The sequence below is a fragment of the Cydia amplana genome, chromosome 1 (assembly GCF_948474715.1).
Source record: "Cydia amplana chromosome 1, ilCydAmpl1.1, whole genome shotgun sequence".
NCBI classification, from domain to species: Eukaryota; Metazoa; Arthropoda; class Insecta; order Lepidoptera; family Tortricidae; genus Cydia; species Cydia amplana.
In genome coordinates, this window is record NC_086069.1 from 335,988 (window position 1) to 405,947 (window position 69,960).

Below are 69,960 nucleotides of genomic sequence, written 5' to 3' on the forward strand. Positions count from 1 at the left end.
GCCAATTAGAACTTACGTTTTGAATAGTTTTGATGTCAAAACGATGTCTACCTAAATGATATCGGTTTGTTATCATTCGCGCGTGAATTTCGCTCGTACTTGTTGTTCGTACGGGTATTGACGCGAGATGTATAGCTAAATAAAGATCTCACAGGCTTGGCTTATACTCAATAAAACTGTACTTATTTTTACTTAAATATATTTTTGAACTAGCTTCTACCCGCAACTTCGTCTGCGTGAAATGATGATGTTGATGACCATGATAACTATTCAATGACCTGCCTCGGTTCTCAAACTATGTCCAAACCAAATTTCATCCAAAACAGTTCAACCGTTTAAGCGTGAAGAAATAACAGACAAACAGACAAACTTTCAGATTTCTTATATTAGTATGGATAACACATCCAATTAAATTATATTATGTACAATATTTATTCACATACGAGTAGACGTCAGTGACCGTGATTAATCGATTTAGGCAAGATAAATATACCGTTATAAATAAATACTAACAATAAGAAAATACCTAATTATGTTACACTAGCTTCTGAACCCGAATTCGTCTGCATAATAAAATACATACTTATATATCCCACTTCCATCCCTAATATTTTTTATATGGTGTAATAGACAGACAGGCTGACAAACAGAGTTACTTTCACATTTATAGTAGGCTAAATGTAATCTAAGGTAACTACATAGGTAAGAAAATAATATTTATTTCAATATAAACTACCAATAAGTACTTAGTCGCCAATAACGGCACGATTCGAACTTTAAGATACGTCAAATATAAATATGTAGACGTAATATTTGACGTATCTTAAAGTCCGAATCGCGCAGTAAGTAACACAATATTTCAAACTAAAATTACTTTGTCACGTTACGTGCTCTTTCAATACATTGATATAGTTCGGAACTAAACAGGGCGGGTGAAATGAAGGTAGTAAATAAGGAGGTTATGTTTAAAAAAGTGAAAATCAGGGGTACGATTCCAAGGTAAGCACTACAACCTAAAGTACACAATATAAATATAATATCCATTGTCCTTGTTAGCGAACAAACCTGCCCGAAGTTACTCGTATTCAAGTTATGAAGTCTCTAAGTTTGGAGCATCCTTCCGTCTCCTTTAGTGTCTTTATACATTTGTTGCCTTTATACAACTATACTCTACTGTGCAGTCGAGCTAGTTAAATGTTCAGGAGTTTGGCAGTGATTCATTAAATGGAGCTTTTGGTGCTTTCATCATGGGTTTTGTTAAAATTAAGTACAGTAGTGTAAGCTAGGTACCTACAGTGAGTCAGTGATAATCAATATGAAAGATACTCTCTCAAGCTTTTATATTATAGTGCGAGTTGAAAAAATAATGATTCTCTGCAAAATAATAGTTGTTTCTATTTTTTCTTATAATAAGAGAAATGCGATCATTAACTTATACATTTTCAGCATGGTAATTTTTAAGAAAACTTTAAAGAATGACCGTAAAAATTACCAAAATAAATAAATGAATACCGGACCCCCTTACACAAGTCGATCTAGTCCCACAGTAAGCTCAAAACGAATCCAGATTCCAATACAATTTCATAACCTGTTATTACAAAAGGCGTGTTGTGAAAATAAATAAAAGAACTATATAATATTCCCCTGGTCATGACTCCATTTAGATAGGTATATTAAACATATGTTTTCACATGTATGTTTTTATTTAACAAAATGGAGAGCGAATGAGGCGACGGATTGTGCAGCCGGAAACGGAAGCGACCTAACGAGGGCCGGCTTGATTGTCTATTTACCCCATATTCTAGAGCCGTATTCAAAAACTTTTTGAATAAGGCCATGGTAAAAAAACTTATGAGTGCGCTATATATTGTCCACGTGGCAAATGTGCGTCTAAGATGTACATATTTCACTTATTTTTCACTTTGTCTGCATGCTAGAAAAGTGCTATTTTGGTATACAACATACAAATATAATTATAGTAAACGTACAGTGTATAGTAAACGTACAGTTAGCAGACATGTGGGCACGCATGGGCATGTCTTACGTATGGATGCTGAAAGACGGACCAGGAAAACCTTAGAGTGGAGACCCAGGGAAGATCAGAGGAGCAAGGTAGTCCACCAGATATATGAGTAAACGACTTAATGCGAAAAATGAAAAGTGTTCCTTTAAAAAATCTGTTTCATCGTCTCTGAGAAATTGAGCAATTATAGGTATGAGAAAATATTCCGAAGTAGATCCAAGAGTTCCTCGAAAAATAAAAGATTTTCTACAATCCTATATCCTTAGGTACACGCAAATAACTTATATTTTCATATCTACATTTAATCAAGCCGCAGTCGCTCCCGAACACCAGTAAACTCTCAAACTTTATCAGGTATATGAACACGCCATCTTGCGAGCCAGGTGCGCGGCCATTTTGTAATTCTCATTTCAAATTCGAATATTCACTTCGTTCCGTTTGCAACGTTTGTTGAAGGAAAAATAGAAATGTGGAAATGTTGATTTACGGACGTATAATGTACCTAGTTATATTTAAATTTTGCTTGTGGTGCAATTAAAATAATTTAATTACAGTATTTTATTACACTAAGGTACATAAAATGAGTTCGTTAAACATTAATTAAAGACGCATTTACGAAGCTATTTCAAATATCAAAATTAACACGTAAAACATAGGAAAACTATTTGGTAACAGTATAACTTTGTACAAAACTGTTTCTTATTGGCAGAAGAAAAGCTAAGACGACCTACTGTTACCAGAGAGCAAGTTAAAAAGTTTTCAACAGCAGCTCATTTTAAATTTCATAGACAGTTCAAACTTTTTAAGCCCGTACTGTACAGTTTCCTTTACACGAACTTGTCATTACAATTTACAATAGTGAATTATGTAAAAAGCAGCTTCTATTAAAAGCTCGTGTTTTAGCTTTGCGAAAATGCACGCGCTTTGTGCTTTTGCCTCAATTTGAGATCCTTAACTCATATTTAGCTTTCTTTTTCAAGCTTCCAGCTAGGAATAGGGGAAATTTTCTTTATTCATTTTTTAACTACAGGAAAATAATGCTTACAGTTTTACAAGTGTAAAATATATCGCATTATATAACGTTTGTTAGTTTTATTTTACGTTAGAAACGTAACAAGGCTATGAAAATTAATATTTTTTTTTAAATAGGCACTCATAAATTTGAATGTCAGGTAGTTTTTCTAAAAATTGAGAAAAAATTAAAGAATCATTGAAACAACCAAAGTTAAAATACTAGAATTAAATATTCGACGAAACGTTTGTCGGCTAAATAAGAGCATCCCCAATGTAGGTAGTTTTCTTTTCACTTTTACTTTAACTGAACTCTCAAACCAACGAGCAGACGAATCGCCTGACGGTAAGCAATTACAGCCGCCCATGGACACCTGCACCACCAGACGGGTTGCAAGTGTGTTGCCTGCCTTTAAGATGGGAGTACGTTAGTTTCTTAAAAGTTTTCTGGAAGGGTATGCTTAGCTACTTCTGCTACAACTTTATGTTATTTCTGTTAAGTCTGCTGTCTGTCTGTATGTCTTCTCCTATTTATGTTAAGAACACACTACGCAGGAAATGAAGAACGAATCCCAAGCGAACGAAGCGGGCGCCTAGAAATATTTCCATAAATGTTTGATGTAAAGTTCGATGTTTCCATAAATCGAAAACTCCGGTCTTTAAATATGCAGTTTATCTAAAACCTGGCAAAGTTGGAGCAACACGCAAAAGGCCAGTGAGATATTTCGCTAAATTTTAAGCGATTTAAAATTCAGGAGCGTCGCGGCCGAAACAGCCGCGCCGTATTTGCTCGCGGCGTTTTCATAGCACCACTACCGCTACTATAGGAAAACAATAACTAGTGATAGCTATTTGAATATTTTCTATGGTATTTCAATAATATTATTCAGATAATGTAGTCATTAAGGTTCAAAAGGTTTAAAAGCCGGACATCTATGGGTGGACAATGTAGGCTCTGTGAGGCTCCGTTTACGTATCTGTCTTTAAAATATCGTTATTTCACTTCCGATTGCATGTACTAGGTAGAGATTTTATCTAGAAGAGATCTCTCATAGAGATAAGTCGCCTTATTAGTACCAGATCTTAGATCCCGTTTTCTAAGAGGACCTTGCATTTTGGAGACAAAGCAAACCGCTTGAAACAGGTGTTCCTGGGGGTGATCTGAGCTGATTTCGCCCGGTCGCCGAGAGGTCCCCCCTAGCAGGTGGGCAGGGGAGGGGGGGGAAAAGTGCCTCCGGCGCGCCTCACTCTAAATTTTATATCTGCATACATCTAGCAACTATATCAAGTTTGGTGTCTTTTTCGTATAATTCGAGGATGGAGAATTCATTTCTGTGACTAAACATTCACTCACCCATACAAAAAAATCGAGAAATTCAAAATTCAAAAAAAATCTTTACACTTTTTTTTTTAAATCCTCTACAAAATTAAAACTATGAGGATTTGCTCTAAAAAAAAAATACATGTGAATAGCCCAGTTATTCTACTATATAGAATAATAAACTTATCAACCATTTTTGACTAACAATTGTATTTAAAAAAATGTTTTGTGTCGCACGGCGGACCGTGCTGAAGTAGGTATACCTACACGCATTTAGTTTAGACACGCATTCACTTCAAAACATTATTCAGCATAACGCAAGTAGGTACAGAAAGTAAATATTTAAAACAATAAAGGAATTTAAAATAAGTACGATATAACTGAATATTGGATTATCCTATGCAGAATGAGTTGTCTACCTACTGGATAGTTCACGACAGATCAAATTTTTATTTAGTTATTGTGACCTTATCTTCTACGTCTTTTGAGATACTTATCTATGTATACATAAAAATTATAATAAATTTGCGTGTAGTGTATCTAAACGGAGGTGAATGCGGTGCAGTGCAGCGGCGCTCGCGCTCAGGGACAGTTGGTATTAGTTCCCAACATCTTTATTTAACTTCCGTTAACTTGAATCTTTTCCGCCGTCTCATTATCTGAAGGTTGTCTGGAAGAGATCGCTATTAAGCGATAAGTCCGCCTGTTGTTACCTACATTTTTAGGGTTCCGTAGCCAAATGGCAAAAAACGGAACCCTTATATATTAGTCATGTCTGTCTGTCCGTCTGTCTGTCCGTCTGTCTGTCCGTCCGTATGTCACAGCCACTTTTCTCCGAAACTATAAGAACTATACTGTTGAAACTTTGTAAGTAGATGTATTCTGTGAACCGCATTAAGATTTTCACACAAAAATAGAAAAAAAACAATTAATTTTTGGGGTTCCCCATACTTCGAACTGAAACTCAAAATTTTTTTTTTCATCAAACCCATACGTGTGGGGTATCTATGGATAGGTCTTCAAAAATGATATTGAGGTTCCTAATATCATTTTTTTCTAAACTGAATAGTTTGCGCGAGAGACACTTCCAAAGTGGTAAAATGTGTGTGTCCCCCCCCCTAACTTCTAAAATAAGAGAATGATAAAACTAAAAAAAATATATGATGTACATTACCATGTAAACTTCCACCGAAAATTGGTTTGAACGAGATCTAGCAAGTAGTTTTTTTTTAATACGTCATAAATCGCCTAAATACGGAACCCTTCATGGGCGAGTCCGACTCGCACTTGGCCGCTTTTGTACCTGTTCATACTTTTGTAACATTTCTTTTGTAGTGTGCAATAAAGCATTTTATTATTATTCACTTTATTTATCTTTCATCTTAAAAGTTAGGTTTTTTTATTTTATAATATGAATATAAAAGTAAAATATAAAAACAGAAAACAATAAAAAATAATAAACACATTATAAAAAACCTAACCTAGGGTGCCGCCAGCAGCGGGGCAAGGCCCAAGCTGCCGGTGGTCAGGGCCGCAGAGAGAGGAACCGGCGGACTATCCGCGCCGTGTCCAAGATCACCGCCTTCTGCATCTGGCGCCTTCTGGCCCTTGATCCAACCACCTAGCGAGAGTCTCTCAAGATGTTGGTCGAGACTCTTCGCTATTAGACCGTTCACTGAAACGACTATCGGGACAATGATCGTCGAATCAACATCCCACATGGCGGTTATCTCGTGAGCCAAGTCTAGGTACTTACTGGACTTGTCCTTCTCGGCCTTCACGAGATTCTCATCATGGGGGATGGTGATGTCAACGAGCACGGCCCGACGTTGCGATCGATCTATTATCACAATGTCAGGCTTATTGGCTACAATAGTCCTCTCAGTGATGATAGATCGATCCCAATAGAGCGTGGCACGACCATTCTCGAGAACAGGCGCAGGTAAATACTTGTAGTACGGTACTTCGCGGTCCACAAGACCATATAGAAGAGCAAGCTGCTGGTGAATAATCCTGGCTACGAGATTATGTCTGTGCAAGTACTCGCCGTTAGCAAGATGAGAGCAACCGGAAATAATATGCCTGAGTGACTCTCCGGGACGGCTGCATGCCCGACAAATGTCGACCGTACCATCCCTCAGGATATATTTCCGATAGTTGTTCGTCATCATTACTTCGTCCGCAATTGCACAGGCAAAACCCTCGGTTTCTCCGAAGAGGTCCCCGAATCGTAACCAGTTCACCGACACACGAGCAGGTCCACATCGGGTCCCGTGAGGGCCTTGTAGAACCGCCCGTGTAGCACCTTACTCTCCCATGCCGCCTTGCGATCCGCAGTATAAAGTACCACAGGTTTGCGCCACTTCTCGTTTGCCAAGGAGAGCGGCGTGAGGTTCCTGTCAACTGCCACCACATCACGATGCATCCCACACTCGTTGTTAAGGAAATAATTCCTGAGATTGTACACCTCGCGGTTGTGGAGATCCTTGGCGTTTAGGAAGCCTCGGCCTCCACACTTCCGTGGGATGTACAATCTTATAACTGACAAGTGTGGGTGTAGCATGCGATGTGCGGTGAGCAGTGATCGGACCCTCCGATCTAGGGCGTCCAGTTCGGTCTGAGTCCACCTTAGTATGCCAAAGAAGTATGTGAGTAGGGGCATTACCCAGGCGTTGAAGGCACGCACTTTGTTGCCTCCTGACAAAAGACTGTTAAGGACTTTTGTGAGCTGACTGAAAAAGTGCTCCTTCACCGACCGTCTAATACGGCTAATACCCTCGTCCTCAATACCCAGCGACTGTTACATACCAAGGTATTTATAGGTTTGTGATTCAGAGATAGATCTGAAAGCCATTGTCTCAGAGAGTTGTAAATTTGTTGAATTTACAACCCTCCCCCGCTCTACATGTATAACCGCACATTTATCGACACCAAACTCCATGTTGATGGCACTACTGAAGACTTCGGTAGTTTTCAGTAGGTCCAACAAGTCTTGGCTATTTGGTGCAAATAATTTGAGGTCATCCATGTACAAAAGGTGAGAAATAACTTCACCCTCTCTCCGAAGCCGGCAACCTAGTCCCAAATCTTTCAGCAGGGGGGAGCAGCATGAGGGGATTCAGAGCTAGGCAGAACCACAGGGGACTCAGACTGTCACCCTGAAAGATGCCTCGCTCAATCCTTATAAAATCCTGCGGGCCAGAACGGTCATCCCCGCCTCCTGGTTGACGAAGGACTGTGGTCCACTGCCTCATACACGCGCTTAGGAAGGCTCTCAAAGCTGCATCTGCATGTCTATGAGGAGGAGCTGTTTAGTACCACGGGACCCAACCCTACATCCATTTTGAGCGGAAGCCAAAATATTGTTTGCGACAATGTGCACATTGATTTTTGCTCTCAAAATGGATGTAAGGAGCTTGTAGAGTGTAGGCAAGCATGTGATGTGTCTGTAGTTTTTTGCTTCCGTGGTACTACCGGACTTGAAGAGCAGGAAGGTGACACCAGTTGTTAAGGAAGGTGGGAGAGAACCAAGCTCGAGGGCTTGTTGGAATTGTGCTGCCACTTATTATTATTATTTATATATTTCATTTATATTTGCATATATATCACGTCCAGAAGTAATATATTAATGTAATCTACAACAAGAAGCATAAAAACTTATAAGAAACCATCAAAACATACTTAAAAATCCTTTAAAAGCTGCATACTGCTCTTACAATGCAGGTACGCCGCGCGACATAAATCATTTTTTTTACAGAGTTATAAAAGAAAAATGATTGAGAAATTTACTATTCTATATATAAGGATAACTAGGCTATTGACAGGTATTTTTTTTCTAGAGCAAATCCTAGTAGTTTTAATTTTGTAGAGGATTTTCGAAAAAAAAAGTGTAAGATTTTTTTTGAATTTTGAATTTCTCGATTTTTTTGTATGGGTGAGTGAAATTTTAGTCACAGAAATGAATTCTCCATCCTCGAATTATACGAAAAAGACACCAAACTTGATATAGTTGCTAGATGTATGCAGATATAAAATTTAGAGTGAGGCGCGCCGGAGGCACTTTTCCCCCCCCCCTCCCCTGCCCACCTGCTGGGGGGGACCTCTCGGCAACCGGGCTTAATCAGCTCAGATCACCCCCAGGAACACCTGTTCCAAGCGGTTTGCTTTGTCTCCAAAATGCAAGGTGGTGGACCTTAGATCTCTTGCTATATGGGCTGTTTCGTACAATAAAGTGTTTATTACTTAGGTACTTAAGGTAAGTATATTTGATTAAAAGAGATTTATTTACACGTGGGAATGATAAAATATAAGTACAATTTCAATACCTACCTAAAAAAATAGTCTGTGAAATTTTGACTATGGACTTGTCGTACCAACGTATTGCGAGAGAGAAACTTTCACCTTTAGGCTAAAATGACACATATACTTATGTTTTCACGAATTATATTTATTTCAATACCTACTGGAATAAAGTTCGAAAGTGTAAAGATAGCTAAAGTAGCACACAAGTAGGTAAACATATAAACTTGCCTTTTCTAAAAGAACACCTAAATAAAATTCAACTAGTAGGGGCAGTCGAATTGAAACCAAACGCACTCCAGCACGTGCACCCGCTAACTCCTCGTTTACATTTCAGACCAACAGATGGCGCCCAAACACCCACCAGCTTAACAAGAACCTTAGCTACCTATTACTCTTACTGGTACAGAGCTCTACTTATAAAGGACACAATGAATACTGCACCAAAATATGTGTAGACCTGAATTATATGAGATAACGCTCAATAAAGGCTCTTCTCAAATTGGCTGTACACTATAAAAACCAATTTACAAAAAGCTAAAATCTCTATGTAAGTATATGCGGTGGCGGGTCAAATTATACTGGTTATTTTGAATATGCTGCCAATTTGAGAAGGTATGTGGGTAGTATAGAGGGTGGTGTTGACACGAACCGACGATAGTTGGGCGGGTGCCATTATGGGAAAAAGTAATTAAAACTTTTGCACATTAAGGCGGTTTAGGATGGAATGAAAGGGCAGATGCGGCAATTTGCATTTTTCCTTTCATTCTTGCGGTTTCAGCTTTGCTGTTTTTAGAATACCTACTGTAAAGTTAGGTACTTACATAAATTTGTGTGTGTTTAAGTCATGTATAAAATTTTGCATTACATACATTGCAAGTTAAATAAATCCTTGTAATAACAACTTTATTCTTATACGATAATTGTGTTTGTTATGTTATTACGTGTAAGGTATAATAAATTACCCTCCTATACAAACAAGAATCGAGTCCGCATCTGCCCTGCGCGTTATCTTAGACCATTATCATTATAGAGGGTGTTTGTTATGGGCGGCAAATTGTTTATTCGGCCAACCGTGATACGCAGGGAGAACATACTGTATACTTGTGAGGATAAACGGACGTTTCTGAACGTTGTTTTAATTATTGATATTTTTAGGTGGCTAAAATTTGGCAACTGGAATATGAAATTTCTGGAGTTGCAGGCGTCTATAAGCTTCGGTAGACGCTTATTATTAGGTAGGACGTATGTTTGTTTGCCATTGGCGTGGAGTAGACTCAGACTGCGGCGGCTAATGAGACTGCCCGTATGCGTGTTTGCTGATGTGTGATAGAAAACACCGTTGCTTGTCCTATGGTTGGGCTGGTTTCTTTGTCAATGCTCAGTTAAGGGTGACCGAACTATTGATTTAGGCTATGTATTGATAAGAAAGTGTATAATTAACAGGCTAGTTTATTATATGTAGCTAAAAAATCTTCAAAAATGGTTTATTATACAGGTTTCCATAAGATCGTCAACGTGGCACTTCAGTCGCAATAATGCTATGGTAGCTATATACCATCAGACTGGCCTTATGCGTGTATGTCACCGATGTGTTAAAGAAAGCCGTTGGTTTTTCTATGGATATGCTGTTCTCTCTGCCAATGTTGTTTGATCGAGGTCGAGTCTTGAAAACCCGATGTTCGCTTAAGGGTGAACGGTACGTCACTGTTTGTTACGTCTGTCTGCATACTCATTTATTATGGAGCTATGGAGGAGCTGGTATAGTCGAAGATACATTGATTAAGTTATTAAATGTAAGACAATTTCGTGTTTCAAATTTGACAGGTAAACGAGATGGCGCTGTGCTGCTCCATACATTTTGCGGTAACTCTGATTGTCAAAAGTTGACGTTTGACAATTCAGTGACCGCTAAACATATGGCGCAGTAGGTACAGCGCCATCCCGTTTGTATGTTAAACTAAGAGGCAGGTATTTTTCTTACATTTTACCTCTATAAGTATATCAATCAATTCTCTTTGGTATAGTTACGTTTAGTGGTAAGAAATGTTATGATAAGCTTGATTACTATAAATAACGTAACTTATGTAACAGGGTCACTATCGCGATTGTGATCAACGGGTTCCAATGGGGTTGGCAACTGCCAAAGGTTTACATAGATGGCGCCATCATAGCTTGTCCCTGTTTCTATGACATTTGGCTTAAAGGGATTTGACACAATTCTAGGGATTGACGGGCAAGCTATGCTGGCGCCATCTGCTAAATACTTCGACCAGCCAACCCCATTTGATTTGAGAACCTTAATATTGAAAAATATTGGAGAAAATTCAAGAGTACTCGCAAAAGTTATGGTAAAGTGTCACAAATACGTACGTAAATATAAACAAAAATGTACTTATCTTCATTCAACTTATTTTAAGTTGCGAACTCTATACACATTCGAGATTTTTCCTGCATTTAGGTAATATCATTTCAATTCAAAACTACTTTACTCCTACGAGATAAAGTTGAAAATCGCCCACGCAATAGCAAATGTTAGTGTAACTAGTAACTTTGGTGCTAAATCCCGTTCCCTAGGCGGCAGGTGGCGCGGATGCAAATCAGCATGCAGTTCAAACTTGCATGTTTGCAGTTAGGATGCAGGGGAATTACGTAGTCATCTAAGTTAGATTTTATCTGATTACTACCTAATGCATAACACTGACCATGCTTTTATTTGATGGCTATTTACTGCATGTGGTTGACTACATTTGATTTTATATAAAACCTACATAGGTTGATTGTTTTGTCGCGAAGTATGAATCACTTACGTATTTATTATTGTTGTTGATTTGTTTATTACCTGAAACAAAAATAAATTACATTAAATAAATTATATTTATGTATCGATAATATTACATAAGTGTAAACGCTGCAATTGTGAAATTACAGTTAAATGCACAAGTCTGATGCAAAAGTTTATGAGCAAAAGAAGTGGAGCTGGGTTTTATATCCCAAATCAATACAATGTTGAACCATAAAACCTTACTGCTGTGAAATTGTTAAACTTGCCACAAAACTGCACAATTTGTTCAAAATAAATCTAAATAGGTATTTCGTAGTAATACTAATGTAGAGTCAGACCAAGTTAACTCTGCATGGCATTTGTCATTGTGTCAATATCATCATTAATGTCCTACGAAAATATGACGTGTGTAATGACATAACACTGTCTCACTTTCTTCAGTTTAAAAACATAGAATCAATAAGATCAGCACAAGCATACTCAATGTCGCATATTGTGTAGGTACATAATGTTTATTTATAGGATATTATCACCTATGCTATTATAGTCTTATAATATTATCTACTCTAATAAGCAGGCAAATATCTTCTCTCGTCACCTTTGAGCATCGAGTAACATCCTTAGACTCCTATATTCACAGGGCGATTAATAAGACCAGGGGGTCTAGCCAAGATGACAATAATTTTCAGAACAACGAAATGAAACGCTAACTTTCTCTATCACACTAATATGGAAGAATGATAGAGAGACTATATAGCATTTAGTTTCGTTTTCTGCAAACTATTGTCATCTTGGCTAGGCCCCCAGAAAGTGACAAGGCAATGTGGCTTCTGGGGCCTGTTTATCAAAAGCTTGTAACTTGTAATCCAAGCGGATTTCACTTTTTGACAGCTTTTGTTAGAAAGGGACTTCCACTTTGTATTACAAGTAACAAGCTTTTGAGAAACGGGCCCCTGTACTTAGAAAATAGCACGTGCATAGCTTGCCTAGGCACGACTAAAGAGCAACTGTACAGTGTGTAAAAATATGGGTGCATACTACTTACTCAAAAATATGTCCTATAAGTTCATATTCGCTGAGAGCATAAAAGCTATGGGGCATATTTTTGAGTATGATCAGTACACCCATATTTTTACACTTGACTGTACATATTTTACAAGTTAAATTTCAATTTTGTAACGCCTATCTGGAAGGATCACTGCTTCTCTTTCTAAAGTGATCTGGTCTCATGCGACGTTATACGCCGAACACGAGTTTACCTAGAAAACAATGCGTAAGCGGTTTACAAGTTTGGCGGTTGCAAGATTAGTCTCTTCCCAAACTAAAGCCCTTGCTACACGGTCGCCGACAAGCCCCTCAGACCGCGTGGCCTTGGTCTGGACGGACCGTGTAGACAGTTGTTTCCAACAAAATTTGACCAAAACTGACCAAGGTCAGACCAAGGTCAGACGGTTAGAAGGCTTGCCGGCGACCGTGTAGCAAGGGCTTAACTCTAATCATATGACGCTTCGCCTAGCATAAAATGATCCTTGGTTTAGATATAACTTTGTATATACTGAGGTCAACGTTGTATACTGGTTAGATTGTAGTACTGTTGAGGATTTTGTGAGTTGCTTCTTGTTGTGGGTGTGTCGTGTAGTAAATAACAATATAATGTGTTAGGTACTTTGTGTAATCAACTTATGACGTTAGGTGAAATTGAGTAGACAACACAAATAAAGAAAGGATCCTGGTACACGTAGGTATAGAGTTTTCGCCGTTAAACAAAAATGTTTGACAGCGGAAGATCAAGAATTATCTTGTCTCACTCTATCTATGTTTTTCTCTTTTTCGTTCTTTATTAGGCTATGCCTCAATTATCTACATTACTGCTCGGAACAATCGTCAGTCCGATAAAATTGACTGATACGGCCAAAAAACCCTAATGTCGGGTGTTACATTCAAGGTGGCGTTTAATCCTTCAAAAACACGTGCCAATAACTGGAATTTTTTGTATCCTAAAAAGGTATCATTTTTAAAATCATGATTATAGGAGAGGAAATCATGAGATAGGTGTATGTTGCGCGCTCTGAATTAAATTTATTACCGAAATGTCTTATGTCCTTCTTATCGAAAACGTCAGATTCGGCAGATTGATCGCTCTAATATCTTCGTGATGCTACAAAATTGGATGGGCACGCGGAAAACAAAGAAAAATGCGTTTTCATAAGTCTTTAATAAAATTTGTTTGGAATAGAGGAGTTCGGTAGAAAAATTATGGAGGTAATTTTTTTATATTAAAGAGATATAATAGTTTTATTTTTATTAAAGTCTCATACTAGTAATATTCTGTACCAAAACTTTGGAAATATATGTAAATCATTTGTATAGGTGTGCATACAAAAACTTACAAAAAGTACACTTTTTTGCTTAGAATTTTATTTAAGTCTAAATAGAATAAAACAGTGTCGTCATAAATATACTGTCAGACAACGCCTAAACTGTTAAACGTCCTCTTGATTATAAAATTATGAAATTTTCTTCAAATATTGCGAAGGATTTTCGACATTCCATCCCGTAAATAACCTATGTAGAAATATAATATGTATACCTATGTAGAGTAGGTACTTTTGTTCATACAATATTCTAATAGATAGTGACTTTGCGGAAAGAGAAGAGTCGTAGAATGTATTGGACCCCATACCAGCTATACCGCACAGATTCTACTTATAACAAAAAGTAACAATACAAAGTGTATTGTAAAATGTACAAGGGCGGTGAATACTGGGTTGAAAGTTTTAACAAACTCTGCTCGCTGGTTATACACAAGCGAGAGTTACCACACACCGATCCATCTTCCCAACCTCTCCCTTTAGCCACATTGTTCCAAAATGTATCCTTTTATCTCAAATTCCCGGAATATCTACGAAGGAATCGTTCCCGCTCGTGATTGATTAGACAAATCCGAGAGGCAGACGTATTGACAACAAATTATCGCTCTCTGTTCTATCTTGCGAGAAAACATTTGTTTAGGCTCTTTTTTGTAATTTTCCTTCTGAATTTCGAAAGTAATTTGATAGTAGGTATTTTGTATTGAGGAGATATTTATTTAAGCACATCTGTTTTTCTCTGTTCCACAAAGTTTAGTTTAGGGCTATTTATGTATGTAAAATACAGAAATTAAGATTTTTGCCAAAAGTTTTGACACATCTCAAACAAATGCCAATCAAATTAACGATTCAATTCCAAAAACACAAAAAACAAACATCGTTTCCTTCTGTTCATTGAGCCACGAAAGAGAAAAACTCCCTTCCACTAAAGGGGTCCCGATATTAGCTGACGGAACGTTTCGGAAAGCTAATCGTTTCTTTAATTCCGCCCTTTCCTACCCTTTACCCTAACCTAACCCTTCTTAATCTTTGCACAATGACGGCAAGAAAATGGCCAAACAAAGCACATTTTTCACTTAGATACGTTTTGAATAAAAATCTGAGAGTCTGGTGTAATTTACGAGGATTTAAGGGGTGTAAATAGACTTAAGAGCTCTGGAATTTTGCTCGATAAGTAGGTACCTAAATGTATAAAAGGGCCGAAACACACGAATCACAGAATTTTTATCTACTTTAACTTAGAAAAAAATGTACTTTGCCATTGGGTAATTTTCCAGTAACTGGCCACCTGTTAGTAACTGGCCACGCTAACTAATAATGAATTTTATTCACCTATAAACAGAATCCGAATTTTATTCACCTATAAACAGAAGAAAGTTTATAAATACAATACCTTGCGGAAAAACTTCTAAAAGACATGATCATCTCAATGAACTGACACGATAACTTTAAGTTATAAATTTTAATTAAATAGGTACCCGACAAAATAACAGCGCCATCTGTTGATTTTAAACCTATTTAAGAACCATCTCTCACCCATGCTTTCTGGAAAACCGCAGATACAAAACTCAATCAAACAGTCTGTCACCCTAAATGCATATGGGTAGGTATGTGTTTCTTTTAACTATCAAAAATTGATAGAAATATAGCAAAAAAAACTTAGTTTGACGTCTAAACTCAATACTGGCGTACTATCAACACTATTAAGGATAACTCGAAATCCTTATTGCCAAGGTCCTCGTAAAGCCCACGGTGCTACCCGTAGCACTAATTACTTCAGTGTAATTTAAACCACTTTCAATTGGAACAGAGTTACATTTCTTTTGTTTCGTTCTAACAAAATAAATTCAAGCATATTTCTTTCACTATTAATTTAAAATTCAAATGGCGTGTTTTGTATGGTGGGCTAAAACACTTCTTATAAGTCGTGTTTTTAGAATATTTACAAAAATACGACCGCTCTGGATAAAGTGCGGCTATAATAATAAACATTTACCAAACTAAACTTTCAATACCTATTAACATTGATTACATCGTCAACAAAATTTATATCTTCACACCTTAAACAATCAACTTCGGTTCATTTACTTAATTTAGTTTAATCAACACCTTATCGGCATGTCTTTTAATATATAAATTGATTCCTCACACGTCAACCCGTGACCAAGGATCGGTTTAAAAGGTGTGGTTGTCGGCTAATGGGCATCTTCAGTGAGCAACCAGCCCACTGAGAGGTCCAAAATGGCGTGGAAATTTGGACTTCTTTGTTTATTTGTGACCGTCGTCTTCGCTCAGGGTAAGTTGAAAATATATTTTTCATAATAATTTATTTTATTAGTTTGGCTAGCGAAACATAAAAAAAACATCTTTGGATGTACATATATGTTTGTTCAATGTTTTTAATTTTAAAAAATCACACCTATTGTACTATAAGATGCTAATAGATAGGATTCCAACCTGGGACCAAGCATAGAGAAAAAACTGGGCCCCATTTCTCGAACGGTATTAGACTAATATTATTAGTCCGCGTACTGTCAAATCGTATGGGTTACCATGGCAACACACTAATAATATTAGACGAATACCGTTCGAGAAATGGGCCCCTGGACCAATATATATTACCAGTCCCAGTGGGTCACCCGTTAATTGACAGTTCGTAAACCTTATTACAAAAGGCATAAGGTCCACCTATGGACAGTTACGAAAGTTGCTGTTTGTACCCATCATAAGAATTCATTTTAGAAATCATCAAAAACTGCCGAAAAGGTCGTTAATTTATTCTTCGAGTTATAAAGGCCGAATAAACAAAGTACTTAAATAAAAATAATATTTAAAGAGTTCCCTGAATTTCTGCGATATCCCATCACCAGAGGGCCTACCGTGAACCACGAACGTACTTAGTTTCGCGGTAGACCCTCAGATCCTGACGCTGGGACCAATTCTAAATCCTTTCGATCAAAAAATAAGTTTCCACATCGACGGATTTAGGTTTCTGAAAAAAATACAAATTTCCCACGAGTTGATCCTTCCAAGTTTTAAATTTGGCTTTTCACTTGGTACTTAATGTAATTTTCCAAAATCCACTAAACATACAACTACTAAGGTAACTACCTAAAACTTGGGAACAAAAATAGCTTCAACTTGTAACCAATAAAAAAAAACTGGCCAAGTGCGAGTCGGACTCGCGCACGGAGGGTTCCGCACCATCAACAAAAAATAGAGCAAAAAAATCGTGTTTGTTGTATGGGAGCCCCCCTTAAATATGTATTTTATTTTATTTTTAGTATTTGTTGTTATAGCGGCAACAGAGATCATTTGTGAAAATCAACTGTCTAGCTATCGCGGTTCATAAGATACAGCCTGGTGACAGACGGACGGACGGACGGACTGACAGCGAAGTCTTAGTAATAGGGTCCCGTTTTTACCCTTTGGGTACGGAACCCTAATAAAAATACGACCCTTTATATGAGATTATTATCAGCTTTTTAATTTTATTTCATTTATAGAGTGGATTTACTACGTACGACAGTATAACCTATCAAACAGTATGATAACTGCTAAAAATATCCAAATGTGTATATCAGTTATTTTAACCTCTAAATATGTATAATTCAATAATATTGTATTGTTTCAGATGACTACGGACGCAGTGGTAAGTAGTAAATTCTACTTAAAATATTTAAATAAACTTCACTTGAGCGCGTCTACTGTATTTTTTTTTAATCCTAGGCAAAGATCTACAAACAAAATTGATTTACTATTGTATAGGTACTTACTTTGATTTTATTAATCATTTGATCTGTTAGCTGCTTCATTAGTAAAAAATATTGTGTGCAATGATACAGTCACCTGCAATAATATGTTACACAATGAGGGCCGCAAAAATATTAGACACGATCTTATTTGTAACAGCTAAACAAATCTCTGAATCAATTATTTGATACCTAAGAAAACAACCAAAAATTGGTTAACCCTTTTTGAAACCTGCACAGATTCACAAGGGCAGTTAGTTCGAAACCAAAACATCAAGGATAAAATACAAAAATATTTTAGAGATTATTAAAACAAAGGCTAAGCGAACAAGAGTGGCCCGCACGAGGGATTTGGTCATCCTTTCAGGTGGTGTACTGGCAGGCCCTAAGAAGACTATGCTTAATATATAAGATATAATAAATGTAATCCTTTAGTAACTTGATTTATTTGTTTCAGGCCTAGCCAATGCCCTTGCGAACGCCGAAGCACTCGCCAACGGCTACGGAGGCGGCAGTGCCAGCGCTGACGCAGAAGCAAACGCATTAGCCAACGGATTCGGAGGAGGCAGTGCGAGTGCCAACGCTCTTGCCAACGCCCTAGCTAACGGAGGACTCGGAGGAGCTAACGCCAATGCTAATGCTCTAGCAAACGCGTTAGCCAATGGAGGAGCTGGAGGAGCTAGTGCGGACGCCATCGCCAACGCATTAGCCAATGGAGGCGCCGGAGGCGCTAGCGCGAACGCTCTTGCTAATGCTTTAGCCAATGGAGGTGCAGGCGGAGCGAGCGCAGATGCCCTCGCCAATGCCCTGGCTAACGGTGGTGCTGGCAGCGCTAATGCTCAAGCTATTGCCGATGCTATTGCTAACGGAGGTGGTGGCAGCGCCAGTGCCGACGCTTACGCCAACGCTTTAGCCAACGGAGGTGCTGGAGGAGCCAGCGCTGATGCCATCGCCCAAGCCCTTGCTAACGCCGGAGCTGGAGGCAGTGCTAGTGCCGATGCTATTGCTAATGCACTCGCTAATGGTGGTGCTGGTGGTGCAAGTGCGGACGCAGTTGCCCAAGCTCTTGCAAACGCCGCAGGTGGTGGTAGCAGCGCTAGCGCTGATGCCATCGCGAACGCTCTCTCTGGTGGTGCTGGCGGTAGCGCCCAGGCTCAAGCTCTTGCCCAAGCTCTTGCTAACGGAGGTGCTGGTAGCGCCAGTGCTGATGCCATTGCCAACGCTTTAGCCAACGGAGGAGCTGGTAGCGCTAACGCACAAGCCCTCGCCCAAGCTCTTGCCAACGGTGCAGGCGGTGGCGCCAGTGCTGATGCCATTGCCAACGCTTTAGCCAACGGAGGAGCTGGTAGCGCTAGCGCTCAAGCCCTCGCCCAAGCTCTTGCCAACGGTGCAGGCGGTAGCGCCAGTGCTGATGCCATTGCCAACGCTTTAGCCAACGGTGGAGTTGGTGGCGCTAATGCCCAAGCCATTGCTCAGGCCCTTGCTAACGCTGCAGGAGGCAGTGCTAACGCCGACGCTTTGGCCAACGCTCTTGCCAACGGAGGAGCCGGAGGAGCCAGCGCTGATGCCATCGCCCAAGCACTTGCTAACGCAGCTGGAGGCAGTGCCAGTGCCGATGCTTATGCTAATGCCCTCGCTAATGGAGGAGCCGGCGGCAGCGCCCAAGCCCAAGCCATTGCCCAGGCTCTCGCCAACGCCGCCGGCGGCAGCGCTAGCGCTCAAGCCATGGCCCAAGCTCTCGCGGACGCTGAACCTGGCAGTGCTAGTGCCTCAGCCCTAGCTCAAGCTCTCGCAAGCGCTGCAGGAGGCAGTGCCCAAGCTCAAGCTCTTGCTCAAGCTCTCGCTAACACTAGAGGCGGTGGCGCTAGCGCTAGCGCTCAAGCGCTTGCCCAAGCTCTCGTTAACGCCGCTGGAGGGACTTCAAGTGCCCAAGCCATGGCACAAGCCCTCGCAAACGCTGAACCCGGTAGTGCTCAAGCTTCAGCTCTAGCTCAAGCTCTCGCTAATGCTGCAGGTGGAACCGCTGAAGCTCAAGCTCTTGCGAACGCTCTTGCGAGCACTAGATCAGGTGGTGGTGCTAGCGCTAGCGCTCAAGCTCTCGCCCAAGCCCTCGCTAACGCTGCAGGTGGCAGTGCTACCGCTCAAGCTTTGGCTCAAGCTTTAGCTGATGCTGATGCAGGTAGCGCAAGCGCTCAAACTCTGGCCCAAGCTCTCGTAAACGCTGCAGGTGGTAGTGCACAGGCACAAGCTATTGCCCAAGCTCTTGCAAACTCACGAAGTGGTGGCGGTAGCGCTTCAGCTCTGGCTGAAGCGTTAGCCAGCGCTGTTGGTGGCAGCGCAAGCGCCCAAGCGGTCGCACAGGCCCTCGCAAGTGCCGCAGGAGGCAGCGCGCAAGCGCAAGCTCTTGCTCAAGCAACTGCAAGTGCTGCCCCTGGCAGTGCAAGCGCCCAAGCTCTCGCCCAAGCCCTAGCTAGCGCTGCAGGCGGCAGTGCCACGGCTCAAGCTCTCGCCTCAGCCCTCGCAAACGCCGGCGGCGCCAATGCCAGCGCCCAAGCTATCGCTAATGCCCTCGCTATTGGAGGCAGCGCCGATGCCACCGCAATTGCAAACGCAAACGCGCACTCAACCGGATTCATACCTCCTCCTCCACCCGGTAAATATTTTGTATTTTTTAAAGTATTATTTTTTTGGAGATAAGGTGACATTTTTTTTCGACGCTAACGCTTGATTTTATCATGTATGTTCCAGCTCAATGCTCGTACAATGGCCAGATGATAGTAAGAGTAGTCCCTGGTACGGAAAAATACATTCCTTGTCCCGCTGTCGAGGTCTGTGGATGCTTCCAGACGCCAATAGGTAGTCTCTACCTCAGCTGCCGGCGATGCCCCGCCTGTGGTAAGTATTATTAAAAACGATTTCAGTTCATAAAAATCTGAAGGTTTTAAAACTATAAGAACCATACCTACACACACAAATAGTTCACATTCTGGTCATATGTGCTTATACCAAAAACATCAGCAAAAAATATAATTATGCAGTATAATAGCTCCGTTGTCAAATGAAGCATCGAAAACAACGCGTAATTTTTGTGTCCTTGAAGCCTTCACTTTGATGAGTGAAATAGTAAATTTGTATATTGACTACTGATTTTGTCCAAACTAGAGATCAGATTTCATGATATTCACTAAAATCACCTAAGTGAACACAGGTGAAACTTTGGACGAATATATCTTTGATCCCCCAGGCGATCCTTCAAGACGCTGTTTAGATCAAAATCCCCTGGGTGATTTTAGTGGACAGATGTCCAGTAGGACACCCTACAATAAATTTCTTGAATATTCGGTATAGGTATATTGGTCCACTAAAATCACCAGGGGATTGTGGTAGATATGGCGTACAATTGGATCAATTATTTGTCCAATATAACTGGATGATCCCCTCAGGTGGTCTTAGTGGATATCGTGAATTATTTCAGTTCCTCGTGATCCGAGACACGCTTCACTACCTACAATTTTGCCCATAAGTCCATTTTTACCAGGTGGGTTTATATCAAGTTCAGAATTCTCAAAAATACTTTAAAATCATGAAATTTATAAGAATATTTAAATTTAATTTCTTCTGCTGCTACAAGGCGAATTAAACATTATATAATCGTTTACAAACCAGGTTTAAAACATTTTTTCATACTTAATAACCAAGTCTTACACATTCGCCATACAAACCCAAAACACTATCAGTAATACTTTTACCTAACCATTTGTTAACCAGAAGTTAACGAATTGTCAAAACAAATGGATAAATATATATAAAAATTAACAAGGCGTACTTTAATCTATCAGACAACATTTAATTGTCACCTGGACTGTACAATACATATGTACACAATTAGGTCATTACTTGTCTTATCGTAATTAATTTGTGAATTGTATGCATATTTTTATGTAACTCTGATATAAATGTTCTTTTTTTACAGTACCACCTCGCCCAGGTATGTACGACAAATCTATCTACTTATAATTAGTTTGAACGAACTTTAAAAAGAATATGGCATATTAAATACACATATAAGGATATTCTTACACAAATTGACTAAGCCCCACAGTAAGCTCAATATGGTTTATGTTGTGGGTACGTAGACAACGATAAATATAAAATGCATGAAAACATAATTACATAGAAAACACCCATGACTCAGGAACAAAGTTTTTGTGCTCTCCACACAAAAAATGCCCTTGCCGGAATTCGAACCCAGGATCATTAGCTTCAGAAAATGAAAAAATATATGAAAGAGGAAGGCCGATTGAGCCAGCTATATAAGCCAGCTGATCTGATGATGAAGATTGGGAGTATAAATAGGGACTACGTGATAATACAATCTAACCTCATTATGTTAGGGTTTGTCAGAATCGACTTGATGAGCATAAGATGTATGTTGAAACAAAATTCCAATCGATAAAAATGGTTATTTTGACAAAAATTACAAATTTTCCATTAGTTCATATCTAAAATATAACGCTTGTATTGTTTACAGCACCTCATCCAATACCAGGTATGATTAAAAAACAAACGGATACGAAAAACTTGAAACAATTGATATATACATTATATACATTTGTGTGATTATAAAATTATCCTTTTATTTAATCAAATATCAGGGCGTACAATTAATTTCAATTTGTTTCGAGCGTTCCATATTTCATTTAAACGAATACGACGTCGTGAGGCAGAGGCTTGTTAATAATTTATATTTATTTCTCAGCTCCCATTCCGATTCCGGATGTAATACCGTTTCCGAGACCGACTCCAGGACCCACGCCGATTCCGGTGCCGATACCAAGACCGATCCCCATACCGTGGTGTAAGTACCGTCTTCAAAACTAGTCAAAATGAACGGTCGAGTTCACTAACATCTTTAAAAGACAACGTTCCAAAAATATATTACCTACACTTACACGACCTTATTGTCAAATGAGATCTCACGGTGGCTGCTGGCCTAAGCACTGCTATGCTATGCACAGCGAACTGTTCGACTAAGAGTGTAAGTACCGTCAGCATCAATTGAGATCGATATGAACACGTAACCTTGTGTATCAAATTTCAATATTCGCATACTCTTCGCTACCATTGGCATAGTGCAAACATTTTTTTAAATATTCACATACCTAAGATCACGGTCACGATCACATACCTTACATGTTCTATCAAGTAATTCCATTACAAGAATTCAACACTCAAGACTAACAAAAACCGGCCACTTGTATAAAAACTTGTTTCAAAATTTATCCGATTTTATTTTTCTTGCTTACCTACATGATTATTCATATTTTTCAGGCCCACCACCAACCATAATCCCTGGCCCACCCCGACCATACCCAGTACCGGTTCCAGTCCCGAGCAAACCCGTCGTGATCCCGGTACCAGTCCCGGTCCCATCTCCGCCGAAGACGATCTACGTCCCCGGCCCAGTAGTGAGGGTCCCAGTACAAGTGAGAGTACCCGTGCCAGTACCGCAGCCCTACCCAGTACCATCCCCGCCTAAGATCATCAGAGTCCCGTACCCGGTCCCAGGCCCAGTTGAAAAGATATACGTGAAAGTACCGGTACCATCCCCGCCCATCAGAATACCTGTCTTCGTTCCTGGTCCGCAGAGAGATGTTCCGGTACCTGTACCGGTACCGTCACCCCCCGTCCGCGTTCCGTATCCGGTTAACAGATATATCACTGTTCCTGGCCCGAAAGTACTTGTTCCTGTACCCGTTCCCGTGATCAGTAAGTATCCCGAAATTATTAATAATGAGTAAAAGATAAATTTTGAAATGCCCATCTTTAATTCGTCTTATTTTCAGGAAACAAAGTCTTCCCGGTACCCGTCGTCATATACGTAGGTATGAAACATTTGTATCATTATCGTATACGTAATCGTAAGGGAAAATATCAAAAGTTGTGGTATCTTTGATAAAAATTATAGGTATCAATCACGATTTTAGTCATGGATTAAATAAAATAAAACAGTATAACACAATCTGTTTAGTACTTTACTGGCAGATTGGGTAGTGGATGTGCCAACCAAACTAAGTATTTTTAGTATCTAAGGCATAAAACAGATATTATTTACTTGGTTCTCGTTTAATTTGTCTGCATTCGAATAGCAGACGTATTTCGCGAGATTTTTTCGAATATTTTGTAACTTAAAAAATATAGCAAATACATAAATTGGAAAAGTATTATAATAGCTTCATATACGACCTCTACGAACTGTGTACAAAGCTGGAGGTCCTGGATTCAAAACCCGGTGTAGGCATTTGTTTCCGTATTTATCACGAATATTTGTTCCTGAGTTATAAATGTTTTCTGAGTATTTAAGTATTCACTTATGTATATGTACCTATATATATCGTCGACTAGTACTCATAATACAAACCATATTGACACACATACCGTGAGACTTACTCGATTTGTGTAAGATTGATCCATAATATTTATAATTAGGTTCTAGCCGCCCACAGATCAAGACTTGCCTAGAAAAATGCAATTTTGATTTGTCAAAACAAAGTATAAAGTATTTAGGAATGCTAGGTCTTTTATTAAGCATCTGGGTGGCTAAAAGTTATTTTTTTATAATAACTTGCTCAGAGAAGTAAAGGACAATGACCGATTTTGTTTCCAGCCCCCGAATGCAGGTCCCACGAACCGAACGTACCGTTCCCGAAACCTGGCGACTCTTGCGTCATCCTTACTTGCCGCGTCAAATACAACTACATCTACATCGAGAGCTACAGAATCCCTGGCTGTGGAAGTAAGTCTATCAACCTATACAGGACTTTAAATCCCTGTTAAAATTTACTTTACAATGGTTAATAACCAGTTATTGAACCCTAAATAGCTTAAAAATATCAGACTCATCGTAATAAATAAATTGTACATTTCTAAGTAGCATTATTGTTCAAAAATATATGTTTCAGTTCCAGTCCCAGCCCCACTGCCGCAACCCACTCCTATATGGATCCCCTCTGAGGCTCAAGCTCAAGCTCAAGCCCAAGCCCAAGCTCAGACTCAAGGTACCTTTTTGTCTTACATCACACTTCATACCACTTATAAAGGATTCTTTCTAGGAAATTCGTCGCACCATTATTCAAATTTAGGTTTTTTGCTGTTCCGTCATTCTTAAATTGTGTAGGTACTGATAACATTCTTGTAAATGTTTTTTTAATTTATATAAACGCTTGATTTTTGAAAAGCTGGTAAAATAACGAAACGTGTAAAAGCACTCTCTTCAAATTGTATTACGAATTGATAGTTCACAGTATGGCTTGTGGACTAATAGCAACACGCTTAACTTCTGTTTGTTTATGATAAGGATCCCTGACCAAATATTTAGTCGTCTTTTTGAATTGTTTTTAGAACGATTTTTTACAGTACAACCGAGCTTTGAACCTACGATTTTAGACCATCATCACACACATGAAATTTGAATTAGCCATTCGTGGACTTTTGCAATAATCCTGACATGTGATAATTCATTTTTCTATACATTTTCAGGTGGCGGATGGGGAGGCAGCTCAGCTGAAGCTCAGGCTCAGGCCCAAGCTCTAGCCAACGGCTACGGAGGTTCAGCTGACGCTCAAGCCCAAGCTCAAGCTCTAGCTGCTGGTCTCGGAGGCGGTTCCGCTGAATCTCAGGCACAGGCTCAGGCTCTCGCTCAAGGTACCGTAGTATTAGGCCATTTAAAATTCATACGAAATGTTGATCCTCAATATCATCAATAGTATGTGCATTTCACGATAAAACATTAACATAGGGTATGAATCCTGTTTGGTACGAGTATGAATTAATTACCTAAATACATAATAAAATACAACCAGTTGTAATCAGAGTAAGCCATATTGACCCTCACATAGATTTCTGATAGAAAAATATCACTTTTGATAGCTAGATGATAGATCCATTACAAATTGATACAAGAAATTACCATCTGGATAGAGTACCTAATAGATCTCACCTTGAGGTTAGGCTTTTGCCTAAGAGGAATCGCCAGATAAATTTACATATTCAGTTTATAAAGGATTTCATAATTTCCAGGTCTCGGAGGTGCCGGAGGTTCAGCTCAAGCTCAAGCTCAAGCACTCGCTCAAGCCCTAGGCTTAGGTGGTGCTGGTGGTGCAGCTGACGCTCAAGCTCAGGCACAAGCACAAGCCCTTGCTCATGGTAGTACCAGTATTAGGCCGTTCAGAATTCTCCCTTTGGTATTTAATAATGACTTAAGTTAGTATAAAATTAAATAAATGTTTCCCAAAGGTCTAGACTAGAGGAAAGCGATGGATAAATTTACATTATCAGTTCATAAATGATTTCATGATTTCAGGTCTCGGAGGTGCCGGAGGTTCAGCTCAAGCTCAAGCTCAAGCACTCGCTCAAGCTCTAGGCTTAGGTGGTGCTGGTGGTTCAGCTGACGCTCAAGCTCAGGCACAAGCTCTTGCTCAAGGTAGTACTAGTATTAGGCCATTTAGAATTCACACATTTGGTATTTGAAAATAGGATTTTATATTTAAAGTGGCACCCCCTAACTTCCATTTCAGATTTTAGAATTTTTATATATTAGTTTTTCCACTCAGAGTAAAAAATAATCCCCAATAGTTGTTAAAAAAAAATGTTTGTACGTTTTGTTACGTCATTAAGTCGGTAGCCGCCAAAAAGTCACATTAACATTTCATAAATTACAGGTCTCGGAGGTGCTGGAGGTTCAGCTCAAGCCCAAGCTCAAGCGCTAGCTCAAGCCCTAGGTTTAGGTGGTGCTGGTGGTGCGGCTGACGCTCAAGCTCAGGCTCAGGCTCTAGCTAACGGACTTGGAGGCGGTAACGCTCAATCTCAGGTATATTTCAAATTTAATATATTATTAACCGCATAGAGACTTTACATCTATGTTATATTATATGTAGTAATTATTTATTTAAATTAAGATAATTATAATGTAATGTTTACCCAGGTATTGGCTGTTATATTTATGGGCGTTTTCACTATCCTGTGAACCATTAAAGCCTGTACATTTTGTCGGGATAGTGACAGTCAGATGTGAAAATACAACTTAAAATGAAAATTTGTAGTGCTATATATTTTTCATGGCACTATATGATGTCACTGTAAATATTGTTTGACTCGTGAAAGACGTCTTAAGGCCGATTGTAGAATATTTATTGAATTTTGAATTTCAGGCTCAGGCTCAAGCTCAAGCAGCTGGACTAGGCGGATGGGGTGGAGCTGATGCTCAAGCTCAGGCTCAGGCTCAAACTCAGGCTCAAGGCTTATTAGGAGGTTGGGGAGGTGGCGCGTCGCAAGCTCAGAGCCAAGCTCAGGCCCAGGCTCAAGCGGCAGCGCTCGCGCAAGCTTTAGCTCAAGCCCAAGGTAAAAAAAAATCTTCTATAGAATTCCGCCGCCTAATTTGGATTGATAAGAATCGGGGTTTCTCCGTTCTGGTTCTGTTTTTGTATGATAAATCTGTTTGTGAAGCATAATTTATGATTACGAGTATGTCCACAAAATTCTTGATGCATCAAGTGTATGTCATATTGATTATCAAGGCAATGGTCCTGAGTCCAACTTTAGGGCCTGCGTTTATAGATGATGAACATGAAACTACGCTTGGTGTAAAGAAGCCCATGTCAGTACGCCTTAAAACGTCTAATGATCTAATTGATAATGACCTAAAAGGCACTTTTGTATTTTATAAACCGTACGTTAAGTTACGTAATGTTTATATTTCTTCCATTATTAGAAATTAGATAAGAAAATCACTGTTATTTTAAAGTCACGCGTTGTTTATCATAGTAAGCAATATTGAGTTTAAGGACCGATATACGTTGCCGAGGTTGCAGTCGGCGTACAGTTCCCATATTATCATGCCGCGATCAGAAAGGGATTAGAAATAACAGATTTCCATACACTTACGTCAAAATCAATATGGATTGACAGCTATCTCAATCCCTTTCTAATCGCGATTCAGTAATACAAATTGCAGTCGAGTTGCAGTCCGTCTGTACCGGCCCTGACCTTTTACTAAACCTTTTATTTTATCTTTTTTCAGGCAGTGACAGAGACGGAAACTGAGAGGAAACTCAATAATAACAACTAAGGATCAATCTATCATACGACGATAACCAGCAAAGTAGTTAAGTTAAGCATTGTAAAAATAGACTAAGCACACCTCTTTTTAATAAAATCTAGTGGGATTCAATATCTGTTTCAATTATTTGATTTAATATAACATCCATAGAACAAGCGATACGGCCTTCCAAATACTTGGGTAGGATTATGAAAATCTTACTAATAGGTATTATAAATATGAAAATTTGTAAGTTAAAGTGCGTCAAGCAAATCTTGTCAGTAGCAATGTACTGCAAATTAAAGTAGGGTAACACCATGTAACACTCAAAGAGCGGAATTGCGCTAAGAAAAGCAGCAATGTACATCGAACCAAAATGTCTTTATTTTTCCTCCCTTAATACGTCAGTTCGAGTGAATTATCATAACCTCAAATTTTAGTACTGTTTACCGTCAACGAGCATGATTGTACATTGTAGGCACCTTAGCTTTGCTTGAGGTCGTGCATAATCTTGGTATTTAATGGTGACAGCAGAAATTTCTCTTGGAATAGAAACGATTCAGAATGTAAACAATAAGATGATGGCTGTCATTCACGATCCACATTCCACAGATAACACACAGATGACACGCGATTTTGGAATTATTCGAACACAGTGTTGCTAACCCGCGATTTTTCAAATTTGCCGCCTTTTACTACTGACAAGATTTGGTTGATCCAGTATAGATACTTCATCCGCACGCACACAGTCACGCTTAAAGGTAGGATATGAAATTTAGCATTCAGGTATTTAGATTAAAACCTAAAAAAAAATACATACGATCCTTTTAACCCTGAATTTACTGTAAGGGGATGAAATAAGAGTTAAAAGTAGGAGAACTAAGCAGATGTTGAGGGGAGATTGGCAGTTCCAATTTCTGTACAGACAAAGTCTCAGGCGAAGTCTAGTACAGTGTATTATGGTAAATTAAGGATTGGAAACAATATTATGTAACATCAATTTATACCCTTTTTTACACAAATAAACTATTCTATTCCATTCTATTCTAAAGTCTCAGGCGAAGTCTAGTGATTTAATAAATTATCATTGTTTCAAGTTTCTTTATTTGGCCAAGTAACAAAAGAACGTTACATCTAGCAAGTCAAATACAGGTCATTGCTAAAAACTAATCATGCAATGTCTTAATAGATACATAAAATTATATAAATCAAAATATTTGTTGATGGCCCTTAAGAAACCCTTACACGTTCTTGAAGAACCTTAGCAAGGAGTACATTCCACGGCATCAGCGTTCACTAAAACGTGCGCCACCCTACTTAATCAATCAAATAATCGACATTTATAGCGAATCAGCAACCTACATCGAATCAAATTATATGGCAGTGATTGTAAATTTAACCTAACATGACACGGCGGAATCGATTGCCACGGTGGTGTGGCCTTTAAATACTCGTAGGTGGTAATGTTGAGCATTGAGTTCGTAGTGAGCTGAAGTGAAGATGGGTCGAGGAGTCCTCAGGAGTCTTGGACTCTTGGTCCTCCTTTGTGTGAGTCGGTCAACCCAGCAGTCACTAGACATATCAGGTTAGTTTGGGATTTTCGTATGGGTCTTGAAGGAGGAGTCTCATTTTTTTCGCATTTGCGGAAAGTGCCCAGAAAAATAAACTAACTAAATAAAGTGTTATAAAACAAAATTGGTCTTAGAGTTCAGCCCAAACCCCGTTCATTTTTTAAATCTCTTACTTGAATGTTACTTGCCTTCAATTATACTGGATACTAGGTGGTTTTAATATAATGTTTGATCATACTCTCAGGGTTAGGGGTTAAGGGGTGTGTGTACTTTGGGGCCAACCTTAGATAGGTATTCAATGGCATGCATTAGAAACAAGATATTTTACGCCAAGTACTGGCTCATTGTGACGCACTTTATATAACAAACATAATTTCTAATACTCATATACTATCAACTGACTATCAATGAATTATTTGTATTGTATTTGTACTAAATCCTGAAACTGCAAAATAAAAACCTAAGTACTTAATGCTTTGTTATCGCAATGTTTCCCATTAATCATAGCTCATTAGTAGCTGACCGCACCGTGCACTGATGCACCGTGCAATATCCAGTATAATCTTTTTTTTTCTATTTGACTTTTTCCATAAATAATGCTATTGACGTAATTTTGATTAGTGTTAGAATATCGTAAACTACCTAATTGTACCTATTAATGATAAACAAGAAACGTTAATAAAAATTGATTGTGGATTTTATCTTACTTTTTTGACAAAATCTATGGCTGGTTTGGCTAGCAAGTGACAATCTTCAATAGAAAATGTAATATGGAAATTAGTCACGTGACTTTTCGTAGCTCCTGTCATCCCGATACATTTTTAGGGTTCCGTACCAAAAAGGTACAAAAGGAACCCGTATGGTGCGACTCTGTCCGTCCGTCCGTTTCTCTGTCTAACTAACCCAAACACAATTGGATTTTTTTTATTTTTTCCACCTTGACTAGGCACCTTATACTTATTGTTCATCTGACGAAGCCTGTTTTGTTAAAACTAATTATTGTACAGTCACCTGTATTAATATATATGTTACTCTTCGAAGACCACAAAAATATGCGCTCTTATGGCTCTACAAATAAGATCGTGTCAGATATTTTTGCGGCCTTCGTTGTGTAGTAGTGTTGAGTCGCTCACTCGTGAGGCACCTCATTTGTACCACTCATTTTGTTAATTTGTCGCAGTACTTCGTACCGCAAAAATGTCTTACTTCACTCCTCTATTCATTTTACTTGATTCTAAAATTATCTTTCTCCTAAAAGTTCTATTCTTAACCTCCAGAATTGCACTCCAATTAAATGTTACTATTTATTTATTTATAAAGGAAGTGATGAATACATAAATATGTATATACATTAAATATTTTTGTCGCCGTTGGAATTAATGGAATAGTCGACGCTGAAAATATGCTAGTACCTCACCTCATTTGAAGTAAGACATTGTAACACCTCATTTTAGAAAATGAGGTACTCATACAAACTCATTTTAAATTGATGTCCTACCCATCACTATTGTGTAGCATATTATTGCAGGTGACTGTAGTTACATGAATATGATAAATTTGAATCTAAATAACTATAAAGCGCTAAAATACATTTTTAAAGGTAGCAAATGATATCAATTTTAAATCTATTACAAATAGGTAAATTGTTCGATACCCTTGAACGCATAAAAAATGGTAACCAATGATTATTATGTATTATTCATACGTAATTTCACACATGTCGTATTTATTAGGTATATCAAATTAGCCACACTTGGCCCTTGCGACCTTCTAATCGAGATCACGATAAGTAAATACATACTTTGATAATTTAATGTGTAGGTAAATGTTTTTGAAACGCATGTAGCGAAAATATATTTTTCACCTCAGCAGCTCGAACAAGGGTACTTTGCTACTTAAAAACAGTGAGCAAAATCGCATTTTGCTCACTGAGTGAGACAAAATGAGCAAAATGCGATATTGCTCACTCAGATAAATTAAAACACGACCGAAGGGAGTGTTTTAAATCGACACGAGTTGCGAATTACCTATTCGCACGCGTATCGAACCACGTTTTACAGTACATATGGCCAGGGATCGGATACCGGTATTTTTTGTATGGGAACGGAAACGGTATTTTTTCGTTCTTTGCTAATTACTTCATTTCTAATTGGGCAATCTAATAATACGAAGTCGTAACCTAAAAACACAACTGAGTCCTACATTTCGAGTAAGTATAAAATAATTCAAAAAATATGGTTATTTCTAGGTTTTTGCAAAAAACCGGTTCCGATCCCTGCATATGGCACTTTAAAGTTTCGACATACGCACGAAAAGTGCTATTTTACGCACTACTGCGGAAAAGTAGCCTATAATGTACTGTAAATAACTATTTTAAACGTGATTGTTTTCAGCTTCATCTTCGAACGCAGCCAGAACTGGTCAAGAACTGGAAGAAAATGACAAGTCCGCCTCAGCATCAGCAAGTGCTGTAGCGCAAAGTAAAGTATCCCTCACACTCCGCGGCAAAACTTCTATACGGACAAAATGCTCAAAATTATCTGCACATAGAGAGAGTGCTTCTTGCAACAATTTAATTCAGATTGGATATTGTTTTTGGAATTTCCGTTATTGCCTGGATAAACAACTTTATTTCCTTTTTAAACAAATAACTATTATTTACATGGTAACTGTAGGTACATATTATGTATAAATGTAGGTACTTATTGACATAAGGTAATTTTTCAGGTTTTGGACATTTCAATCCAACCACCTACAGGCCGCCATATTATCCAACGACACCGAACTACCCACCGAGTAATCGTACGTAATTTGTGAATGATCCCTCTTTGTCATTGGATGACATTTATATGAGACAATCTTACGCAAATCTAGTTACCTAGTCCCTCAGTAAGCTCAATAGCACACACGTAAATGCATTTACCGGGATTTGAACCCAGGACGATCAGGTTCGTAGGCAGAGTCACTACCAACAAGGTTGAGGTCGTTTAAAATAGAAAACATAATAATACCTTAGTAGATAATGTAGGTATCCATAGAATTCAGAACACAGTTGAAGTTTTAGGTCATGAAGTTTGTGATCTCTTTCCAAAATAACATTAATATCTATGTCTCCCGGTATTAAATTTGTATGGTAAGAACCGGGAATTCCCATATCTGGAAATGATGATGTAGGTATAAAAAGCGCCCACGCGCTGCATTCATCTTGATATTTCTTTGTTTGGCCTTATGGTTGACTTGAGGCATTAAGTCCGCCTTTTGTATCTATTTGATGTAAGTATATTGAATAAAGTTAAAAATAAATAAAGTTATTGTACCGGGTGCACATCCTAGCCAAACGTATCTGTATAAATATATACTTTGGCAAGCCATTTCAGTAGGGAAAGGCGGGATAAAAATGTAGACGCGAAGGTCTGTCTTTTCTTTTCATAGAAAATTTGGGTTTCGCGCCTTTTTCTACTGACAATGTAGGATTGCCAGGATATGTTAATGGTAACTATGTTTTAATTCCAGAATGCTACCACGCAGACCAAATCCTGCACCTCAAGGACCCGTACGGGGTCTGCCAGGTGTGCGTCTGCGTGCAGCGGTACGGGTACCTGGAGCCTGTGTGTGGCAGCTGCGCCGAATGTGATGTCCTACCGTGGCCGACAACGCCGCTACCACCGCCACCACCACCACCCCCGCCGCCGCCGCCAACACGTAAGAAATTTATTTTGTTTGTCGCGACACTCGTGACATCTAGTGTCAAGTAGCGGTACCGATAAATTCGTTATTTGACGCTAGATGTCGACTACGAAAATAAGCAGTATTTTGGTTACAAGCATGTCAAGGGGATTGGGTCTGATTTATTAGGTATTAGTATATTTCGTGGCCGAGGTGTTAGAGTTCATCACACCAAAATTAGGTGTACAAGTTCAAAACAACAGTTCTCAAAGAACCGACTCAGCAAGAAGAAAATAAATAAGGCCAATTTTAAGTAAAAGAAGAGATTTAAATACACTAAAGAAAAAGTGACCAAGTCCACCGGTGGCCGAGGCGGGAATCGACCCCATCTTCAGCTTACGTCCTGACCACTAAACCACCCGGCCACGGCGGTACTCGTCTCAAATTCTCTGATGTATGCTATCCTTCAAAGGCTAGGCGCCTTTGATTAGTTCCCTAGTTGCATAATTGACATATTATTTCAGCAAAATGCGACCCCATGCCTACCAACCAGTACTTCCAGAACCAGTTGGATCCTTGCCAAGTCTGCATCTGCAAGGTAACCGAGGATATGTATGGTCGCCCCGAGGCTCCCGTCATCGAGTGTACTCATAACCCTACATGCAGTGAGTTTATTGATTTATTATTTACCTTAAGAGGAAAGGGGACGGCCGTTTCTCCATACAAACGGACCATTTTCCTCTCTGGATATTGACATTTGGAAAATATTTTTACATATTATTTGGATGTGTATTAAATTAACCATAGCTATGCCCCTTTGACCTACTTAAGTTAGACCTTTTTAGACTTTCTGATTATGGTAAAAATTAGTTAATAAAAAATCCGAAAAAATCAAACGTAGAGGCTGTGGTTGATATAAAACAAAATTTTGTAAAAATATTTGTGACTACGTTTGTATGAAAAGGCGATTTCGCGTGAATTCTCCACTTTCGTCTTCGTATACTTCAGCTTTGAAATTACCTATCTAATGGATATTTTTCATTTTCAGTTATTCCCACAACGTTACGTAAGTATAAATATATATAAAAAAAATTATAGTAAAACAAGAACGTACAGAACAAGATTTTCTTTGAGCGCTTGTATAAATAGCCCTAAGTTTACAAATATTATTTTATGGGGTATTCCTATTTGTGTACAGTCACCTGCTCTTCGAAGGCAGCCAAAATATGTGACACGCTCTTATGGATCTACAAATAAGACCGTGTCAGGGCTATAACCGCGAAAATCGAAGTTCGCAAATTGCGGGCATTTTTCTCTGTCACTCTAATTACGCCTTCATTGGAGTAAAAGAGAAAGATCCCCGCAATCTGCGAAAAACGGTTTTCGCGGTAGCCCCTCAGATGTTTTTGCGGCCTTCGTTGTGTAACATGTTATTGCAGGTGACTGACATTGATTAATACTTTAATACGTGTTACAGCACCGCCGGGGCCCCCTACACCATGTAAGTTGACCAAATATAACTAAGCACTCTAAACTGGAATTACGAAGAGTTAACTGTCAGCAATTTAAGAAAAAAATCCATATCAATCTAGTTGGTTTTGTCCATGTCTACAGAACAAGTCATGCAATCGGATCCCTGTAAATACATTTATTTATGTGAAGAGCATCTAAGTCTTTCTCTACATATTTAACATTTCGTTGTAAATCGTGGGTTCATATCTCGGCAGTGCCGTATAGATAAATACAGCGTATTCTCGAAAAAATGCAAAAAATAATAATTGACAAATTCGGTCAAGAAAGATCCTTATCATTCTCAAGTTATTAAGATAAAATAAATAAGCTTATTTTTTTATATTTTACTTCCAATGCCTTTGCCCAGCAGTAGGACACACGTAAGTGTAGGTATGTTCGATTGGTCGGGGCAAATCTTGATAAAACAAGCAACCTTTGTGTTAGGGTTTGTTAGAATTGTCTCGGTGATTACTAGTTGCCTCTTGAAAGAAAAATACAGTCAGCGATATCAAATTGTACCAAAAATTAAACGTTTGAGACAAAACTTTTTTATTGCTCAGCTGTACTTCGTTTGGGACTATGTGTAATTCACTGTTCATTGTAAGATCGTCAAGTATATTTTGTCTCCCCACAGTTCCTGTTTGCCGGTTCTATCCGAGAGACATCTGGTTTGCGCACCCGCAGTACGCGTGCTACAGATGCAAATGCGAGGGATCCCCGATGGGGGAGGTCACCATAGATTGCTACCCTGATCCTATGTGTGGTATGTATGATTTAGGCAGCATATTTTATCCAATGGATTTTGCCCATATCCTATAAAAAAGATATCTTTGATCATATTCTAAAAATATCCAATAGATATCTTTGACCATATCCTAATAAATATCTACTTAATGGATATTTTATAGATGTGCTCTACAGTTTCCAAAAAGTTGGAAAAGTACTCGGAGATTTGAGGAATGTTACACAAGAAACGAATGAAACTTTCATTTTGAAAATGGAAATTTAGATTTCTGTACGAAAATAAGTATGATAAGTTTCCGAAAAAATTTCGAGTAGCAATTTTGCAATTTTTGAAACTCCGATGGTACCTATATCAGTAGATACGAGTATTATCATTTCGTTGTCTCGACTCGTACTGAGTCACAAAATATGACATTTTACATCGACATTGCCATCTAATTTTGCAGGATGATTCTTTTAAAAGTAACGTTGAGTAACGTTGTAAGTAACGTTGTAACTGCCTTCATTTCGTTGCATTGTTTCGACCCAGAATGTCACTTATGACACTGATAGATCAGGGGCCCGTTTCTCAAAAGCTTGTAACTTTGTAATACAAGCGGATGTCACTTATTGGCAGCTTTTGAGAAACGGGGCCCAGATCCATAACTGATCCAGATCTAAATAGTGGCTTGTTATTAAAATCAGAATATGCCTGTTAGAGGCGCTGACTTTGTCGGTACAATGTTAGCTTAGACTGACTCTAACCTCAAATGATTTAGATATGACAACGACAATGGCGCCACCTACAACTGCGGGTAAGTTTTCACATGTAGCATCATATTTTACTAAAGCTTTTATATAATTGTAATACCTATGTATGTATGTTCGGGTCAAATCTTATTCGATGCCACTTCTCATTATTCGATAGAGCTGAAACTTCAAATACATATTATGTAAGTTACAATTAAATATTATGGTACTATTGTGCTGATATGACGATGGACACAGGAGATGGCTATAGGAACTCTGAGATAAAACAAAGTAACCTAATTTTTATGTTATTTTTACTGAGAATGACGAACTCTTTCTTTTCTCGAATTCGAAATGAAAAACAGAATGTTTAACTTGGGTGAAAAGCATAATTTCATTCCTTGGTTAACAATGTACTATACTATCACTAATAGCTCCCGTTTAGCCTATTTGTGACGGAAGAGTAGGAAGCCTACACTGGGCATGGCCCGACATGCTCGTGGCCAGTTTTTTCTAACTACCTTTGTTTCACCTTACAGCCCCTCCAGCTATACATGTCGATCCGCTCCCTGGACCATCACCACGTAAGTGTTACAAGCACAGACCTACATAGAAAGACGCTTAAAGCCAAGGACACGCTAGGGGACAATTGTCCTCGACACGTGTCGTGTCGCCAGCGACGTCGGGTGAAGTGGCGCGACGTTGCCGGTGTTCGCTCAACATGCCCGGCGCGCCTTATGACACACACTGGTGACACGTGTCGGGAGATGACGGCAGACATGTCGAGCGAAGTCCGGTAACGTCGCGCCACTTCACCCGACGTCGCTGGCGACACGACACGTGTCGTGGACATTGTTCCCTAGCGTATCCTTGGCTTATGATTAAATATAATTGGAGTGGGCGGAAGGGAACCCATCTCGTATATGAACATCAGATCAAATCTAAAGGCCTTAATTACAATTTAGAATACGCCTAAGGGTGATCGATGAGGCTAGGAGGCCGTGATTAGTCAACATACCCCCAATTTTCCACAGACCCCTCATGCCGCCCCTACACCCCCGGGCAGGTGTTTCAGCACCCGTGGGACCCGTGCCTGGAGTGCATGTGCATAGAGGCCTCTATGTCCACCATCGTCAACGTTCAAGTCAACTGCTACACTAAGGCGGAGTGCTGTAAGTATTGTTCACGGATTGTAAATCTTATTTTAAAGACATAAAATCAAACTAGTCAGTTAGTGGTAATGCTGTTAGTATGGTCCACAATGTTAAACCTAAAATTGGCAAAAAAAAGTGCGTTCTAGCCTCAGTTGCGCCGGTAGAGCAAACAATTGCGAATGCCAATTGGGTCAGGTCAGGTCGTGGGTTCAAGTCCCACCCAAGACAGTGAATTCTTCCACTTATAGGCATAGGCATCGTTTGTAGACGTTTTTGCTTAATACAAAATAAATTGTACCTGTCTGTTGCTTGTCGCTTGTCTTTAATTTACCTTTTATAAGTTCCGAGTCTATTATTTACATTACGTACATCAAATTTATTTTACAGGTATTATTCCTCCAGATCCTGGTAAATACTTATTTTTAAGGGAAATAATAAAAATGGTTTACCAATGAGTTGGTACACAGATCTGTTTACCTATTTAATTTAATTTTTGTATTCATTATTTTACTGATATAGTTCAAAGATAGCAATGTGCAAATTAACAAGGTTTATATAAAAAGGAGTTTAATGCAGATAAGGATTCCGTCAGAAAATAAGGCTTTATAGCCCTGAGCTTTGGAGTAGATAATATGGGGTAAATATCTAGGACCGTGACCCTAAGTGCTATGTACAAGTATAACTCACATAAGTATCAGTAGATGGCACTGTTAAAATTTGGTCATTTTTATTTAGGTACTTATCCGCCAGGCCTACCGCAGCCACCGGGCACTTACATCCCAACACCACAAACGCGTAAGTATTTTTAATTATAAAAAAAACTTAGGACCATTTTACACAAATATCAAACTTATTTAAAACTAAAAATATAAACATTTTGTTTCGCGCCAATGAATAGGGGGTTCGATGCTGCCCCCTACAGTTCATGCCCGCTTCCTATATCCATGTCATAGTTTTCAACCATCTAATCACTCGACTTTTCGCTTTAAGCGTACTAAAAGAATAAGTATCAGACGAATAGTGTTTACTTTAGTATATAATGCAAAAATATTCTACCGCGATATAGTTTCATTAGATAGTAAGTAACATTAGAATGTTTGTGTAATTAAATATTGTAACACATTTTATTTGTAAAGCCTGTAGAATATATTTAAACGGGTCACTCACATTTATTTAAATTGAAACGTGAGTGACTCGTTTCAATGTGTTTAATATGACTGAGTAACACGGAAGTTTTGTCCATAAACGAAGATGCTTATCCCAAAATTCCCAAAATTAGTTGAACAAGTGTCAAACAACAGTTCAGATTAAATGATTATTTTTTAAATGTTGAAACGAACGGTAAAGCCCTTTATATTCTGCACGTTAACGACGGGACATACGTGTGCCAATCTGTCGTTCGATCATAAACTAACTTTTTAACGATTACGTTAACTGTCGTTACCGGTTGTACGTTTAAAATGGCTAGGACCATCAACACAATACGAGTACACATGTTGAGTTAACATGTATACGAGTATGATGGGAATAGGAATTTATTTATAATATAATTTTGTAACAATCTTGGCATTGGTTATAAGTAACCATTTTTTTTAATGCCATATTTTACTTTTACAAAATGTTGAACTGGCAATAATCGTAGCCAGAATTTTAATTTTAACAGTTTAATCTCTCGCGTTTTGTACACATATTTAATTACACAAACGGGTCTAGCTACCGCGATATAGTTTCATCAATTGTTTTTACCTCAAATTCCGACGTTTCAGCTGAGTTGCACCAGCTGCGGTCACGGAAAGACTGACGTCCCAGCAAACAATGAAACTATATCGCGGTTGACCAATTTGTGTAATTAAATATGCAGAATTTGAATTATTATCATATATAGCTTGTTTCCATATTTTTTGCCTGGGGTTTATGATATTTCATTGCGACACAATCTTCACCTTCGCCCTCTAGTGTCTTTTATCGACATGAAAAGCTCGGAACTGCGGAAAGGTTATTACGCGGCCGAGCTGCATCTGAATGCTCCTGTTTTCAATAGCTTGCCCTTGACACATATCACGGTTCAACCGTTGAAGATGTGAGATGTTTTTGTAAGAAAGTTTGTTTTTACTCTTCAAAAATTACATTCATAACTATTTCTGTTTTAGTCTACTCACAGAATAAATAATACAGTAAAATACTAGGTACAGAAGATTCACTCTCTAACAAAACGCGTCTATTACGACAGGTATGAGCGCTAGGTGGCGCAAGCGCAAGCAGGCGCCCGTTCCGTAGCGCTGCGCGGCAACTACTACTATTTTAGCTATACAGTAAACACCGCAATTGGTGTGGGCCGCTTGTAATTGTAGGTACTTGTAGCGACGAGAGGAAATCGCGAATTGGGCCACGCCTGGTCTAGTATAAAAAAATCATAGTTTTAGTCCTCCGATTTTTTTATAGAAGAAATTAATTAATGTTATAGTAAAACTGGTATTAAATACTAGGCTAATTTGCTTGCGCTAAGCCGAAGCTCATATAATTTTCCACTTTGTATTTTAAAAATCTGGCGTATACGTTTATCTTTTGTTAAGGAAAACTATACGTTTTTTTTAATATCCAGTGTTTTGTATAACTTCATAATACCTAACAATACAAAAACACTTCGAATCTCCAAGGCACAATAACAAGGCAATATACAAAGGTATAAAGGTATCGTTCTAGAAATCAAGTTTTTATTAGTCCCATCCCAAACGCAATAAGGGTATTTGCGGGCAGCGATCCATCGCCAACGACCGGGCATGATTGACCACCGCGCAAAGTGTACTTTCCACCCATTTATCGGGTTTACCCCCCTGGCTATATTGATAGGTGTTTTATTGTACTTTTGTTCGGTTGGATACTGCGGTTTAAATAAATGTGACTTGTGATAGTCTTTTGTGGTATTGGTGACCATGTATCAAATGTGCATTTTTTTTCCTTATGCTCGTACGTACAGTCAATTCCAAATCATTAATAGTTTTTCAATAGCTATTACGGCTGTTATGCGTGATGGAGTAGTAATTAACTGTTTTTTTAATTACTTTTTATTTGCAGCTTACAACAATGGCAACTATTACCCAGGAAATATGGGCCCAGGTAAACAAAAATATAAATTTTGAGATGAAACTTCGTTCTTACCTATCTGATAGCGTGAAAATTAATACTGATACATTTACCTCAGATAATAAATTAAAAGATAAACTCAAAAATCGCATTGAGATCTCGCAAATCCTCTCTTGATGATGATAATGAAACCATAAAATTAGACATTAAACTAATAACGCTATTACTATGACGTTCGTGAGTGGCCCTCACCGAGTTTTGTCATTAATAAAAGTGTTACTAATTAAACATTTCAGGACAAATAGGATCGGCGATATCGAACGCAAACGCTTTCGCCGAAATCAACGGAAACGGACAAGGCACCGCCAACTCTATAGCCCAAGCTGACGCAGCCGCCCAAGCCGCAGCGCAAGCCCAAGCCGCCGCACAAGCAGCTCAGAACAACCTTAACCAATACCAATATTACCCAGGCCAAGATGCTGGATCTCAGGCCGCAGCACAAGCTCAGGCCATAGCGCAGGCTCAGGCCGCCGCAGAAGCCTCTCAGAACAACTTCAACCAGTTCCCACTCTACCCAGGCCAAGATACTGGAACTCAGGGCCAGGCACAAAGCCTAGCTGAAGCCTTAGCCGAAGCTCAGGCAAACTCCAACCGCGCTTATCCCGTCAACTGGAATCAGGGAGGATTCCAACAAGAAATGTATCCAAAGAAATTGATCATTCAGCAACCGGGCCCATACTACCCAGGTGGTAACCAAGTCTTCCCCAGTGGTAACCAAGTATTCCCCGGTGGAAACCAAGTCTTCCCCGGTGGAAACCAAGGCTTCCCTGGTGGAAACCAAATCTTCCCCGGTGGAAACCAAGGTTTCCCTGGTGGAAACCAATTCTTCCCCGGTGGAAACCAAGGATTTCCTGGTGGAAACCAAATCTTCCCCGGTGGAAACCAAGGCTTCCCCGGTGGAAACCAAGGCTTCCCTGGATCTGGCGGGTTAGTAAATTTCGGAAGCGGAGCTTCCCAGGCCCAAGCCACTAGCAATGCCCAGTCAGGGTATGGAGTAGCGCAAGCTCAATCTGACGCCATTGCTCAGGGAGACTCTCAAGCGATAGCGGATGCTATGGCTCAGAGCAATGCAGGATACTCAAATGGATTGTATGGAGGGGGAAAGCCAGACTCGATGGCACAAGCTCAGGGAAGCGCACAATCTAACCCCTATCAGACAGGTTACAAGAATCTACCATATGGATACGGTGGATCTGGTGCTTCAGCCCAAGCTCAAGCCGAAGCTGACCTTGGATCAGCACAAGCGATGGCGAACGCATTAGCACAGCAGTTAGCTGCGCAGGGTCAGGCGGACGCTTCAGCTAACGCTAATGTAATGTCTCAGCCGGCGATGTACCAATCCCCGGCGTCATATTTCTACCCGGGTGGAGCCCAACCGATGAGGCCCAACGCAGCGGCTCAAGCTGACGCACAGGCGGTAGCCAATGCTATGGCTGGTGGAGGTAAAGATAACACATAATTATTAATAATTCATAATACTTAGCCTTCTGGTCAATTTCGTTTAGTAGACACAAATTTCAAAATGACATGGACTAAAAACTTATAGATTCGACATATGGTTATGAATAACACCAATAGTCTTTATATATATAGGTACTTAGTTAAATTCACAAACTACATTATTTTAGCAACCTAATTTGATTTTGTTTAATTTTTACTTAAACCAGGAACCTAATTCTAATTATTGTTCTGAAACTGTTACGAATTTAATGTCAGCTTTTAAAAGTAACAGTTCTAGACCAGAAACGTCACTATAGATACCTAGCTGACAGATCAAATCCATAACAAATTCAGAACAAGAAATTTCAGAATTGGGCTTGAAGAAACGTGGATTGACAAGTTAGTTGAAACATATTTAAAAATCTAAAATTGAAAACTTTTTTTTATCTAAAATCTCAAATGGTTCAACTCAAATTCCTACTCGTTTTTTTCTTATATCCATGTATGTAAGAAAATAAATTAATTTCACAGACGCGTCCGCCCTGGCCCAGGCATCAGCGGCGTCCGCCATAAAAACAGGTGTGTATATCACAAAGGAATTCGACTTCGAAAAAACCCTCCACACACTCAAAGGAAAGTATCCCAAACAATGCCCCACGCGTTATCCAATACAAAACATTGTTTGCCAAAGAAATTTTTGGCGAGCTCCGGGCATAATTCTTAACAAGCATATACCGGTAATCCCTTGGCATGCCCTGACAACTTTTGGGACATAAATTAAAAATATATTACAAGACCAGATGGTGTGCGGGTCTCATGCAAATTCTATTTAATCAAACTTCCCTTGAATCCGTCGGGGCTTATGAGTATTAGAATTTTTCAGACGAGACAGTCGGTGGAATAATTTTGAAGTCACTAGTTTAAGTTTAGAAAGAAAGGGATTTGAGATGATGACTAAGAAATACTTAAATCCTTTTATAAAACTCATCGTTTTTATTCTGGTTATTGTATCAATTAATTAATTCTGGTAAGAGACACATTGTTGGTCCATTTTTCGAAGCAAAAATTAATATAAATGACGCATTCTACTATTTCAGGTGATTCAGATTCACAGGAGTAGAAAATAATTACTGTAGTAAGTAAAACATTACAAACCTACTTAATATTTTTATAAAATAAATTTTACCCATGTCGATGTTGACATGTCCATGTCGATGTAGACTAAACATTAATGTGAATTTAAAATGTATACAAACATTTACTGGTGTATTTAATGTAGCTATTTAATAACGGGTCACTCACGTTTGTTACCCCCGACGGAACTAAGATGGTATATGCATTTAGGGTGACAGTTAAAAGCATGCGCCGTCTCCGACTGTTTGTGTGATTGTGCATACAAATGAATGTTTCCTAATTTCTGCCAAAAGGATTGACCGAGTTAGTTGCAGTTTTCTGTAGAGGACTAATGATACACCAGAGATAATTTTGGATAGGTTTTAATTCAACATATGGTGCTGCTTAAATCTTGCGGAGATTTTAAATCTTATAGGAATAGTGAAAGTCTGCTAAACAAAAGCTCCTCATATAGTAAAGTGAACATGTCGAGCATTTTTGACTTATAAACGTGAGTGACCCGTTTTAACACATTGAACATGTTTGACTCTCACATTAATTTTACGTTTTCAGGTACAACTAGCTCACGACTCAAGCGACTAAGCCATGAAGACGGACACGAGTGTAATGTAGTCTAAAAGTGTGAAGCAAACCGAACGAAGCACTTTTATTTATTTCGTATTTGCAATTATAATATGTTCGGGGCAATACAATGTGTGTTTTATTTTATCTGTATTTTTAATATTCTAATTTCGGACCCAGGGTCTAGTTCCATGAATAATTCTTTAGGTGCCTGTATCATAATAACAATCTAAGTGATTTAAGTGAATACAATTTTCAAAGGAGCTTTGTTAAGGATGTTCGCTTACTTAGAATAGCTGCAAGCGCCTAGCACCCGTCTAGAAATTAATAAGTACCTGGAACAAAAATTAATAATACGTGAGTAAAATATAAACAACAAGACTATATTTCATGTAACACTGTATACTGTATAGTGTATAGGTACAAGGTGATTAAGTAATGCCTTCAACACTCTGCGACTGAAACATAGTGGATAAATAACTTTTAGTATGAGAGCAACCATGAAATAAAAAAAAACTGCTTAATATATTTTGTTGAATCATATGTCGAAGTTTTCTAGGCTATAGTTCTTTTTTTAAGATTACTGGGTTGTTGTTGGTAAAAATTTAGTAAATAGTTAGGTATATATTTACTTCTTGTGACCTATTACTAGGTTGTGTAGGTATACCTTTACTACATATTAATTAATTTACTCGTACATGTAACAATTAACTATATGATACAAACATCCTTCCTCCCCGTTGACTACACGATCAGCATCTCAAAGCGTTTCATCAAGGCAACGGGAATGTGCCGTAACAAGCCTGATTGTTCGGCGTCCGGTTATCAGAGAGCAATAAGCCGACCGTGACTACAGGCCATGGGGAAACTAGGGCACAATGCAATGAATCATTAGTTTTTCAAAGTATACATGTAAGTAGGAATATTAATAAACTATAAAAAGAACTATCGAATCGTGACGTCACGATTAAGTACCGTTTAGTAATAGGCGTTTCGTGCGTAGAGTACAGACTGACTTTAATTAAATTTTCTAATTTTTGTATCGCTTCAAAGTAATGGGGGAATATATAGGACGAAAGTGGACGAGCACAACGGAATCCCCTTTTCATACAAGCGTAGCCCCCCTTTCCCTCTAGATATTATATTAACATCATTGAAAATATTTGGACACAATTTGATGAATGTGAACCTTCGTTTTTTTTCGGTTATGGTCAAGTTCAGCTATAGCCAATATACCTACATTAATTTATGTAAACACATACTTTCTATAATGTTAAGATATATCCAGAGAGGAAAATGAGGAGCATATATGTTTGTATGGATATGGGGTCCCCTTTTCCTCCTAAAACCATAGATTTAATAGCAGTTATGCAGCAAAATTGCGATTTATCGTAAACATCACGCATCGAGACCATAAAAGTATTTTCGCCCAATTTACGATCGGTCGTGAACGAGTGTAGTGAATTTGAGTGCATTACGAAATGCAAGTGCGTTGCATAGCCCTGCTGGCGTTCGGTAAGTAAAAATAATAGTAATAATAAAGCCATTTGTTCCATATTTCTTAAATAGTTATACATTTTAAAGTTTTTTAAAAAGAAAATAGGTAAATTAAAATATGTTAGCCTTACCTAATGCTAATTAAATATGGACCCCTTCTGGGTAAAGGCCTCCTCCATCCTCTTCCAAGTGTCCCTACGGTCCTTGTCAGTTTCATGTAACATGGTGTTATTTTTCAACTATTTAAAAGAGCTGCAAACAGATCTTCTTGGCTAAGCAAAGGACAGCTCTGTCCTTTGCTTAGCCAAGAAGATTACTTACACAATCAAGAAATTATTAAACCTGTTACCTGTCTTCAATATTTTTGAGTGTGATTTGACCGTTGTTTTGTTGACTGTTTTTACGTATTTCCTCATCTACATTTTTCAAGTGAAATGAATAATTATAATATACCACAACACTAATTACAAATGTATACTGTAAAATATAGGTACCACTTATATAGGTACCACAGTTAACTTAGAATACGTAGATCTTATCGCAATAACATAAAATCACTGATAGATAGAGTGTTGGTACTGGGTAAAAGTATCATGTATCTCTGATACTCGTAAGAAATGCTAGGCCTAATGGGCACCATACGTATAAAAGCTCATGTTAAAAAACCTCAAAAATGCGCGTTTTCCCAGGGATAAGACCTAGCTAGATTGATTTTTCGCCCCCAAATGGGGGTTCCCATATAGCAAATTTAATCGAAATCGTTAGAGCCGTTTCCGAGATCCCCGAAATATATATACATATAAATAAATAAATAAATAAATATACAAGAATTGCTCGTTTAAAGGTATTAGATTGGAGTAATGTGTTGTTAAAAAGTATCAGTTAAGATCTGGCACTAATCTATTAGGGCCGCTTGCACCATCCCACTAACCCGGGGTTAATTATTTAAACCTGGTGTCAATATTGTTACCAGTACAATTTGACACTGGGTTAACGGTTTAACCGCCTAACCCTGGGTTAGTGGGATGGTGCAAGTGGCGCTTCGTAAAATAAACATTCTAACGTTTATTTCCCAAGCGAACGCCGCCCTGGGGAGCATATTCCCGGTACCTAACCATCTAAACGACCTCAACGTCGCTACAACGACTGGAGCTACTAATAATACGATAACAGCCAAGAGCCCAATAGTGGCCAGAAGAGCTCGTATAAAGCTTCGGCGATCCACATCTTCCTCTTCAGGGGAACGACTTATCGGTAAAGATCTTTCTTAACACTAAATGATAAGCAGCCATCAGTGTCGCCTCTGCACATTTCCACCGTGACGAGCCAAATCACGGCCAATGCCCTGTTTATTAAAAGCTTGTAACTTGTAATACAAGTGGAAGTCCCTTTCTAACAAAAGCTGTCAAAAAGTGACATCCGCTTGTATTACAAGTTAGCTTTTGAGAAACGGGCCATCTTCACGAGAAGGACTCATCGGTACAATTTTTTTAACATGTATGTTGATGATAAGAAATGAGTAGCCGTTAGATGCTTGCAACTTCCATACGTGACGTAGCAATTGGCATGAAAATTTAGCGTGATCCAACTCAACTATAATTTTTGAATCGTGCCTTTGTATCTGTTGGATATTCCGTGGACTACTAAATTAAATACCATAATAAGTTCACGAAATATATTGCGCATCCGCAAGTCTTAGAAGACTAATAAGTAGAATACTATATAGCCAGAGTTTGTTGGTACATATACGAACACTATGTAGGTATATTAGACACACGCCAACATCATTCTTGTAATTAAATTAGTTTCAACAGTATCATCATTATCAACAGTCTACGTCTAATGTTTCAGGAAAATCGAGATCGAGTGGAGACTCACTAGGATTGCAGTCATCTGGAGAGAGCTCTGTAGAAGAAAATCAACGCAAACCACTGGAAGGAAGAGGATGGTTCATATATATTTTTCTTACACTTTTTGACACACCTCACATTAACATCAGCAGTTAGGTCTTTGGTCTTGGTCTAAAATAAAGATAAAGATAAAAGATTTTATTCGTGACGATCACAAAACATGTACGGACATGTACAGACAACAACAAATACAATAAGGGAATAAGCTACAACAGTCTAAGCTATAGGTGCGGGAGTTTTTAGAAAATAGTGCACCCGACTAGCGTAAGTTGTATTAGTGTTAAGTAATTGAAAGAAAGAAAGAAAATACATTTGTTTTACATCTTAAAAACATTGGACAATACTTTTAAAATAACACATACAATACAAACTAGAATATGCTAAACAGGATCCCCACTCAGCATAATGCCACGGCAAGCCATGACGCTGATTTTCAGTGGGTAACTGACTTAAAACTAAGCTTCAGCTTACTTTCTGAAAGTTCCCATACATAAGATGGTCCCCCCCCCTTCATTTTCGATCAGTAGGAGGCAATTTTATAATGATATGAATGATGTATTCTTTTCATCGCAGTAATTTAATGATTTTAATATGATACTCCCATGGGCTTGCAGCCAAATCTAAATTTTAGGTTAAGTAAATTTATTGTTTCTTAACTTTTACCATAATTTTTATTACCAATACCAGTGTAACTGTTCAATCTTGATCAAAGATAACACTAATAAATCCAGGAGAAAGTGGCACCGCAAATGCACTCCGTGCCCCGAAGACATGACCAAGAAGTGGCGTGATCCAACCATCAAGTGGATCTGCGGCGGGTACCAGCGCGCGCGCCGCTCCTTCAAGAGCGAGTGCATGATGTATTATAGGAACTGCCAGGATGGCACTAGTGAGTTATTTTTAATAGACTTCAGTAACTATTAAATATAAAGCTACGATGCCACAGACAGACATACATTGGTGTCAAAAGTATAACACCCCACTTTTTGAGTCGCGGGTTTAAAAGTGAGTTCTTCTTTCCTCGGGCCTTTCTTAGATTTTTTTAACCCTTATCTTGGCATTGTAACACCCGTGATACATGGAACTTAAAAAAATCTAGCAGGTTAACTTTATTACCTAACAAAATAACTCTGCCATAAATATGTCGAGCTACCCTTCTTTATTATAGAAAAAAATAATGGAGACAAGTGTCATTGTAAATTAATTAGTAATAATCAACATGGCGCCGCAGAAACAACAAATTTCGTTTCGTATTGGAAGTTATGCACTTATTTCTTAGATTAATATGTATTTTTCCATAATCTACATTTTGATGCATTAACTATCTGTTAGTGCGTAAATATTTCCATTGCGGACGAATTTTAAAACATTTAATACACAGAATCTTACATGAAACTGTTATGTATTATATTTGATACATTGCTAAGAACTCAGAAATGTACATGTCAAAAGGATTGTATTACATTTAATACATTGCCAAGTTGTCATCAAAATAGGTTTACATGTTTTTAAATATTTTTTTTATATTCGTGGGGTTACAAAACATGTTTCAAATATGTCATATTAGTTGTCGTATTATTTAGTTACTGAACTTTGATTTTTTTAAAGTAATAGATGTTTTTTAACTGTATATTCGTACGCTGTAGCATTATTGCTACACCGTAGCTCGTAGCGCGGAAAAGTTTGTGGATGCCCAAAATTACCCCCTAAGTAAAAAAAAAGTTTTTTTTTTTTAGCTTTTATATATTTGTTTACTTTTTCTTTTTGACGTAACTTCTTGTTGACGACTTTTTTGAAACTTTACGGGATCAAATTTTTCTCCCATGTGATCAGGTATTTGTAGATATAATTTATATTGACAGGTGTAATAGTTATCTGAGGGTTTAGATTGCGTTTAATAAGCAATAAATGATGATTTATGTTGCACTACATGTTTTATTTTTATTAAAATTTTAATTTTTCTTTTAAAAAGTAGGTAACTGATTTGTCGAGGGATTGGCATTGTATGAAATATGATACATATGATATTCCGAAACTGGGAAAACTTGGATTTTTTTCCTTATTTTTTTATAGTCTAGTATGCTCAATAGGTGACCAAAATCTAAAAAAAATATTATATTTAAGATATTTTGAGCCTTGCCAAGATAAGGGTTAAGGATGTATGTTTCTCGATTTCTAGAAGACGCCTAAACGGATTTCTGTTTGGTTTATTTGAAAGGTTTATAGTTGGTCCCATTGTCATTACATAAGTCAAAATATTTGAGGAGTAATGAGTAAAACTTTGGATATTTTTAGTCTCGTACATTTCTCCTCAAAACCCACATTTGTTTAAGTGGACCTGCTTATGAAGCCAAAAAAAATATGGTATCCTGTGTTGAGAAGTCAGTTTCTTCTTCCCTCCGGATAATTAGATCAAATGAATTCAAAGTCTTGAATTCCTTTTAGAATATTTTTTTACTGTTATTCATAAAAATTACATTTCTAGTTAAATATAATTCATGAATCTCTCCTGCACCAACAGTTATGTCTCTGTTTAACCCAATGGTTGACTGGTAGAGAATGCCTTTTGGCATTAAGTCCGCCATTTGTACATGTTTCTTTCTTTGTGCATAAAAGTTTAAATAAATAAAAATAAAATTATGCGTGTGTCTGACCCATGTGCCTCAAATGTCAACCCGAAGTTGTCATTTTGATGCGGTTTTCAAAATGCCTAATGTATTCTCCGCAAGTCCAAGGGTCGTCCCTAGGGCACACGTCGGAGTTAGGTACAAGGGCTCGCAAATTGGAATATTAGTAAATATGTCACGACGTGACATGCGAATGCGGAACTGTGTTGCATGCCTAAATTCAACACAGTATGGAGTATTGTTTTACCATTGATTTACCCGCTGGGTATACCTATACGGCTACCATCAGTTTGGCACTGCGTAAACGCCATCGAGAACGTAATTTACTTTCTATACATCTCGCTCGTACTCGCATATTAGTGCGAACGAGATGTATAGAAAGTAAAATACCTTCTCGATGGCGTTTATGTCAGTTTTGACACTGTTAGTGACTCATGGTACGGACTCTGGATTTTAGTGAATAATTTTCAAATATGTTATACCTTCAAGATAGGTATGGTTTTTGGGTTGTCACAGGTTCTTTCGTTTTAATATATAAATACCCGTAAATTAAATAGATTTTCTAAAGCGTGTGAAACAATAAAGGATTATGATATAAATATTTGTCTCAATCGAATAAGATTCTAGAGTTTAAATCTCTCGATTTTTGTACATTTCTCCTTCAGTATTATATGTGTAGGTTAAATACCTACTCGACGACCTCGTATGTCACCTATAATGAGTTCATTACATAACGCTTTACTAAACTACTTTTTAATTTCAAAGTTGTAAATTTGTTTATTGTGTATGTTAGAAACATAAAAAGAATTATTAAAATACTATAATAACAGCATGATCATTTGTTCCAGTGTTCGTTAAAATCCACGACCACCGTTGCGACGAAACTGCGGCCGGCTACGCAGGCGGACGCCACTTCTTCTACGACTACCAGGTGAAGCTTCCAGACGACAGCAGTGGAAAGAGCTCCCAGACCGAAAGTTCGAGCGACGACTCGTCCGACACCGACAATAAATCCGACAGCGGGGACGGTTGATTATATATTCTAATAAACACGTTTATAAACTAATCTATGTTTTTCTCTCATTTAAAGATAGAGGAAAAAACTATATACCTAGGCAGGAGGCACTTTTACGACTACCAGTTGAAGTTGCCGGACGACACTAGCGGCAAGAGCACTCAGAGCGATGACTCACGTCAACGTCACGCAAAGGTTGGTCACGTCCGACAACTCGGCTAGAAAATTAGACAGCGGGGACAGTTGATTATTTATTCTAAATAAACACATTTAATAACTAATCTTTGGTTTTCTCTGACTTAAACGTAGAGCAGGAGGCACTTCTTGTAAGACTAAGAGGTGAAGTTCCCGGACAACACCAGCGGCAAGAATACCCAGAGCGACGATTTTTCTATGATATTATTTGATCAGAGAGAAAATTTAATAATCCACGAAGGTATACCGTAATAGTTAAAATAATTCCCAGATAATAATTAGATAATGCCCAGAGAGGAAAATGGAGACTACGTTTGTATGGAGAAGAGGATTTTGGAGGAAGAACTTGGTCAAAAAGATTTCTGAGCAGCATTGCTGGCTTCCAATCCATCATGTTGTGTTTGATTGGTGTCAAAATAAAATATAAAGTCAAAGCAATCTACTGATGTAATGACAAAGTTACGCACCACTGCTCTTCGTAATTGAGATTTTAATTATTCTTAAACAAATTGACACTTTATATTAATGATGGCGACTGCAGATTAACACTCCGAAACGCTCCAAGGCTCTTAATATTTATTTCAATGTATTATAATAATCATTTAAAAAGGCGTCTAAGTAAATATCTATAACATAACTTTCATTATTTAGTAACATATTTTTGTGTTTTGTAACATTGGTACAAAAATGAAATGAATAAGTTGGAATTTATAAGTACAAAAATAAAACCAACATTAAAGCTAAAAATTAAAGAAAGTTAGACAACATAGGTAATACATATTCAATAGGCATAGAAAACACTTGATGTGTTTTTTTTTAAATGTTATTTCGTGATTTTAGTGCTGCTATGATACGTCTTAAAAAATCTTCCTCTGGTTATAAAAAAACATATGGAATTATCGTATCAACGCCAAACTAAATTTTTTTAGGACAAGATTTGATGTCGTAGTTTTTGCTTCCAACTCCTTTAAACCAGCCAAATTCATCCAAATCTAACGAAAAAAAAACTACTATAAAATGTAAAAAATCAACGCCAAACTAAATTTTTTTAGGACAAGATTTGATGTCGTAGTTTTTGCTTCCAACTCCTTTAAACCAGCCAAATTCATCCAAATCTAACGAAAAAAAAACTACTATAAAATGTAAATAGGCCCATGTACAGTCACCAGCATAAATATATGACTATGGGCAGCCATGCAAAAATATCTGATGCTCCATTGTAGGCATAAGTATATGACGACACTACCTCGGTAAAAATATGTGATGCTTAGTGGCCGGCAAAAATATCGTTAGTCTGTATCCGCATAAATATCGGATCGGGTCGCTTAAAAATATTTGATTACTCATAAAAATCAAAATTATCTGATTACTCTCATCTGGCTTAAATATCTCTCCACTGTGGAAGCAAATACATCGGATGGACGACGGACCGCCTATTATATATCTGACACGTTGGAAAATCACAAATATGTTATCGACCTTCAAAAACGCACCATACATGTTTGGTATAGAGCCGTAAATTGTATGAAGTGATTTGACAATTCACGAAAAGAGTGCAGACTTGTCATTGTATATGTCTGTCTCACATTATATTCTATCATCGATTTGACGGAATAAAATGGATGTAATTTTTTTGTAAATTTGAACGTTTTGCAATCATATCATGAATCTAGTATATGACTGGATCTGGCATGAAGGGTGGGGGAAATGATCGAGCGGGATAGTCTTATGTATCTTTCAGTAGGAGTAGCTGCGAAAGCGCTATTATTGTTTGTCCTTGTCAGCCTCACAAGTTGACTTCTTCATCATTCTTTTTTATGCAAGAAGGAGGTTTATTACACATCTTCTATTAAAAGTCTACCTGAATTATATCAGAATTTAAAATTGCAAATGAAATACGTGAGCCAGACATATGAAATGACAAGTCTGCACTCTTTTCGTGAATTGTCAAATCACTTTATACAATTTAAGGCTCTATGCTATCCAGTACGGATATGATGGTCGTTCTTGTCTACGTGACAGCGTGATAAAACGGTGTCCGTCACTTTCTTTCCCACGGTGTTAAACAGTGACAGTTATTTTATCACGTGGATAAAGATGGATAAAGCTATCCATAATAGGCTGGCAGGTATGGTTCGTTTTTGCCGATTGATGACATATTTCATAATTTCGTGTCAGATATATAGGCGGTCCGTCTGCCATCCCATGTATTTGCATTCACAGTGGAGAGATATTTATGCCAGATGAGAGTAATCACATAATTTTGATTTTTATGAGTCGTCAAATATTTTTAAGCCACCCGAACAGATATTTATGCGGATACAGACTAACGATGTTTTTGCCGGCCACAAAGCATCACATATTTTTACCGAGGTAGTGTCGTCATATATACTTATGCCTCCAATGGAGCATCAGATATTTTTGCACGGCTGCCCACAGTCATATATTTTTGCTGGTGACTGTAATCGGTATTACGACTAGGGGCCCGATTCGGATTTTGAACTAGACATCCATTAGATGTCTATTAGACATCACCAAGATACGACAACTATATTTTTAAGATCTAGCCTGTCAAATTTGACATTTCCGCGATTCTGGAGATACTCTTGAACGATTTCCACAAGAGATTATTACGACATTTTAACGTAAAAGTGACATTTGTTGCCCGAATTGAGCTGCAAAAGAGAACTAGTTGAAATCTAAACTACAACGTATCTAGTACATATCGTATCGTTTTCTAGTCTAGAACGGATCTTGTTTTCCGAATACCGCGGTATGTAATCAAGTACGTCGCTACAATGACGTGTAAGTTGTACAAAGATCCAACTCTACGGTGTATAGGTACGAGTATCTACTTACTGTTTATATATACATACATAGGTTCCCTGAGCAGACACCAATGAATCAAGCTGAATTATCTCAAGAGATCGTCGCATCATTAATCGCCGTAGCAATTTGTCATACAGACAGACGGAGAGGATGAAAGCTTCACACTCAACATCCCCACACTATTCTCAACGTTAACACTTAACTATAAAGTTTCTTTTACATTGTCTGCGAATGTAACGAAGTTTTTTTAGTGAAAATTAAGTGCTTTTACTGTAGTTTGTAGCCGTTTGACTTAAAGTTGTTTTTTGTGTGGCTGTAATTATGTAAAGGTGTTAAAATCTTTTGGTAAATTCGTTTGCTTCAATAATAACAGCTTGTCATGAGATGACTATGATTTTTAAAGCGGTACGGTCTCTTATTTACAAGTCTATTACGTAAATATGTATTTTCTGTTATTGGCTAGGTGCGAAGTCGGTGGAGGGGGAGGTGGCGCTGATCGTCACAAACACAGGTAATCTTATGGAATGTCCGCCATTAGTACTAGCGGCAGCCGCTTGAACTAATTTTACTCCATAAGATTTAACGTAGAAAGTCCGCCAAAATGACGGCAGCACCAGTCGTGCACCTAGCGAATAACTATGTTATTTCCAATATGTCTGAGGAGCATGAGCTCATTTTTGGTTCGGTATTATACTAATACGAGTATAATTTGTCGTAAATATCATCTGTTGAAGACAAACTATCAAATTTTAGATTTCCAAAGCAACACATTGGAAATAATACCTACTATAATACCGTTAAAACAAATGGAACCCCGCTTTTGGGAATTGATTTGGAAACAAATGTGAATATTACATCGATACGATTCTCAATAATTATTAAAGTTCTTACATTTTACTCAAACTGTCTATACGAGTATGATTGAACTACTAGCTGACATAATAAACAGCTAAGGGACATATTTTTGACTATGATTGTATAATTTTTGACATGGCATTTTTAGGGTTCCGTACCCAAAGGGTAAAAACGGGACCCTATTACTAAGACTCCGCTGTCCGTCCGTCCGTCCGTCCGTCCGTCCGTCTGTCACCAGGCTGTATCTCACGAACCGTGATAGCTAACCAGTTGAAATTTTCACAGATGATGTATTTCTGTTGCCGCTATAACAACAAATACTAAAAACAGAATAAAATAAAGATTGAAGTGGGGCTCCCATACAACAAACGTGATTTTTGACCGAAGTTAAGCAACGTCGGGCGGGGTCAGTACTTGGATCGGTGACCGTTTTTTTGCTTGTTTTGCTCTATTTTTTGTTGATGGTTCGGAACCCTCCGTGCGCGAGTCCGACTCGCACTTGGCCGGTTTTTGTGTTTTTGATTTATGTATTTATGAATAAATATTTGATTTATTCTGTTAACTTGTTGAAGTCCGATTGCCTTGAAGTTTTTAATAAATGTATATTTTTTGGAATAACGTTACCTGTTTAAAACGGTACTTAGTATTAAACATAACATTTACTTTTAATACCAAATTCATATTCATCAGTTCCATAGTTTAATTAAAGTTCTCTTTCATTTTCGTATCCATCTTCGGAGCAGAGAAAAACTCAAAGATAATACGACGGACCGTTAAAACAGGAAGAATAACTAATTCCTCGAATAATTACATTGAACGGAAGATTGATGAGTTTATCATTATTTTTCATTTTAAGGCTGATATACTTTTCGATGTTGGTTCTAATTAAGTACCTATACTTAATTTTAGTGTTATTTTTGGCAAAAATAATTATTGCACAGTGGTATTTGATGATGATGGTATTAACTGGTGCAGGTAGTAGTTCTGTTTGGAAAGAGAAGACTCGTGATGGAATGTATTGGGCCCCAATTTTGCCCTTTCCGCACAGTCTCTAGTAGAAATATTATATCGGCACAATTTCGAGTGATCTTTTAATAAATAAATATTTGAAAATAATCTTAAATACACAGACCGATCACCGACCGCTACTTCGTCTGCGAGGCATGACGATAATGATTGATAAAGAACTATCGTATGTCCTTACTAGGCATCAAACTATCTCCATTATCCAATATCATCTTTCACCGGTTTAAGAATGAAGACGTAACAGACAGACAGGCAGATATAAAGTTAATTGCTTCCGTTCCCTTTTAGAGGGTTGAATTTAAGATTAAGATAGTAAGAAGGACCAAGTGGAGAGTAGGGACGACTTTCTCGTAGATGAAGCCGCGGGCAGATATTAGATAGAAAATAAAACATTAGGCCATTTTGAAGATTTACACAAACAACAGCTTTACGAGATAATAAAAGCGTAGGTGATTAGTTGCCGCAGACATTACTTAGGTCTCTCCAAAGTCTGGGATCTAGATAAGTGGGCAGGCAAACATTAGTTAGGCTTTTCGGCTAATGAAACTCTTGGTATACTACATAACTTAGGTATTGTGAATATGTGGCTGTCGTGAATAGAATAGACGCCGAGATTACCCTAAACATCAGAATGCTTAGTGATGTTTTTTGTATAAATGTACCTAGAGTTAGACCAAGGTAAGTCTGCAACGATTTTGATAGCACTCGCAGTGCAAATGTTATTTTAAACGTCAAACTTCTATGAAATTATGACGTAGGTATAAATAAAATTTAAGATGGTACGCATACACACGTAAAATCTACTACTGTTACCATAAATATTCCTAAGGAACTCATCTAACCTCAACCGCACCTGCCATTACACATCATACGTATGTTAAAGGTATTGTGTTATTTGCATACCTACTCCCCTCTACGTGCCCTCATTTAGGGGAGGCGGGGGCGAAGCGGGCATCATCAATGTTGCCAAAAATTGCCTTCTTTTGTCAAAACTTTTGTAAATTACGTAGGCAATTGAGAAAAGATTGGATGTTATTAATGCTTTTTTAGATAAGTACTGTTGAGTTAAGGTTGTCTATATGTAAATTTTGCGATTAAAAGTTTCATCCCGAAAACAATGAACCATTTGAAAGTAAACCGAAATTGCTATAGGTATTAAAAAAAAATTACCATGTTATTTTTATTTAAAATCAATTCCAACAGGGCGTTTCCTACCTAGCGTTTCTTTTGTTTTTCATGTTACTTGAACTACCTTATTATTTAGAATTGAAACGATTATAATGACGCCGCACTACCTAAAACTACTTTGCACGAAGGTTGACTGAGAGAAACTGCTCTATCTATTATCTCCATATATGTAGTTTACAATCTTAAAACTCAATAATATCTTTTGAGATGACAACTGTCACAAAGCTATATGAAAAAAAAACCGGCCAAGTGCGAGTCGGACTGGCGTTCCAAGGGTTCCGTACATTAAGTCCGACTCACGCTTGACTGCACATTTCTAATAGGTTTTCCTGTCATCTATAGTTAAAGAACAGGGGAAGGGGGGGGGGGGCGATGGTCGGACAGACAGACAGACGCACGAGCGAATATGCCAGTGTTAAACTGGTGGTAGCCGGACAGCAATATTAATAACGGTATGTTAGTTTGCAACCCCTGCCCTAGCGCTCCCAATGAGAAATGTCACCCATATACAACACCCATCTCACAACACATTTGTAACTCGCTTTTATTAAATTTTTGAGGAATTGGGACCATTTCTGATATCATAAGTAAATGATTGTAATCTGTTCCTACGGTTAATGAAAAACTTATCTTCTTCTTCTTTATATTTAAGAGCTGTGCTCTTGTTAATGGAGCAATCTCAAACTCTTCCGGTCCTCTGTCAACTCCGTAACCTTCTGGTATGACACGACCTTTTTTTTATATGGTTGGAATATTTTTTTCCCGGTCTTCCTCTTCTTCTCTTTCCCTCTATTTTTCCTTAACTTAAATAATTATGTTTTCATATTTTATGTGATGTGTTAAATATGGTGATACTGATAACACATTTAAGGGGGTTGACAACTGTCAATTAATATTTGTATAGATGGCACCAGCACCAGCAAAGGTTGAACCTGTTACTATAGTGTTGTTTTATGATATTTCGCTTAAAAGCGCTTTAGCACCATCTGTAAAATAATTTGACCGTTGAAAGTAGAACATTTCTAAATATAATATATATTTCATATTCATTTAGATTAAATAAATCGGGCGACGCGGAAATGTAAGAAATAATATCGCGACACGGAATGGCGGGTACTGATTTCACTGGACTTTTTCCGTGACGCGACTGTCAGCGCTTTAAGATTTAAGAGAAAACGTCTCCTCAACGAATAAAAGGTTTTCTTTTCCTTTGTAAATTGCATATTGTGTAAGGCGATTTTAATAACTCAAGTTTTAGGCTTCGGTGTTGTATTCAAAAAGTCAGTCCGATATTTATTGTGTTTATTTCATTGATGTACAAACATTTTGTAACATTTAATTTTAGTCATTAGTTACATGTATCGCTTTAAAAGGGACTGTCACCGTGGCATGATTATTTTTATTTATTTATTTATATGAGCCTAGAGTATTTCACATGATTTCACTGGACTTTTTCCGTGACGCGACTGTTAGCGCTTTAAAATTTAAGAGAAAACATCTCCTCAACGAATAAAAGGTTTTCTTTTCCTTTGTAAATTGCATATTGTGTAAGGCGATTTTAATAACTCAAGTTAGGCTTCGGTGTCGTGTTCAAAAAGTCAGTCCGATATTTTATTGTGTTTATTTCATTGATGTACAAAATTTTTGTAACATTTAATTTTAGTCATTAATTTCATGTATCGCTTTAAAAGGGTGACACGTGGCATGATTATTTTTATTTATTTATTTATTATTTATATGAGCCTAGAGTATCCCACTGCTGGGCAAAGGCCTCCCTCCTCCCTTTCCACGTATCCCGGTCTTGACCCGTCTATTTTATTATATACCCGCATGATATTAGTGATGGATCATGAATTAGTTCCCTCATAACAGTATGTAATTTTTACAGCAAAGTGGTATACTTCAATCCTAACATGATTCACAATATTATGATTGAGACCATAATCTGAGTTCATTTCAACAAGAGCTAATAATAACGATTGAACTGTACCTATTAATTGTATATTTGTAAAGCGTAACACGAGAACATCACACTGATACACGACACACACACACACACACACAACAAACATCACACGAATTGCTCTTTATTACATGCACACGATGTCTCGTGTGATGAGGCATTAAATAACTCATTAATTGTTTATTAAGATTAATTTGGTTTAGTGTAATATTAGACGATATTGTGAAGTGATCAATTATGATACTAATATGTTATTAATTACAATGGTTAGGTTGATAATAAAGTTTATATTGATCTCAAATTTGCCTAATATTTGAATTAACATTGGAAACAGGAGATCATCTTAAAATCAGATATAATATAGGTTTTTGTTAATTGTAGTTTGAAGTTGTTTTTAAGTACCTACTTATTATTTTTGACATGCTTTTGTACCAAATAGTGGAAATATTACATGACAATTTAATGAGTAATAAATAAATAAAGCTGAATAGATAGGTACCAAACCAACTTTTTAAATACCTACAAGTATTTATAAATTATTTCCACGTTTTACTGCATCCATTTAAACTTAAAGAAAAAGTGCAAAGTAAATAAATTACTGTACCAAAAAAGTGTGATGAATGTTTCCCCAACTTCCTCTTACCTGAAACAAAGGAATATTATTTCAAAAACGGAACACAATTTCGGACAACTAACAAATAAAACGAATGGAAGAATAACTTCTATAGTTTTAAGCCTGTGAATATCTAGGATATATTTGTTAGGCTTTAAGGCTAGTGCACAACTGCACACTGGCTGCGTGTGCGGAGGCGTGCACCGTATGCGTGCGGTAAAATGATGGCGCCGTGCATGCACACGTCACGCAAGCGTTGTGCCGTCTCTTATAAGGATCTCTATATTAGGTACAACGCGCCTTTTCACGTAAACGTCTACGGTTCGGTGTGCACGGCCTTTATTCGTTCGACGTTCCTTTAGTCACCATCAGATATATCAGAGCGGCCAAGGTGCTCACAAATATCTGAACATGCCTCTGGCGTTAGAGTGCGTGTTCAGATATTTTTATAACAATTACTACTTACAAGCGAAATTGTTTCATTCCAATTTGAGCCGATAGCTATTCAATCCCAATGATAATAAAAAGCAATAAACAATTTTACAACTCAAAGGGTAAACAGGGGCGAACCGACACCCGAATAAAAATAAAAATAAAACTCGTCAGGTGCTCGAGTAAAAAACGGAAACAGGGTGTTTTTAATAAAATAAGAGAGTAAACGCCGGACCCTAAAACAAGGTGTTATTTTTTATCGCGGCGACATCTGGCGTAAAATACGTGGGGAAATATAAACATACCGTATAGTGCCAGCGTTGTAATGGCGGTCGCGACACATTCGATTTTTCACCGTGTGTTCACACAGGGTATGGAATTTGGGTTTTTTATCGGTGTTTTTTGGCGATGGCTTCACGATAAATCAAATTGCACAGCAGTATTTCAAACGCAGCGAGAAACATCTGTTTTGGAATGTGCAACCAAATATAACGGAAAAATGGAGTGTTCGATTTGAAATGGAATATGGCAAATGAAATCTTACGTAACGTTCTGTTCATGTTCTGATAATAAAATCATGTGAAATACATCGTCAGTAAATAATTTTGTAGTGAGATCTTTTCTAGTAGGTACATATTAATAACTTACTGCAGTTTCGTTTATAACTATTGTCAAACTAGTGCCTGTTCCTTTCCAGTACCAATGTCTGGGCTATAACCGCGAAAACAGAATTGCACAAATTGCGGGCACCTTTCTCTGTCACTCTAATTACACCTGCATTAGAGTAAAAGAGAAAGATGCCCGCAATTTGCGAATTTCGGTTTTCGCGGTAGCCCCTCAGAGCTCTTTAAGATCAGGGAAGGGGTAAAATGAAGAAAGAATATCATTCAAAGAAACAATATAAACTGAAAATAAACATAAGTAGTTACTGAAACTATACTCGCTAGTACGAGTGAATAATATGAAAAGCAATCCACTCATAGTTTGACACTCCACTTAAGCAAATTACGCACGCACTCGGTCCGTTAAAACTTGCGGCGGCCATGAATAATGCACGTTGTTTTAATTCGGAATCGCTGCTGCCTCCCCAGGTTCCCCTTACGGGTTGCTGCCTACCGTACGGGCAAGTTTTCAACTTCAGTAGAAAATTAGCCATAAGTAATAATATATGTCGATGTCATATATTAAACACGATAGGTAAGTCGAGCAAATGGGTTGGGACCTGAATGGAAATGTGACGTGTGTGGAGTGGAGCGTGGCCCAATACACAAAAAACAGAGTCCATGAGTCTGTCCTTGGGTCCAATTTACCTAATAAAGTTTGAGTAAAAGTTCAGACTTAATTTCCGGCATCTCATCGTCCATACACAATCTCCTTGCATTTTCAAGCTTTGAAGTTAAAGTAAAAACACAATTATACGCTACGACGTCGTGTCGTGGCACGATGCGACGTCGCGTCACGTTGCAACATTGTGTTGTAGCACGATGCTACGTAGTGACCGTCGTTCACCAAACAAGAGGTTATAGTTAGCAACTTGTGCAAGCGAGTTGTATATAGCCACGTAACGTACAAAACGTATAGAACTCCGCGTGCGGTAGGCGCAGACCCGGCTATTAATATTTAATACAGCGCGGCGCGACATTTTTGCAGAATAGATTGAAGACATGACATGCGGGGGGGTTATGTCACGACACGTTTCAACGTGTTTAATGACGTGTCACAGGCCTTTTGGAGTTCATTTCATATGACATTTCCTTGTATCTCAACATCATCAAAATTGGTTTTTAAGCCTCTTACTTGCTAGGCTTGACTGTCGGCCCGATTCGAACTTTAAAATACCTAGGTACGTCAAATATTACGTCTAGATACGATATGGATTAGCTATTTCAGTGTCAAAAGTGACGTCTCTTGAAAAAAAAACGTCAGTTTTGACACCGTATTTTAAAGTTCGAATCGGGCCGTGTATATCATTCGAACGATGTCTCAAAAGTTATCTTCAGCCTGTTCAGGTAGTAATTTCTTTTGTTATCAAACAGTAATATATATGGTCCGTCAACTGTCATAACATTGATATTTTTTCATCCAGAAATATGACGTTTGATAACAAGAAAATAAAATAAATAAAAAATAATTAAAAAATTAAAAATAAACAAAAATAAAACCAAAATAAAATAACTTAATATAATATCTTTTTTAAAAAAAGGGAACCGCCTTCAAAAAACCAACCCACTGAAAAGTACAAAATAATTTTTATATGGCACCCCTTTACGTGTCCAGTCCCTATCCCACGGCGTAAAGCAAATTTTTGCCAAAAAGTAATTAATACCTAATAATAAGAAAATTAATAATCACCCGGGTAATTACTTAGTTTTTGAAGTCGGTACCAAACCAAAATTTTTGTGAACCGATATTTTATACAACGAAGAACGCTGCACTTACTTGCATTATAATACATACTTAGTTTACTCATTAATTTAGTTCTTGTAGGTTAAGTACTACGTACTCGTATTGTTTTTCTGATTGGTAGTAAAGACTGTTTTTGTTGGTTTGGCACCGCCTTCAAAAACTAAGTAATTACCCGGGTGATTATTAATTTTCTTATTATTAGGTATTAATTACTTTTTGGCAAAAATTTGCTTTACGCCGTGGGATAGGGACTGGACACGTAAAGGGGTGCCATATAAAAATTCTTTTGTACTTTTCAGTGGGTTGGTTTTTTGAAGGCGGTTCCCTTTTTTTAAAAAAGATATTATATTAAGTTATTTTATTTTGGTTTTATTTTTGTTTCTTTTAATTTTTTAATTATTTTTTATTTATTTTATTTTATTTTTTACTTTTTAGTGATAGGTAGGTACTTCATTTATTTTAGGTTTTGGGCTAAAATACTAGTTTGTTAGGCTCTCTATTTAGTCTACTAATGTTGGTGATGGCCTAACTCGATGATAATCGCGACACAACATAATATGACGTTTTGGTGCTAAACGATTTGTATGTATATTGCTCCCACTCCCACTCCCATTCCCAGTCCCAGTCCCAGTCCGAGTCCGACTCCCACTCCCACTATTTTATCTAAATCGGTTTTAGCAACATAAATTTGTTGGTAGGTATACCGAATACCGATAGCATGGCCACCTACCGGGTCCAATTGGTTTTTCAAACCATCCATGTACTGTACACTAAAACCTTCTCCAGAATGTAACAAACACTTTTCTGAAAACCGCATCAAAATCGGTTCAGCCAAACGCGAGATAATCACGAACAAACATACACACATACATACGTACAATACATACGGGTCAAACTGAGAACGTCCTTTTTTTAAAGGCAGTTAGAAAAAAGTTCATCGACCCACCTAGTGGACCTCTGCAACATAGGCAAACGACGACAAGTCGGTTAACCAAAACAAAGTGTGCCTATGTTGCACCAAACCTAAGTTCCACTAGGTACAGCAAGGGTTTAGCATCAGCTCTATCTTGGGTACTGCTCTCCCAAATGCTCATCAAGATGTGACAGATTACCAAAATAGCGTGGGCCTATGTTGCACCAAACCTGAGTTCCACTAGGTACAGCAAGGGTTCAGCATCAGCTCTATCTTGGGTACTGCTCTCCCAAGTGCTCATCAAGATGTGACGGATGGCCAAAATAGCGTTGGCCTATGTTGCACCAAACCTGAGTTCCACTAAGTACAGCCAGGGTTCAGCATCAGTTCTATCTTGGGTACTGCTCTCCCAAGTGCTCATCAAGATGTGACGGATGACCAAAATAGCGTGGGCCTATGTTGCACCAAACTTGAGTTCCACTAGGTACAGCCAGGGTGAACCCTGCCAGCCAGGGTGGTTTGGTGCATCAGTTCTATCTTGGGTACTGCTCTCCCAAGTGCTCATCAAGATGTGACGGATGACCAAAATAGCGTGGGCCTATGTTGCACCAAACTTGAGTTCCACTAGGTACAGCCAGGGTGAACCCTGCCAGCCAGGGTGAACCCTGCCAGCCAGGGTGAACCCTGCCAGCCAGGGTGGTTTGGTGCATCAGCTCTATCTTGGGTACTGCTCTCCCAAGTGCTCATCAAGATGTGACGGATAGCCAAAATAGCGTTGGCCTATGTTGCACCAAACCTGAGTTCCACTAGGTACAGCCAGGGTTCAGCATCAGCTCTATCTTGGATACTGCTCTCCCAAGTGCTCATCAAGATGTGACGGATGACCAAAATAGCGTGGGCCTATGTTGCACCAAACTTGAGTTCCACTAGGTACAGCCAGGGTGAACCCTGCCAGCCAGGGTGGTTTGGTGCATCAGCTCTATCTTGGGTACTGCTCTCCCAAGTGCTCATCAAGATGTGACGGATAGCCAAAATAGCGTTGGCCTATGTTGCACCAAACCTGAGTTCCACTAGGTACAGCCAGGGTTCAGCATCAGCTCTATCTTGGATACTGCTCTCCCAAGTGCTCATCAAGATGAGACGGATGACCAAAACAGCGTGGGCCTATGTTGCACCAAACCTGAGTTCCACTAGGTACATCCCGAGTTCCACTAGGTACATCCAGGGTTCAGCATCAGCCCTATCTTGGGTACTGCTCTCCCAAGTGCTTATCAAGGCGTGTCGGATGACCAAAACAGCGTGAGCCTATGTTGCACCAAACCTGAGTTCCACTAGGTACAGCCAGGGTTCAGCATCAGCTCAGATCTATGTATACTAAAACCTTCTCCAGAATGTAAGAAACACTTTTCTGAAAACCGCATCAAAATCGGTTCAGCCAAACGCGAGATAATCGCGAACAAATATACATACATACATACATACGGGTCAAACTGAGAACCTCCTTTTTTTTTGAAGGCGGTTAAAAATACTCTAAAGGCTCGAGTAACTACTTTTGCGTTGAGCTTAAAAATACTCAAGAAACGACTCGAAATTAAAATTGTTTTTTAACCGACTTCAAAAAAAAAGGAGGTTCTCAGTTTGACCCGTATGTATGTATGTATGTATATTTGTTCGCGATTATCTCGCGTTTGGCTGAACCGATTTTGATGCGGTTTTCAGAAAAGTGTTTGTTACATTCTGGAGAAGGTTTTAGTATACATAGATCTGAGCTGATGCTGAACCCTGGCTGTACCTAGTGGAACTCAGGTTTGGTACAACATAGGCCCACGCTATTTTGGTCATCCGACGTGCCTTGATGAGCACTTGGGTGAGCAGTACCCAAGATAGAGCTGATGCTGAACCCTGGATGTACCTAGTGGAACTCAGGTTTGGTGCAACATACGCACACGCTGTTTTGGTCATCCGACATCCCTTGATGAGCACTTGGGTGAGCAGTACCTAAGATAGAGCTGATGCTGAACCCTGGCTGTACCTAGTGGAACTTAGGTTTGGTGCAACATAGGCCCAAGCTATTTTGGTCATCCGTGACATCTTGATGAGCACTTGGGAGAGCAGTACCCGAAATAGAGCTGATGCTGAACCCTGGCTGTACCTAGTGGAACTCAGGTTTGGTGCAACATAGGCCAACGCTATTTTGGTCATCCGACGTGCCTTGATGAGCACTTGGGTGAGCAGTACCCAAGATAGAGCTGATGCTGAACCCTGGATGTACCTAGTGGAACTCAGGTTTGGTGCAACATACGCACACGCTGTTTTGGTCATCCGACATCCCTTGATGAGCACTTGGGTGAGCAGTACCTAAGATAGAGCTGATGCTGAACCCTGGATGTACCTAGTGGAACTCAGGTTTGGTGCAACATACGCACACGCTATTTTGGTCATCCGTGACATTTTGATGAGCACTTGGGAGAGCAGTACCCGAAATAGAGCTGATGCTGAACCCTGGCTGTACCTAGTGGAACTCAGGTTTGGTGCAGCATAGGCCAACGCTATTTTGGTCATCTGTCACATCTTGATGAGCACTTGGGAGAGCAGTACCCAAGATAGAGCTGATGCTGAACCCTGGCTGTACCTAGTGGAACTTAGGTTTGGTGCAACATAGGCCCAAGCTATTTTGGTCATCCGTCACATCTTGATGAGCACTTGGGAGAGCAGTACTCAAGATAGAGCTGATGCTGAACCCTGGCTGTACCTAGTGGAACTTAGGTTTGGTGCAACATAGGCCCAAGCTATTTTGGTCATCCGTCACATCTTGATGAGCACTTGGGTGAGCAGTACCCAAGATAGAGCTGATGCCGAACCCTGGCTGTACCTAGTGGAACTCAGGTTTGGTGCAACATAGGCCCACGCTATTTTGGTCATCCGTCACATCTTGATAAGCACTTGGGTGAGCAGTACCCAAGATAGAGCTGATGCTGAACCCTGGCTGTACCTAGTGGAACTCAGGTTTGGTGCAACATAGGCCCACGCTATTTTGGTCATCCGTCACATCTTGATGAGCACTTGGGAGAGCAGTACCCAAGATAGAGCTGATGCTGAACCCTGGCTGTACCTAGTGGAACTCAAGTTTGGTGCAACATGGGCACACGATGCTTTGGTCATCCGACGTGCCTTGATGAGCACTTGGGAGAGCGGTACCTAAGATAGAGCTGATGCTGAACCCTGGCTGTACCTAGTGGAACTCAAGTTTGGTGCAACATGAGCACACGCTGCTTTGGTCATCCGACGCGCCTTGATGAGCACTTGGGAGAGCAGTACCCAAGATAGAGCTGATGCTAAACCCTGGCTGTACCTAGTGGAACTCAAGTTTGGTGCAACATGGACACACGCTGTTTGGGTCATCCGACGCGCCTTGATGAGCACTTAGGAGAGCAGTACCCAAGATAGAGCTGATGCTGAACCCTGGCTGTACCTAGTGGAACTCAAGTTTGGTGCAACATAGGCACACATTGTTTTGGTTAACCGACTTGTCTTCGTGTGCCTATGTTGCAGAATTCCACTAGGTGGGTCAATCAACTTTCTTCTAACCACATTTAAAAAAAGGAGGTTCTCAGTTTGACCCATATGTATGTATGTATGTTTGTTCGTGATTATCTCGCGTTTGGCTGAACCGATTTTGATGCGGTTTTCAGAAAAGTGTTTGGTACATTCTGGAGAAGGTTTTAGTCTACAGTACATAGATGGTTTGAAAAACCAATTGGACCCGGTATGTGGCGATGCTATCGGTATACTTACCATCAAAGTTGCAAAAACTGATTTAGATGAAGTGGGAGCAATATACATACAAATCGTTTAGCACCGGAACGTCCGTCATATTATGTTTTGTCGCGTTTAACATCGAGTTAGGCCATCACCAACATTAGTAGGTAGTTCCCAAAACTAAATAGAGAGCCTAACAAACTAGTATTTTAGCCCAAAACCTAAAGTAAATGAAGTACCTATCACTTAAAAGTAAAAAATAAAATAAAATAAATAAAAATAGAACAAAAAAAAACAAAAAGATAAAATATAACAAAACAAAATAACTTAATACTAAATTACGTTAAAACTAAATGGAGAGCCTAACAAACTAGTATTTTAGCCCAAAACCTAAAACAAATGAAGTACCTATCACTAAAAAGTAAAAAATAAAATATAATAAATAAAAAAGAATTAAAAATTAAAAATATACAAAAAGAAAACCGAAACAAAATAACTTAATACATATAATATCTTTTTTAAAGGGAACCGCCTTAAAAAACCCAACCCACTGAAAAGCACAAAATAATTTTTATATGGCACCCCTATACGTGTCCAGTCCCTATCCCGTCGTAAATCAAATTTCTGCCAAAAAGTAATTAATACCTAATAATAAGAAAATTAATTATCATCCGGGTAATTACTTAGTTTTTGAAGGCGGTGCCAAACCAACAAAAACATTCTTTGCTGCTAATCAGAAAAAAGACGAGTATGTAGTACCTACAAGAATGAGTAAACTAACGTTGTCTAACATATCGGTTCTCTAAAATTTTGGTTTGGCACCGATTTCAAAAACTAAGTAATTACCCGGATGATAATTAATTTTCTTATTATTAGGTATTAATTACTTTTTGGCAGAAATTTGATTTACGACGGGATAGGGACTGGACACGTATAGGGGTGCCATATAAAAATTATTTTGTGCTTTTCAGTGGGTTGGGTTTTTGAAGGCGGTTCCCTTTTTTTTAAAAAAGATATTATTTAATGGATGATATCATGGCTGTTAGCTATATCTGGAGAGGCAGGAGAGTTCATCTCTATATTTTTTTTGTGTTCTCTTCCAACGATAATAATAATATGTATGTATGTATGTATATACTTTATTGCACATAGAAATAAAAACACGAGAAATATAGTTACAGAGTAAATTAAATACAACAAAGGCGAACTTATCCCTGTATGGGATCTCTTCCAGTTAACCTTTGAGGAAACGAATAAAACAAAACAGAAGTAACGATGAATGACAAACAAAACAATAGTGTACAATCACTAAAGTTAATGAAATGCAAGTTTTGAATACACATTGTTACAAATAATATATATAAACATAAATAGAAATACTTAAATAAATAAAAATAAAGCGTACATATATAAATATAACCTAAGTTAAATAAATAAATAAATACTCAATATATATCATAAAACAAATAGATATGAGCTCGAACCAGAGAAGTAAAGGAAACTAAAGAAGTACTAATCGAGGAAAACCGAATTACTTATGTATCGGAAAGCCACAATTTTTTAATAATCGTAGTGTATCTACTAGAAAATTCACTCAAACTCCAAAAATATCCACAGATATCCACCGCCGTTTTTTATCCATTACCGAAATACCGGACGGACCGCCATAAATATGTAATGCGGCCTGCATGTCGTTTCCGGTATAGTTGTGTGATAACATGGACTTTATGGAGACGTGCGAAATATTTTCGATGTGTGTAGTGTGCGGAGAAAGGCTGGTAGAGATTGGTGTAACTACTATAACTATCAGCTTATATAAATGTATATCACATCACACTGCTTTTTGACTTCACCCTTCGTCAGGCGATAGGGTTGCCATACGTTAGAATTTGGGTCCTATGTCAGGATTCCGGGGGCCTTGGCAAGTGTCAGGGGTTTTTATAAACCTCAACTAACTAGTAGAAGCTAATAGATCACTTAATAGATCTAGAAACGATATGGATTAGATGTGTCAGTATCGAAAGTGCGTTTTTGTTTGAAGAAACGTCGCTTTTGACACTGACATATCTAATCCATAATTATCGTTTCTAGGTATTTTAATTGACGTAAGTATCTTAAAGTTCGAATCAGGCCGCTAGTCACTATTTTACATACAATAAACCGACTTAATAATATCTTACAGTAACACTAAACTCAAACCGTAAACACAGAAGTGACACTCAAAACGCATCCAGACTTGCAGACTGACTGACATCATAAATATTACAGTCTCGCCCCAGTTTCCCCTAAATAGGTTACAGCGCCCTTTCACCCCGAGTCCTCACTACACCTGTGCTAGTTTTTGAATAAGGATCCCCTTTTCCACCCCTACTCTTCAAAAAGACTTAAAAATCTGATTTTTTTAGGCACTTAAGACCTTTTGTACGAACTTAGCTGTTTCACAGTGCTAATTGGAATAGGTCGTAAGTAAGTACCTACGTTATGAGGACGTATAGGTTTTTTGCAGTGCTTACAGGTGTATGTGTTTTACTGACGTAATTTAAGTGGGTATTTAGACACTTGGTGCATTGCTACCATTTCTTTTTGACCGAACGACAGCGAAGGTCTGCGTTTCAGCTTAGGCAAAAATTCGTTCGTATGTCCGGATGTTCACCTCTACAGATCGCCTTTTTCAACCAATTCTACTGAAATCCTTATTTACTGTCATAACTTTATTGTTATTAATTATTAAGGCTATACGTTGCATCATAAACTTCTCAGTCAATAATCTACTCGCAGCTTCGCAATTAGTTGCAAAGTTCCAGCAAAGTAAAACTAAAGCACAGACATTGTGCAAAACTGCATCTGTCTGTAGTTATTAAGTCTCCCTACTTTCGCATTGCTACACCACCAAGCATAACAGCCGTAATTTTTGGCCCTTTGTCAGGATTGCGGGAGGATCTGGCATGTGTAAGTTTTTTAGAAACATGAACCGACTACTAGAAGTCAGCTTAAAATTTGGAAAGCGAAGCTTTGGCTCCTCTACACGATGGCCCAGCGCTGGGCCAGCGAGATGGCCATGCGATGGTTGAAACGCAACTACACGATGGCGACATTCAGTTGTGACTTGTGATCTATTCGTTTTCCAAGATGCGAAGCCGTCGGTTCTGTACGAGTGTTAAAAGCTTGGTAAAGGCATTAAGGTTGTAATAAATTCATTTATTTAATTCAGACATAATGGTACATATCCATAAAATTGTTAGTAATTACATATTTACAAGACTTATCAAAACTATGTTGATTTTGAAATTATTTGCTCTCATTTTGAGTATTCCCTTAAAACTGGGGTTTCCATTAAAACTTCAAGTCTCATTTATGTTCATAATAATATTAATAATTCAAGTTTCCACCTAACGACTAGAGTCTAAGAATTCGAGTCTAG

General features: G+C 38.4%; 4 protein-coding genes across 4 annotated transcripts; all 4 read left to right on the top strand.

The window, feature by feature from the left end:
* Window positions 1–15,960: 15,960 nt before the first annotated feature.
* Window positions 15,961–27,686, top strand: LOC134654722 (spidroin-1-like). The gene is made up of 17 exons (XM_063510198.1): window positions 15,961–16,104; window positions 17,443–17,460; window positions 18,018–20,213; window positions 20,309–20,455; window positions 21,036–21,098; window positions 21,534–21,548; window positions 22,320–22,418; window positions 22,892–23,329; window positions 23,407–23,445; window positions 24,228–24,356; window positions 24,523–24,618; window positions 25,100–25,264; window positions 25,640–25,765; window positions 25,923–26,042; window positions 26,281–26,429; window positions 26,770–27,030; window positions 27,639–27,686. The coding sequence occupies exons 1-17, from the start codon at window positions 16,050–16,052 to the stop codon at window positions 27,684–27,686; spliced, it is 4,164 nt and encodes a 1,387-aa protein (XP_063366268.1). The 5' UTR covers window positions 15,961–16,049.
* A 1,406-nt stretch (window positions 27,687–29,092) lies between these two features.
* LOC134654731 (myb-related transcription factor, partner of profilin-like) lies at window positions 29,093–34,417 on the top strand. The gene is made up of 6 exons (XM_063510205.1): window positions 29,093–29,241; window positions 31,621–31,707; window positions 31,955–32,029; window positions 32,741–32,929; window positions 33,418–33,558; window positions 34,371–34,417. The coding sequence occupies exons 1-6, from the start codon at window positions 29,157–29,159 to the stop codon at window positions 34,415–34,417; spliced, it is 624 nt and encodes a 207-aa protein (XP_063366275.1). The 5' UTR covers window positions 29,093–29,156.
* A 567-nt stretch (window positions 34,418–34,984) lies between these two features.
* LOC134654738 (spidroin-2-like) lies at window positions 34,985–43,442 on the top strand. Its single transcript, XM_063510213.1, has 11 exons — window positions 34,985–35,168; window positions 35,908–35,943; window positions 36,418–36,462; window positions 36,913–37,050; window positions 37,420–37,440; window positions 37,768–37,827; window positions 40,108–40,149; window positions 40,413–41,618; window positions 42,148–42,195; window positions 42,714–42,751; window positions 43,303–43,442. The coding sequence occupies exons 1-10, from the start codon at window positions 34,985–34,987 to the stop codon at window positions 42,734–42,736; spliced, it is 1,803 nt and encodes a 600-aa protein (XP_063366283.1). The 3' UTR covers window positions 42,737–42,751; window positions 43,303–43,442.
* Window positions 43,443–46,323: 2,881 nt separating this feature from the next.
* Window positions 46,324–50,392, top strand: LOC134654749 (uncharacterized). The gene is made up of 4 exons (XM_063510222.1): window positions 46,324–46,333; window positions 46,660–46,756; window positions 47,450–47,607; window positions 50,194–50,392. Exons 1-4 carry the CDS (start codon window positions 46,324–46,326, stop codon window positions 50,376–50,378), a joined length of 450 nt encoding a protein of 149 aa, XP_063366292.1. The 3' UTR covers window positions 50,379–50,392.
* Window positions 50,393–69,960: the final 19,568 nt, after the last annotated feature.

Bases quoted from the DNA above. Each gene is read 5' to 3' on its own strand.
- LOC134654722 (XM_063510198.1), top strand. From the start codon at position 16,050: ATGGCGTGGAAATTTGGACTTCTTTGTTTATTTGTGACCGTCGTCTTC. The intron at 20,456-21,035 runs GTAAGTATTATT...GAATTATTTCAG, and splicing joins CCGGCGATGCCCCGCCTGTG to TTCCTCGTGATCCGAGACAC. The intron at 24,357-24,522 runs GTAAGTCTATCA...TATATGTTTCAG, and splicing joins CAGAATCCCTGGCTGTGGAA to TTCCAGTCCCAGCCCCACTG.
- LOC134654731 (XM_063510205.1), top strand. From the start codon at position 29,157: ATGGGTCGAGGAGTCCTCAGGAGTCTTGGACTCTTGGTCCTCCTTTGT. The intron at 32,030-32,740 runs GTACGTAATTTG...TTTTAATTCCAG, and splicing joins GAACTACCCACCGAGTAATC to AATGCTACCACGCAGACCAA. The intron at 33,559-34,370 runs GTGAGTTTATTG...TACGTGTTACAG, and splicing joins TACTCATAACCCTACATGCA to CACCGCCGGGGCCCCCTACA.
- LOC134654738 (XM_063510213.1), top strand. From the start codon at position 34,985: ATGTGTAATTCACTGTTCATTGTAAGATCGTCAAGTATATTTTGTCTC. The intron at 37,441-37,767 runs GTAAATACTTAT...ATTTTTATTTAG, and splicing joins TATTATTCCTCCAGATCCTG to GTACTTATCCGCCAGGCCTA. The intron at 41,619-42,147 runs GTAAAGATAACA...TTAATTTCACAG, and splicing joins CAATGCTATGGCTGGTGGAG to ACGCGTCCGCCCTGGCCCAG.
- LOC134654749 (XM_063510222.1), top strand. The intron at 46,757-47,449 runs GTTCATATATAT...TAATAAATCCAG, and splicing joins CCACTGGAAGGAAGAGGATG to GAGAAAGTGGCACCGCAAAT. The intron at 47,608-50,193 runs GTGAGTTATTTT...CATTTGTTCCAG, and splicing joins GAACTGCCAGGATGGCACTA to TGTTCGTTAAAATCCACGAC.